The sequence below is a fragment of the Onychomys torridus genome, chromosome 11 (genome assembly GCF_903995425.1).
Source record: "Onychomys torridus chromosome 11, mOncTor1.1, whole genome shotgun sequence".
Classification (NCBI taxonomy): domain Eukaryota; kingdom Metazoa; phylum Chordata; class Mammalia; order Rodentia; family Cricetidae; genus Onychomys; species Onychomys torridus.
Genome location: NC_050453.1, coordinates 84,125,582 through 84,197,670, shown reverse-complemented (window position 1 = coordinate 84,197,670; position 72,089 = coordinate 84,125,582). Strand labels below are relative to the sequence as shown.

General features: G+C 37.7%; 1 protein-coding gene across 1 annotated transcript; it reads right to left on the bottom strand.

The window, feature by feature from the left end:
• Window positions 1-46,270: 46,270 nt before the first annotated feature.
• On the bottom strand, window positions 46,271-64,871 carry LOC118592915 (40S ribosomal protein S6-like). Its single transcript, XM_036201992.1, has 3 exons — window positions 64,473-64,871; window positions 49,198-49,429; window positions 46,271-46,341 (listed from the first exon to the last, which is right to left on the bottom strand). The coding sequence occupies exons 1-3, from the start codon at window positions 64,869-64,871 to the stop codon at window positions 46,271-46,273; spliced, it is 702 nt and encodes a 233-aa protein (XP_036057885.1).
• Window positions 64,872-72,089: the final 7,218 nt, after the last annotated feature.

The window sequence follows — 72,089 nt, the reverse complement described above, 5'->3', positions numbered from 1 at the left end:
TTTAATTCTTTCAATATGAAAATTGTTTGAAATATAAGTAATAATACAATATTTTGTTAGATATATATATTAGAAGAAAACTAAACCAGAATGTTGAAAATACATTTGGATTCCAGTGATTATAGTATCAGTGTTCAGAAAAGCTAAGGTTCAGGAACAATTTAACTGTATACTAACAAACAAATATTCAACATACATGTGATGTATACAAATGCCAAAAAAAATGAATATTATCAAACCATAGAGAAACAAAGCTTTGTCATTTGTGATAATGTGTAAATCTTGAAAACTTTATGTTGTATAAAATGAGCCAGACAAACACCAAATAGAATGTTTTTGTTAATTGAAGATGTCCCACAAACTCACAATTTCATGTATATTTGGGAAATAGAAAAGATAGTCTCATTAATGAAGAGAATAGATTGTTTTGGAGAATCTGGTGTGGCCAAAGAAGAAACAAGGAAAGTAGAGAAGTTCTTCACATGATACAGTTATAGTTCTAAAGGGGGATAACTTCAAGAGCTTTATGGTACAACATCTTCCTGATAGTAAGGACAATATGTTATGTTTATAGGTATTTTCACAACAGAAACAGAAACTATGTGAGCTAATGAATATGTTTTCTAGCATGTTTACAATGTTTGTGTGTTTTATAACATCATGCTGAAGGTTGGAAATGCATAAAATATTATTCATAATTTGTTATAAATATTAAAATATAAAATGAAATAGCCTTGTCCAGTTGTCATCAGAGAGGTTTCCTCTGACAACAGACAGGAGTAGGTACATAGAACCACAGACAGACACAATGTAAAGAGAGTCTAAAGTGGAGGTCTCCATTAGATCCTTCACCTCAGAGATCAGGAAACCCCATGGAAGAGAAGGAGGGAAGACAGTAGAAGTCTTGGGGGATGGAGGACACCAGCACACAGCCAACCAAATCAGCTAAGCAGGACTCAAATGGAATCACAGAGACTGAAGCAACAATTATGGAGTCTGCATGGATTTGCACCAGGTCCTCTGCAAATGTTATGGCTGTTAGCTTAGTGTTTTTGTAGAACTCCTAACAGTGGGACAGAGTGTATTTCTTACTCTTTTGCCTGCTCTTGGGAGTCATTTCCTCCTGTTGGGTTGTCCTATCCAGCCTCAAGATGAGGATCTTTGCTTTTGCATATTGTATCCTGTTTTTTCCTGTTTGGCTATTGTCTCTTGGAGGCCTGCTGTTTTATGAAGAAGAAACAGAAAGGGAGTGAATCTGGAGAAGAGGGAAGATAAGGAGTAGCTGGAAAGAGTAGAGACATGGTATGAGAGAAGAATCTATTTCTTGGGGGATATGCGGTTGGGATATATGGTATGAGAGAAGAATCTATTTCTTGGGGGATATGAGGTTGGGATGTATGGTGTGAGGAAAGGATCTATTTCTTATTTTTAAAATGATATGTATCATTATTTTTTTCAACATCTGACCACAGTTCTCCCTCCCTCTTCTCCTTCCAGCCAATCTTCCACCTCCCCTCTGCCCTCCCAATCCACTGCTCTTCTATTTCTATTTAGAAAAGAGCAAGTCTCCTATGGATATCAACGAAATATAGCTTATCAAGTTGCATTAAGACTAGGTCAGTCTTATGCAGGCTCCCTGGTTATCAGTTCAGTCTCTGTGAGCCACAATGAACCTAGGTTAGTTAATTCCGCAGATTTTCTTGTGGAGTCCTTGTCCCCACTGGCATATACAATCCTTCTTCCTCCTCTTCTATTGGATTCCCTTAGCTGTGTCCAATATTTGGCTGTGGATCTTTTCCCATCAGTGGCTGAGTGAAACCTCTATGATGGCAAGTGGGATTTAGCCACCAATCTATGAGTATAGCAGAATACCACTAGGCATCATTGTAGATGGAGTTGTCCTGCCTGGCCCAGTCAGGACAAATCTCTCTCACCCGCCAGTCCCACAGTCGCTCAGACCCAACCAAGAAAGCACACAGACACTTACATTGTTTAGAAACTGTATGGCCGTGGCAGGCTTCTTGTTATCTACTTCTTCTATCTTAAATTAACCCATTTCTGTAAATCTATACTTTGCCACATGGCTTGTGGCTTACCAGTGTCTTTACATGTTGCTTTTCATGGCTGCGGCAGGCGATGTCTCTCCCAGCCTTCTACTTCCCAGAATTCTCTTCTCTCTTGTCCCGCTATACTTCCTGCCTGGCCACTGGCCAATCAGAACTTTATTTACATAGAGCAATATCCACAGCACTTCCCCTTTTCTCGGGGGCTTGGTGGAACCTGAGAGAAGCTCTCCAACTACACATCATTACATTGACTTTTTTTTTTTTTCCAATCTTGTTTGACTATCCTCTATCTCTAGGCTACCCACCCTCTGGATCCTGAAGCCCCAGGCAGTGTCAGGGGGATGGCTCCCTTTAGTGGCATGGGTCTCAGGCTGGACCAGTCATTGGTTTGCCATTCCCACAGTTTCTGTTCTACCTTTATACCAGTACATCTTGTAGGCAGGACAAACTATAAGTCAAAGAACATGTGACTGGGTTTGTGTCCCAATCCCTACATTGGAAATCTTGCCTGGTTACTTGAGATGGTCAGTTGTATGTGTCCCCTATTATTAGGAGCCATTGGGTAAATTCAAACCAAAATGACTCTAAGTTTCTATCTTACACCTGTCAGCATGACTAAAATAAAAACACAACTGAAAGCTCATGCCAGAAAGGATGTGGGGAGGAGGCAGTCCTCCATTGTTGGTGGAGTACAGACTTGTGTAGACACTTTGGAAATCAATATGGTATGTTCTCAGATAATTGGATATCAGTCTACCTTAAAACCCAGATATACACAACTCCTGGGCGTATATGCAAAAGTAGCTCAATCATACCACAAGGACACTTGCTCAAATATATGCATAGCAGCTTTAGTAGTAATATTCAGACCCTGGAAACAACCTAGATGCTCCTCAAGTGAAGAATGGATGAAAAAAAATGTGGTATATTTACACAATGAAGTACTATTCAGCTGTTAAAAACAGTGAAATCATGATATTTTCAGGCAAATGGATGGAATTAGGAAAAAAAACCCAAAACATCCCGAGTGAGGTGTTGTTGATTATTTTTTCTCTTTGACTCTTTGCTCTTGGTGCATGAGCTGGCTTTTTGGAACCTAGGGTCTATGCTGAGACACTTTGCTCAGCCTTGGTGTAGGGAGGAGGGGACTGGACCTGCCTCAACTGAATCTACCAGGCTGGGCTGACTCCTTAAGGGAGACCTTGCCTTGGAGGAGGTGGGAGTAGGGGGTAGATTGGGGAGGGGGAAGGCTGGAGGGTGGGAGGAGGGAAGACAGTGTAATCCCTGGCTGATATGTAAAATTAAATTAATTATAAAATAAAAATTTTTTTTTTTAAAAAGAGTTTGTTTCTAGGCAAGCACTCTACCACTGAGCTAAATCCTCAACTGTTTAGGAGGCACCCAGGCTGTGGGACCCAAACCTGTCCTTAGTGCATGAGCTGGCTGTTTGGAACCTTGGGCTTACACAGGGACACTTTGCTCAGCCTGGAAGGAGGGGACTGGACCTGCCTGTACTGAATCCACCAGGTTTAAATGAATTCCCAGAGGAGTCTTGACCCTGGAGGAGATGGGAATGTAGGGGAGGGGATGGGGGGAAGGTCGGGTGAGGACAGGGGAACCCATGGCTGATGTGTAAAATTGAAACACAGATATAATAAATAACAAAAAAAAAAGAAAGAAAAAAAAGAGTTTGTTCCGTGACTCTTTACATTGTATTACTACTTTTGAATTTATCAACTCTTGACCTATAACCACAGTCTCTGAATTAATGTTAGTATACTCAGCCTCTATGTATGATATTTTAAGGGGGTAGTTTTATTCTTTAAGATACCTAAGCTGTTTCACAGTCTTTATCTCCATGCTTACTTCATACTGTGATCACTATTCTTGGTTGTCAACTTGACTATGTCTGGAATTAACTAACACACAAAATGATGGACTGGGCATACCCATGAGGGACTTTTTTTTTTTTCTCAATTAAGTAATTTGAGGCGAGGAAAATACACCTTTAATGTGTGTCTTTTGATGTGAGAAAGTCCACCGTTAATCTGGACCACACCATCTGCTGGAAGCCCATATAAAGGATGTGGAAGAAGGAAGCTAGCTTTTTCTTTGCCTGTTTGCCCTTGCTCTCACTACCAAGTCTGTTCCTTCGTTAGCCTTAGAACCTACTTCTCATAAATTTTGTTATATAAAGAAGACCAGCTGAGACATCCAGCCTCATGGGCTGAACAACCACTGGATTCTTGGAACTTCTGTTGTTGAACTAGAGAACTCGGACTAATACAATATTTAATTCATTATTTTGTACACAGGAAAAGACACATTGATTGAATTTTGACATAGAAGGTTTGACTTTTTATATCAAATTTTAAAAAGTGGGACTGTTGTTTTTCATATCTTTAAATTTTCTTCAAATAAAATATTACAGTTTTTTTTCAATTTTATGTGTTTCAGCATTTGTCTACATGTATTCATATGCACCATGTGCGTGCCTTATTTCTGTGGCAACCAGATGAGGAGAAGAGATGCCCTTGAACTGGAGTTACAGACAGTAGTGAGTCATCATGGGGATGAACCCAACAAATTTCAAATCCTCTGCAAGAACAGCAAGTCCTCTTAGCCACTAACCTATCCCTCTAGCACTCACAACTTCAGTATTTAAACTCAGAATTTTGTAAATGCTGTATACTTATTTTGATGCTTTCCTAAATGGCATGGCATTTAAAATTTGATTTTTTACTTTTTTGTTGTGGTGCACAGTGGTAAATTTTCTTCTATGGGTTTTTGTAACTAAATTTTTGCTAGTTTAACTTAATCATTTTAAAGATTTGCCTGTGGATATTCTATTCATCTTTATTAAAAAACGCTTTACATAATTTACTTACATTTATAAAAGTACAATGTGATATGTTGGTAATTAAAACAGTATTCCTTCAAAGGTAATGTATATATCTATTTTTTAACATACTTATCTTTTAGTGGAAACACAATGTCATTATTTTTTCTTAATTATTATTTTTTGCAATAGTTTATTTTTTAAATTTTCTGTCTCTTTGTGGATTTCATATCATGCCTCCTGATCCCACTCATCTTCCCATGCCTGTGCCTTCACCCTCTGATCTGTGACCTCCACTCCAAAATAAACAAATAAACAAACAAATAAATAAATAATAAAGTATAGCCAAAAAACCCCCCAAAAAACAAAAACAAAAACAAAACTCAGTGTGCAAGCTATAGTGTGGCCCAGTGAGTCACAGTATACCCCTTAGCCCATTTATCTTTACCTGTAAATGTTCACTGTGATGGATCTTTGGTCCAGATCTAGGCCTCTGGTTTCTGCTACGTTATCAATACTGGGCTCTCACTGGAACACCTCTTGGATATCCTGTTGTTGTTCTGTGTCATTGAGATCCTGCAGCTTTGGATCTACAGATCTGGCCCCTTCACATACTCAGGCGATGAGGTGGATGTTTAGGTAAGCTAACTCATTGCCCTAGTTCTGTGCCTGGGTGGTAGCTGGGCTTACCAGCCACCAGCTTTACCTCTTCATCACCACTAGGGTGAGCTCTCCAGCACTGCCTGAGCTAGCTTACCCAATGGAGCAGGCAGCAAGTGGCAAGGCCAGTTCTCCTGCTCTCACACTCTTTGAGCCACCTCACCCACACTCATACCGCCAAAGCCAACTATGCAGGCAAGGTATATGGCCTGCTCTCCTGATTGCTGCAGCTGGTGAAGGATAGGACTAGCTCTTCAGTTCTCACGACCCTGAGGCCAGCTCTCCTGCCTGCCAAAGTTGCTAGGAGGAGAGAACATATTTCCCTCACCCAAGCCACCGCATGGCAAAGGAGGGATGGGGCAGCTGCCTCTCTCTTGCTCTCACATCCACAGAACCATTGGCTCACCTGCACCAATACCAACAGGGTCAGGTCTAGTGTGCTCCCCAGACAAGGTGCAGGGCCTGTTCTTCAGTGGCTACAACAGATAAGAGGAAGGACTACTCTCCTGGTGAAGACAGTGAGGGGGAGGGAAGAAGGCATCTTTGCCTCACTCATGCCACCACATGGAAGATGAGAGCATCTCTCCTGCTCTCACACCCTCTAGGCTGGCTCACTTGTGCCCCTGCTGAGAGGGTCAGCTCTACTGTCCTCCCTGGGTAAAATGCAATGACAATTTTCCCACTCTCATGACCTTGGGCCAGCTCTCTCACCCGCCAGAGATGGCAAGGGATGAGGGACAGTGAAAGTCTTTTCTTTCTTGTCCACTCCACTATATGGCAGATGAGGGATGGGGCCAGATTTCCCAGGCACTTTCATGAGAATGAGATTGACCACCTGTGCCCCTGTCAACAGGGTCAGCTCTACTGTGCTTCCTGGTAAGGTACAGGGTCTCCCTCTTCCAAGGAGGGGCAGGATCAGCTCTCCCACTCTCATAACCCCAGAACCAGCTTTTCTTGCCTGCTGTAGGTGGTAAGGGATGATGGGCACAAGGAATGGGGGGTATATGCATGTCAGACACTGGGGCCAGTCCTCACACTCTCAGACCTTCAGGGCCAGCTCATTTGCACACCCACTAACAGGGGCAACTCTATTGTGCTGCCTAGGTGGGATACAGGGGCTGTTCTTGATAGTGCTGCAGTTGATGAGTGGTGGAGCCCACTCGGTGCAACCCTATCTTCACTGCTTTCAGTGGCAACAGGGAGCCACAGACCTCACCACAGACAGCAGCAGTGGGGCCACGGACCCAGACATGGCCTCTGGCAGCAGCCAAGGCCTGGATGACACCATGGCTCTGAGTGGCAGGGCACATCTCTCAGATCTGTATGGCCCAGCAGAGGTTCAGCCCTTGGGCAATAAAATGATCCTAGGTAGCAGCCCAGCTTCCCGATGCTGTGTGTGACCCTTGGTGAGACTACAGGCCACGGGTAACCACACAGACCCCAGCTGTGGTTAGACCATGCATCCAGACATGACTTCTGTTATCAGCCTGGGCTTGAATTTCACCATGGGCCAGTGGTCAGAGCAGGTAACTCAGAACAGAATGGACCCAGTGGCAGCATGTACATGGAAAAGCTTCCTGGCCCAAAGTGACAACTAAGACTCCAGGCATCCACACAACCCTCAGTTGCAACAGAAACCTTGGACATCATTTTAGACCTGGCTGCAGCAGGGCCACATGTCCATACATGGCTCCAGCCAAGCTTGAGGCTCATAAACTGCCATGGTGGTAGCAGAAGAATATCAGCTTTCCATTGTTTCTGTTGCTATCGATATCTAACTTTAATCTGTGGTGGTCAGATAAGGGGCAAGGTGTTATTTCAGTTTTCTTTTATCTGTTCAGACTTGCTTTTGAACACAAGTTCAAGTATGTAGTCAATTTTGGAGAATGTTGCATGAACTGCTGAGAGGTAGGTATATACTTTTGTGCTTCGGTTAAATGTTCTATGAATATCTGTTAGGTCCATTGAGTTCATAATATCATTTTCTGAAGCAATTCCATGTTTAATTTTTGTTTTTATGACCTGTCTATTGCTGAGAGTGGGTTATTGAAGCCACCCCCAATCACTAGGTAATTTTAGCTATGTTACTGATTTTTTAAAATGAACTTTAACATACTTGTGTTTGGTGCATAGACGTTTAGGTTTTCAATATCCTCTGTAGAGAGCTGCGTACAGCTGCGCCTCAAAGATGGTGCTGGCTTCCACCTTCCACCTTCCCGACAGTGAGGGCTCTCTGTGATAAACAACTCCTTAATTGGCTAAGGCTGAGAATCTGGCTTGCTTACACGCACCTGGACCTATTGGTAGTGCCCACGTGGCATATCAGGGTGGGCTACCCAGTGATTACTTAAGGCTGTGAGTGGGTTTCCCTGGGGTCAGAAATCAGAAGTTTGTTCAAGGTTCCTGAATAAACTGCAGAAAGAAGAGCCTGGTGTCTTGTCTTCCTTGCTGGTGGAGGCGGTCAGGACAATCCTCTTCATGGATTTTGCCATTGATGATACATTATTTCCTTCTTTATCTCTTCATATTAGTTTTGGTTTGAAATATGTTTTGTCAGATATTCAAGTGGCTACAATAGCTTGTTTCTTTGGTCCATATACTTAGAATAACTTTTTCCTTTTATTTATCCTGAGATGATATTTTCCTTGGATGAATCTTGTTTTAATATCCAATCTCTTAGTCTGTGTCTTTTTTTTTATTGGGAATTGAGGCCATTAATGTTGAGAGTTATTAATAAGTGGAATTTATATTGATTCCCATTATTTTATTTTGTTGTTGTATTTTTTTATTCCCTGTTTTGATATAGTGGTCTGATTATTCCTTGTTTCTTCTTGGCTGTGGTTAACCTCTTTAGATGGCAATTTTACTTCTAGTGCCTGCTATTGATTGAGATTTGTATATAGATACTAGTTAAATTTAGTTTCAGCATGGAATATGTCTTTCTTTATCCATCTATTGTGAGTGAATGTTTTGCTGTGTATAGAAGTCTGGGTTGGCAATGTGATCTCGTAGAGTTTGTAGAACATCTTTCTACTTCCTCTGGCTTTAGAGTCTCCATTGAAAAGCCAGGTGTTATTCTAATAAGTCTGTCTTTATATATTACTTGGTCCTTTTCTCTTGCATCTTTTTTTTTTTTTTTTTTGCTTTATACATTTATTGTTTTGATTTTCATGTACCATGGGGAATTTGTTTCATCTTCCCTTCTATTTGGTGTTCTTGTACATTGATAGACATGTCCTTAGGGTTAGGAAATTTTTCTTCTATGATTTTGTTGAAAATATTTTCTGTGCTATTGACCTGGGTTTCTTCTCCTTGCTCTGTTGTTACTATTCATAGGTTCAGTCTTTTCATAGTGTCCCAGAATTCTTGAATACTTTGTGTCTGGATATTTTTAGAGTTAACATTTTGTTTGACAAAAGTGTCTATTTCTTCTATTGTGTCTTCAATATTTTCTAGACCATTTTCTGCTAGTCAGATCTCAATACCTAGAAACTGAGATTCTATTTTTCATCTCCTTTAATCTTTTGGTGTGTCCTGCCTTTGAGGTCCTGCTACTAAAATTTTCATTTCCATTTTTCTCTCAGTTAAGATTTTATTTGCTGCTTCTATTTCTACTTTTACATTTTGAAAAAGGTTTCTTCATTCCATTCCAATATTTGTATTATCTTGTCATAGATCCATTAATAAATTCATTCATATCTTTTTATGGAACTTGCTCATATTCATGATAGCTGTTTTGATATCTTTGTCTTTTGACTCATTTATACTAGGTTTCTCAAGGCCTACTGTAGTAGAGTCTTCGGTCTCTAATATAGAAATATTTCCATAATCTTATTGATTGTGTTTTACACTGGCATCAAAACATCTGGGTTTGTGATGATTATAAATGTAGTTTTGTTATCTAGTCTTGTCTTCCTTGGATGAGTTTTCTATTGCTTGGTTTCTGCTGCTCTTTCTGGTCCTTAGGAGGATGTGATTACTTCAGTTGTCTGGTAGGGAATGTTTCTGAGTTACTGACAGGTGTGATCGCTGGGGTCCTATGTAGAATTTGTTCCTAGGTATTGAGAGCAGAGAAGAAGAAATGGGATGGTCTAGGGGTTGTGGAGGGGTTTCTTGGAGTGTCCAAGGGAATGAGAAAAGCTGAGTCTGCCAAGAGAATTATTTTCTGGACAAACTGGCCAGTGGATTTCCAAGGAGAGCCTCACTTTGGTGCTGGCAAGTGGGAAAAAGGGTTGTGGTAAAGAAGGAAGGCTGTAGGACAAGCCCTGTTGAGTCCACTGGTTCTCAAGCTGTGGGTAGTGACTAATCTATGGGTAGAACAGCCCTTTCACAGGGGTTGCCCAAGACATAACATAAACATCAACATTACAATTTATAACAGTAGCAAAATTACAGTTGTGAAGTAGAAATGAAATTAATTTTTTGGTGTGGAATCATATAACCTGAGGACCTATATTGAAGGCTCACAGCATTCACAAGGTTGAGAACCACTGGTTTAGTCTCTTTGAAATTAGTGTACTGAAGAAGGGGAGGTGGTCTGCTACCAAGCTGAGGATCAGGTGGAGGAACTGAAATTGGAGAAAAGGAAGGAGAGTAAATATCACCTACTTGATTATCTGACTGGCTTGCCAGTGGATTTTCAGGGATACATTGCCTTGGGTGTTGGTGGGGTGGGGTGGGGTGAGACAAAGGGTTGGGGTGAGAACTGCTAACTCTCTGTCTCTGTCATGTGTGTGTTGTGTGTGTGTGTGTGTGTGTGTGTAATACAGCAGTGATACCTAAATGTAAAATAATTTCTCTAGATTCAGTTTTGAGTATATTGTGTTATTCAGAGTGTAGTGGAATTAGTTAATATTTACTAGAAACAAAACAGTGAAGTAAAACATAAAGCTCTTCATGAAACTCAAGTTAATTGTAACTGCATGTTCAAATTATCATGGAGGGAACATTAAGGATTTATTGGGGTGGAGTCAGAGCAAGGGACTCTTACAGACAGCGATGATGGCAAACAAATCGCAGATTATCAATCAAACTGCTCTTTTGTTTTATTATCTTCAAAGGGTTATTATCCTGTAGATAAGATTACATCGCAGCTATTGCTGACTCACCAGCTTTGCCTTGAGCCTTTTCATCTCATTGCTAGACAAATTCATTTATCTAAATCTATGTGCTAAAGGCTTTACTTCCTTCCTATGAAAATGCATGGGTACTGAGGAAACACAACTCTAGAAGGGATATCAGGGCTCATAATCTCTATATACTTTTTATTAATATAGTGAAAGACAAAAATAAGAATACCATATACTCCATTTAGAATTGGTGTTATAACCAGGATTTTTTGACATCTGGTATAATATCTTTGCTTTGTATAGCTAAGATTCTCTGTTCAGACTTCTCTGATATGGATCACCACTGTCTTCTATGTGTGTGTATTTCCCACTTTTATTTTGTGTCCAATTCCTGATTACTTAACAGAACCTTTCTGTCTCCATTAACTTGGGTCTTATTTGTTGACTTGTATTTTCTGTGTGATATATAAAAAAAGATCTTCACAAATGTTCTTAATGATTGAGGTGGATGTTGGGAACTATTAAGAAATAGCTTAAGAAGGAAAATTTGTAATCTTTATGCAGACTTTCTGTGTAAGTGTGAAGCAGAATTGCTATGTAAAGAAGAAAGTCTAATTCTAATTCTATTCACAAATCCTGCTTGATCCTGGAGAGTTATGCATAGGTGATGCTTGAAACTACTTGTAAAGGTTTCATTTCCCTTCTATATGACTTAAAACATAGGCACACACATATTTTCTCCAATTTTTCTGCTGAGGTTTTCAGTGGCTCACATGTATTAAAAGTACTGTAATTTAATAAGAAAATAAGAGTATAAGACATCTCTGAAAATGATAAAGAGTGAATTTGCCAAAATACCTTTCTATGAACTTAAAAAATGCTGCAGTAGTATACTCAAGTTCTGTGAGGAAAATCATTTTAGGAGTTAAGTACTTTTGCTTTATAAATTACACTTCCTTTTACTGGATTGTGTTGTATTGTGTTATTATGCTACTTATAATAAGATTCATTACATGAAAAATGAAAAATAAAGTCAGGTAAAGGTGATATAGCCTAAATCAGCATCCAGATTCTCTGAATGAACCTAGGATGAATCTAAAGAAAATAAAGCTGAAAAACACTTGCAATTTTGGTAAATTTGTACCTTGTAGACATCTAATTTTCTACACTAAATTCTTAACACTGAAGCAAATGATTTCTAAAATTCTAGAAGTCAAGATAGGAATAGAAAGCATTTTTCCAAATTTTATTACTAGACAGATAAAACAGACATAGATTATATAACAAAAGTAATGACACTTGTAAATATCAAGTCATTTTATTACCCAATGCCTTAACAATTGATTGTTTATTACTGTTGTCCCTCTTGAAATACACTCAGAGGCACATGCAGCATCTGTAATCATTGCACCAATACCTTTCTTTCTGTTTATGCCTAATTCTGAAAAATCACTAGTCTTTCATAATTTTAAATAGGTACAATTCCTGCAGCCCACTTGATCTTTGAGGTTTCTGTATCTGATTGCAGTCCTTTATGTATTATTTCTGCTAATATTTTATTCCTTTGAATATTCCTGTCTGTATATGAGATGCATTTTCATGAAAATATAGCATGGCATGGTTCTCAGAGGACACAGTATGGTTTTGCTTATTGTGAGTAGAGATTTTTCACATTTGTCAGTATCTTTTTGAATTTTTCTTTCATTTTGAAAATAAATTCTGTTTTTATACAATACAATCCTCTTTAACTTTCTTTTATTCATTCTATGTGTCTTTTACATCATATATATTAAATTCATTCATTTCCCTTTCCCTTCTATATACATACACAGTTAGCCTCTACTGAGAAAATTCATTTTACCCTGTAAGAAGTTGTAGCTTCTTGGTTAAGGATGGAAGCTCCTTGATGTGTTCCCATCACAGTGCTGGGACCCACTGTGGCTGGATTTGTGAAGGACCTGTTTATGCTGCCAGTCTTTGTGAGCTGGTATGTGCACAAGCCCAGTTATGTCTGGAAGAAACTGTGTTCTTGGCGTATTCCAACCACTCTGACTCTTACTAACTTTCTGCACCTGTTTTGCATGGCTCACATAGCCCTTTGTATTGACCTTTTTACTTAGGCGATCTTCTGAAAATGATTCCAAAGTTTTTTGTTTTTTTTTTAAAATAAAACCTATTAATTTATAAATGGTTACTTTTATAAAGGTTATGAATCATGTTTGTTTGTTTGTTGTAACATGGGTCCTGAAGCTAAGAACTTTCCCCACACTATTGATTGAACCCAGAGCTTGACTGATTGCCCCTAATTTTGATGCTATTTACTTGTGGGTGAGCTCCTATTGGCTATGTCACAGTGTGTGTGTGTGTGTGTGTGTGTGTGTGTGTGTGTGTGTGTGTGTAATATGTGTGAGAGTGTATGTGTTCTGAGTGCACATGTGGAGGTTACTGGATAATTCTGTGGAGTCAGTTGTCTCCTTTCACTTTTGTGTGGCTGCTAGTTGTCCAACTCAGGTCATCAGACTTATATACTTACCCAGTGAACCATCTCACCAGCCCACATGTATATTTATCCAGTTACTGAAAACATGAGTCCCCACCAAGGAGCACAGCAAAATACTTTTCTTTCATTACATTGAAATTAATTGATTCTCATAACTTCCTGAATTTATTATGAATATGAAATACTGAAGGATCAAGATAAGGAGGAACAATTAGATGATGTCAGTGTTTATTTTTATCACCCTGCATATCCACATTTCCAAGTTGGGAGCTGGTTATTTGATTTCTAGGTTCTTCGTTGGTGGGTAAACTTATCTGAGCATTTATTGGCATCTGCCAGAGAGCAGATGGTGGAGGAAAGGCTGATTCCAGGAGGAGCTGATCAAACTCTTCCTGCACCACTAGGCTGTGCAGATGCTTGAGTTGAGCTCTGTAAAACAGGAAGAAAGATTTGAAGTTTTTTAAACAAAGGATTTTAAGGTTACTGGAAATTGATTGGACATGTTGTCACTGTTCCAAGGAATAACATGCACAGCAAATAGAGAATGAGTGACATTATAACCTTTTCTCTAGATGTGAAGAACAAAACAGCAAGAACTAAAGACACATTTTAACACTATTTTTACTTATTTTTGACCATTTTATAGATACACATAATGCATTTCAATTATGTTAATTCCTTATATCCTACATTACCAACAATATCTGATGTTTCCTTACTCTGTTCCAGTCTTGCTTTGATCCAGTATTTCCTTACTATTCTTTTTCCTCCTTTTGTGGATGGCAACATATATTCTCTGCCATTATGTATTGGTTTTTGATTTTTACAATTGAGAGATCACTTGAATCTTAGAAGGGACTTCAGATCTTGAACATTTAGACAGTGTTGAGACTGTGAGAGACTATAGTTTTGTTTTGTTTTGAAACTGAACTAAGCATATTTTGCATTGTTAATGACCATGAGCCTGAGGGAGCCAGGGAGTCAAATGTGGTCATTTGAATGAGAAATGACTCCCATAGTCTGAGGTAATTTAATACTTAATCCCCATTTGAGGATAATAAGTAGGGAGGTATTGCAATTTTGTTGGAAGAAGTATGTCACTGGAGGTGAGCATTGAGACTAAAAGCCTCTGCCCATGTTCAGTTCGATCTTTCTGTATGATCGTTTAGGTTCAAGGTTTGAGCTCCCAGGTTCTTGTTTTTGTTATCATGCCTTTCTACTGTTATGCCTTTTTATAATGGACTCTTATTCTCCTGGAACCTTAAGCCCAATAATTTGTTTCTTCTATATGTTGTCTTTATCATGGTGTTCTATCATAACAATGGAAAGGTATTTAATACACCTGGTTGTATTGTTCAAAATTTCCCATCATTTGCCTGGTTTGCCTCAGTAATAAAATAGATAAATACACTGTCATCATAGAGCCTTCATCCAGTAACTGATGGAATCAGATGCAGAGATCCACAGCCAAACACCAGGCTGAGCTTCAGGAGTCCAGTTGAAGAAAGAGAAGAGGGATTCTATGAGTAAGAGACATCAAGATCATGATGGGGAAACCTACAGAGACAACCGAACCAAGCTAGTGGGAACTCATGAATTGCAGACCTACAGTTATGGATCCTCCAAGGGACTGAATTAGGCCCTCTGCATAGACAAGACAATTGTGTAGCTTGATCTGTTTAACGGGCCCCCTGGCAGTAGGATCAGGATCCATCCCTGGTGCTGAGCTGTCTTTTTGGAGCCCACTACCTATGGTGGGACACCTTGTACAACCTTGATGCAGGGGGAAGGGCTTGGACCTGCCTCTACTGAATGTATCAGGCTAGGCTGACTCCCTATTGGAGGCCATACCTTGCTGGAGGAGGGAATGGGGGGTGGGTTGGGTGGAGAAGGCAGGAAGGGCAAGAGGAGGGAAGAGAGGGTTGGTATGTAATATGAATAAAAAAATTGTTAATAAAAAATTAGCATCATGGGATATAACTGGTATTATAAATGGGTAAATGTTCATGGAGTACATCTCATATTAACAGATATTTACAATCAAATGAATAGAGAGGATTAGGCAAGGAAAGAATCCTCCAATTCTCTGAGAATTTGATGACATTACATTTTTTCTAAGTATTTGTACTTCAACATTAGACAATTAGTAAGGATAAGGCAGCTAATGAGTAATTGAATAAATAAATTGGTATGTTGTCATTGAAACCGGCTCTTTAGATATTTAAATATCTCATTGTAAGGATTTAGGACACATTTCAAATAATCCCTTATTTTAGCTCAGGCACATATTTTTGCAGAAAAGTTTTTCGTGGTCATTACAAGTACTATTTTGCCTGTACTCTTGGTATCATAAACCTTTCAGTACCAGATAAAAACTTTGAAAAACAACAAAAAAAATGAAGATTCTCCAAGTGAATCTGTACTCCTGAGTCTTAGGTAAAATTTAATTTCAACCTTTAATCATTTGTTTCTGATAAAAATTCTTATAATAGATCGTGCTTACAACTCAGAGAAGGAACATTATGACATCAGAACCAGAAATACCACATACTAAGGGTATGTGATTTACCGTACCCATGGATGCTTTTCTAGTGTGCTGTGTGCAGGTTGACTTTTATCAGGTGGTTATGTTGAATCTTCTCCTAACCCTTTTGTTCCCTGGGCAGCACATCTTTTGCATAAACCATCATCAGTATGCCTTCCTCATGCATCATGCCTGTGACAGCTTCAATGGTGTACTGAAGCAACAGCTCATCAGAGGAGCAGTGTGCGGTGATGATTTATCACAGTAACACATCATCAAAGGAAGGCAGCCACATAATATATGGCCAGAAGCGCTTGGAATGATATGCAGGGCATATTTAGATGTGCAAGGGATTCAGGGAAACCTGGAAACTTTACTTTATCAAGACTGTGTCCTTATTTATATATGGTACACTCTGTGAATGAAGAAGGATACCCACTCACCTGATTGCAGTTTGTCCACTACACATTGATTTAGTTTCCACAGAGTCTTTGTAATTAAAGTTCAAATTTTGTCATGATGGAAAAATTTGTGATGATTAGAAGTAGCATAATATCACAAATACTTTCTTATGTAAGGGATAGTCTAGAGATTATCTTCCTCTCATTTTTTTTCTAGCGGGACATATAGTTTTTTAAATGAACTATAAACTCTGGAAAACCACTTTCTTATGTGAAGTAGGTTTCCTTGAATGCCTACTTAATGAGGAGCAAATGCTTTGCCTTGTATTTTAATACATAGCAAAACAACCTGTAATTTAAAAATAAAACTGAATATTAATAAAGTTCAAATAATTAAGAACAAATTTCACTGTCTTAACTTGGGTGATAATGAGAGATACAACAATGTATAATTTGGAAAATAGAGTCTAAAGAAGTTCTTATTTCCTTATTGGGGTCAGATAAACATGAAATTATTGAGCAAATTTTTAAGCTATCAGCAAACTGAACCATTTGTTTTCATTGAAGAATTAATTCAGGAAGTCACAATAATGATCAAAATCTTTATTGGATATGTTCTTCTCACTCATTCTCTAGATAATGTAATTTGCTTCAGCTTCCTGTCATATTCTACATGCTTGTTGTCAGTCCTGGTCACATGAGAGACGACTAGAGCAACTTTAACACAGATGTACTGCAGAAAGCACAGCACTCTCTCCTCTAAGGAGTTCTAATTTGGAAGGACAGACTGTCCTCTTGACCTGATTTTGATATGTACATATGTTGTCCTTCTGGAAGGTGCTGCTCACTGAGAAACACCTTTTGGCAAACCTCACACCACAGCATTTGTCAAGATTTTATCAATCCTCAGCCCCAGTTGGATGAGAAATATTTCCTGAGTGAGTTATTTCTTTTCCATTCAACAGAAAGCTGTTGTCAACAACTATATTGGGTAATAAAAAAGTGGTTTCAAGAAGACTAAATCATACATTTTGCTGCCAGCTTGTATTTCTGATATCTTCAATATGCAGCACCTTATTTTATGAGTTTGGATATAACATTCCCCGAATCCTTCCTGCCCAGTATGTGCTCCTATCAAAAATTTGTGTGCAACTTCTCTAACTCTTATCTGCTTACGATACATCATTAAAGGATGTATGTTTACCAGGGTGTCCTACCTCAGTAGGCCTTTAACCTCTTGAGGACAAGAATTATGTTTTATCCATCTGTGAATTATCAAGGGTAGAGGATTCTGCTTCATATGGAACAGTTTTATTTTCACTTATGATGACTTAAACATTTAAACTCCTGTTTATCTGAAAGAATTTCTACTTGTACAGATTTATTTCTACTTATTCCTTTTAGAACATGTTTCTTATATTTGATGAAAAATACATTAGCTGAAATTAGTTTGAATTGACTGAAAACCACTATTTGCTAAGGTTGTTGGTATCATTCAGACAAGTAAAGGGCATAGTAGCAGAAGCATATATCCACAACGTATGTTTTCTTGCCAGAATACACATCTATTAGTAGTGATTAGCTATGGTAATAACTATTTTAAATATTAATTAGACAAATAATAGCTAGTTTAAGTTTACTTAAGAAAAAGCACACGTAATGAAAAATATTGTTGAATTAAATTCTTGTAAGGAACGTAAGGCCTAGGGTGAACAACCCTGGTTAGGAGTGATAAGCAATAGAATGACGTAAGAAAACCACAAATGGAGTAGTGATGAGCTCTAAGCTATGTGTGGAAGTAGGGTTAAGACTAGAAACCTAGCCAAAAAAGAATATAAAAGATGAAGCCTCAGATCGGACCAACGGAGCTCGTCGGGCCCACACGTGAGACGGCTCTCCTCTGCCAGAGATGTGAGATCTTGTCCCCAGTGCAGACGTGGCTGACCAGGGGAAGGCTGACCCAAGATCCAGATGAACAGACGTGGAAAGTCTGGACCTGTGCACCTGGAGAGGTAATCCTGCTTCCACTTGGAAGACAGGATAAATATTGCTTGTAATCTTACTGTGTGAATAAATGAGTGTTATACCAAGTCTGAATCAAGAGTGATTATTCCTCCCCCATAACCGGGGTATGTGCTCGCTATAGTTGGCGTAGTCAGCAGGATTTTAAGCTTAAAGCCTCTTTGGCCACTGAGCACTGAGGAAAGTAAAATAAGTAGATCTCACTTAAATACAAAAGAATTCCACTCTGGTGGAATAACAAATTATAGGAAACTAAATAAAATAGCAAGTGACGTCAAAGCTGCTTCTGAGAAATCAATTCCTTGAAGTCAACTCTGAGGACCTAAGGAAAATCTGAAGGTCCAAGAAGGAAGAACTGGTAGGAGAGAGAGTATCAGAAGCAGATGGGAAACATCACCCTCCCTAAGGGTGCGCAGTACTAAAAGACTACGGGACACCTTGATGCCAATCCAGACCCCTGGGGAAGAGCGGAAGGTGATGGCAAAGAGCTAAATGAGGCGCTGACTTGCCAAAAGGATAGAAAGGATTGCGGATTTAAAATATGAAAAACTGATAACTGATTCCTTGAATCAGTCTAAATGAATTAGTAACTGGGAGTGGTACCGTAGGAAAAAAATAATTAAATTTTTGTACGGCTTGGTATACCACTTACAATGAATAGATTAATTAAAAAAAATAAGAAAACTAACATCTCCCCAGTGACAGGTAGAGAATACCAAGATGAGGTTGAAGAACAGTGAGGGAAAGTAACCTCCAAGGTTAAAAATAAGGCCGGCATGAAAGCAGTAAATGTGACCAACACATTAACAAATCCGGATGTGGTAGAACAAGAATTAGAGGGATGTAGCAAGGCACAAACTACCGCATTGCTTATAAAAACAGTGCAGGATATTGATAAGGACAGATTAATGGGCAAAAGGCTAGCCTTAAACATAGTGAGGAAGGAACAGGAGCGTAGCACTACTCCTGGATGGAATGGATGTAACACAGTACCATCACTTCCTGTCTCTACCCAAAGTAAGAGAACTCCTATTAGAAGTACTATATCAGCTCTGAACCCCCTCAGCACTGGAGGAGGTAGTAACCGTCCCAAATTTGAAATTGGAATGAATTTGGAGGAAATCAGGCCATATACTCTTCAGGAGATCTCAGAATTACAGAAAGATTATGCCCAAAATGGACAGAAAGATGCAGAATATATGTGCCGACTGTGGGAAAAGGGAGCTGACACAGGCATGTTAACTGATCTAGAAATGAGGAAGATCAGAAACATAGTAGAGAACCCCTCAGTATCAGTAGCTCTAGAGCATGTAATTGAGACATCAAAAGGCGATACACATCCACTATTAGATTGGAGATTTGCATTTCCAACACTAGACCTCATGCAATTTGAATCAGCAGCACAGTGGACAAAACATATGCACAAGCCATAAAACAATGTAGAAAATTAGGTAGATTATATTTCATATACAACCAGGTACCCACACCTCAAGCTGTACCTTTTATACAACAAATTAAAAATATCATTATTAAAGGAGCTCCAGCACACCTTAAAATGATCCTAGCTGGACCCCTGCAGGTATGTCAAACCATCTCAGATGCCATGGAATTCTTTAAATCTTATAGGGAACTGGACATAGACAAGGAAGTATCATTTAATGTTAATAAGAAGCAGGACAAGAAGAAAGTTATACCAGGATTTCCAAATATAAGACCATTTGGGAACCCTAATAAAATGCCCATAAGACAGAATGCAAACAAACCATGGAACCCAATTAGAAGGTTGACAGGAAGGAAATATATCCCATTGAAACAAATACAGAGCAACCCATGGAGACAGACATACAACCAAAAACTTTTTTAGACAATTGAAATTTCAAACTGAATTTCAGACCAAAAATTTTCAATCAGAACAACCACAGGCTCCCAAGAGCAGGACCCCCCAGATGCTACATACCAAGATGGACTTGATCAACCCAGTTGGCAGACCATAATAACTAACAAAGGACTGAGAATAGTAAAATGGCTAATAGATACAGGTTCTGAAATTAGTATAATAACAGAATTTACAGAACATTTTAAAACCAACAAAAGGATTTTAATACAGGGAGTATCAGCAGAAACAGAAGTACCAGTAATAAAATTAAGACTCAAATTATATAATAAGGAATATGAGATTGAAGCAGGTAGCTTCAATGCACCCTGTAATATCCTAGGCATTAAAGAAATAAGAAAATTATTTCCATACATTTTAAATAATAAGACTTTTTAAATAATAAGACTTTTTAAATAATAAGGTAAGTTCAGATGTAATCTAGCAGAAGTAAAAATACAACCTATTAAATTACCACACATACCACGACCTTCACGGCACAATACCCTATCAAAGGAGCTATTAGGGAAATAACAGAGACTATACAAACTTTGCTGAAAGAAGGCATTATAGAGAAATTTCAATCATTCAATTTATAACAGCCCGGTATGGCCAGTGTTGAAACCTAATGGTAAATGGAGATTTACAGTTGACTTCAGGAGAATAAATGAAAAAAACCCCAAACTTCCAGTACAACTACCCAGTGTGGAAGACATCTTTCTTAGAATTAAAAATTTGGCTCCAAAGGCAATGACAACTATAGACTTAAGTGATATGTTCTTTGGAATCCCATTACACCCAACATCTAGGGAACTTACTACACTTACATGTCAAGGACAGCAATATAAATTTTTGAGACTCCCTCAAGGGTATTGAACAGTCCTATTATTGCACACAACTCCTTAACAACTACATTAAAGAACTTTGAACCAGAATCAGAATGTAACATATACACCTATGTAGATGATATAATGATAGTAGGACAAGCCATTGAAAAAGTACAAAGTACATTAGAGAAATTAATTCAACACTTAAGAAATGAAGGATGGACTATAAACCTAGAGAAAGTAAATAAAGCAGGAACAGAAGTAAAATTCTTAGGGGTACATTGGACTACAGAAGGACCAATAATACCCGAAACAGTAATAGATAAATTAAAACAAATTAAGCGACCTCAGAATAAAACTGAGGCACAATATCTAATTGGCCTATTTGCATACTGGAGACAACATATCCCATACCTACAGATCATATTACAGCCTTTTTATAAAATAACAAAGAAAGCACAGGATTTCGAGTGGAATCAAAACTGCGAAAATGCCGTTAAACTGGTACTGGAATGTATAAACCAGTACAGCCACCTATATATACAGCTTGGTGACCACGTATTTGTGGACATCTTGTATATGCAGGGCTATGGTAATTGGAATATATTTTCAAAAAATAAAGACAGGGAAATGCCAATAGGCTTCTACTGCAAGACATTCCCATGGTCAGAGAACAAATATTTGCTGTTCAAAAGAACCATATGGACAGCCTATGAGGCATTCAGGACAATCCACTCACTGCTCAAAGAGAACCATGTGACTCTCCAATCACATACACCCATTTTGGACTGGGTAAAGGCACCAGGAGAGGCATGGGCTGGACTACCCATGGAAGGAAAGGTACTCCAATGGAAATGGTACCTTCAGGAGTTCCTTCGATCAACACCTCTGTCAGCAAAGGGGTCGGTACCAGCGGTATCAGAGTTGATCCTTCAGTCTGACAGGCCCATGACTCTGGAGGGATACATTTTCCCAACCTCAACCCCTCCCCAGAAACAGGTACCAATGGGCCATTGGGGGACTAGAGAGTATGAACCCTCTCTGGTAAATGCCTGGTTCACCGATGGATCAGCAACCACGGTGAACAACAAAATGAGATGGAAAGCAGCTGCTTACAGACCTGGGGATGGAATGATCATTACAGACCAGGGCACTGATAAATCAGCCCAACATGCAGAAGTTATAGCCACACTATTGACAATAAGACAAACCATAAAGGACAATTATAAACAAATTTATTTATACACCGATTCATGGTGTGTAGCAAATGGCATAGCAGTATGGTCAGGTAAATGGAGAAATGATAGATGGAAAATTAATGGTAAAGACATGTGGTCAAAGGCAGCATGGCAAGAATTGGATGAAGCAAGCAGGCTAATCAAAATCATAGTATACCATGTAGATGTACACACCAAGAAACAGGATGAGACAAGTAAAAACAATGAAGTAGTAGACAAACTAGCTTCAGTGTTAAGTATAAAATTAAAAGGTACATGGAGGGCAAACATTGATCCAGAAACAGGAACAGGTAAAATACAGAGAGAATGGATACAGGTAAGACCATCAACTAAGGACATACCTATAAGTACAGAAGAGATACTGAAACTCCATGAGCAGTTAGGACATGTAGGTACACATGCACTAATAAGTTGGTTTGATAAAAGAAATCTTAAAATAACATGGCAGACAATAAGGAAAGCAATCAATAGTTGCAACAATTGCCCAAAGGCTATGACAAGATTAATACACAATTACCAAGGGATAATAGGACACCTAATAGATTTTAATAGAATCTTACAAATAGACTTCATGGGACCATTAAACTACTTCAAGGGAAAATATTGCTGCACCCTATTAGACATAACGACAGGTCTTGGGATGGCCCGAGAAAGCACATACCCAGACCAAAACACAACAATACTTACAGTCTGGGGGTGATGCGCAGCATATGGAACACCTGATAGAATAAATCAGACCAAGGAACTCATTTTACAGGAGCCAAAGCACAAAGAATGGCTAGAAACTTAAACATTCAATGGGACTTCCATAGAACCTATACACCTACAGCAGCCAGAGCAATAGAAAGATGGAACGGAATGATTAAAAAACAACTGGAGATGCATAAGGGAATACCACTGTCATTAGCAATAAAAATAACAACTTATGAATTGAATACCAGACCCAGAATAAATAGGATGTCACCAATAGAAGAAGCTATACAAAAACAACATACAATAGATTATCTTACAGTTACAGATAGAGAAGTAATAAGGAATCCTAATTGCCTTTACAGGAACTGGAAGAATAACAAATTATCCCCAGCAGAAATAATAGCACCAGGAATAGGAAACAACACGTGGAAAACTCAAGGTAAAAAGGACTTGAAATTAGCCAGGCCAGAGGATATAGCATAAATGTGTATCAGGGAGGTGATATTCATAAGGACAACCCTCCTGACGATTTTACTAATAGCCATTGCAGTATACATGGTACTGCCAATCTTAGAATTTGTCTTTCTCTTCTGTAACATCATTTACCAAAGAAACGACTCACACAACACAGTCAACAATACCAATCATGGATATGCTTCTGCAGCATCCAGAGCAGCCAACTTCACAGTATGCTGGATACACTATCTGCACAGGAGGCAATAAGAATAACAAATGTGATGTACACACTAGAGGCAAGCAAGCTATATGCTATAGGGGCCTTTGTGTACTTATTTTTCTGTCTCAGCCTAGCAGATGCAACAGCACACCAATGCCAGCACCATTGGACAGTACACCCACAACAAACAGACCCACAACCACACCACATGTTATACAAGTGGGCACTAGGAAACAGAATACCATTGCTACACCAACAAGTTATGATCTAGAAGCCAAATTACCACTATATTGGTCAGCAGAGAGAAGATTTACACATTTTATAGGGAAAACACATAGTTTTTAGCAAAAATATGCAGCATGTTTAACATATGCCTGTTATAAGGGTTGCGATCAATATAGAATGGCACTTAGCATATACCATCCAAACAAAGCATATATGTTAGAATCAGGGGATGGTGTTAACACCAACATACATGAGCAGAACCCATTAAAATGCCATTACAATGAATTGTGGACCACATTACATTACCAATCACGCAGCCATATACAACATGTATTGGACAAAGAATTCACATATCAGAACAAACACATTAAGGGTAAACTCACATTATAGAACCAATACAAAGGGAACAGAGACAGTACCAGAATTTGACTGTGAACTAGGCATGAATAGCTCCTTTGTGAGACAATATTTTGCACCAGTAATAGCACAACAAATGGAGGAGATAGGTCTGCTGTATAATAAGACATCAGAAAGGTGGGAAAAACAAGTGTATAATTACAATGATGATTATTATGATGGTGATTACCCTGCTAGTACATATTTAACAACACCTAAAGTAAGTACAACACCTACAAACCCATGCAACCCTATGAATTGGACAGCATGCAATAATGGTAAAATGGTAAAACCATGGCCAGTAGTATCTGGAATTATACCATTACCCAAACCCTGGGGAAATAGATGTCCTAATAACGTATGGAGATACATTAAAAAACATAAATTTGATGTACCAGGACAAAATAATACTAACTGGTTATATGTAGCAGACTATTCCAATTTACCATTCTATGGTAATTTGTATTACATAGCACAGATAACCCATCAGTAAAAGGAAAGGAATGGAAATGGGATGACTCGACTAAGATATTACAATTAGGAGTAGAACATTGGAGATTTCCAATTATACTTGCCGATATTATACAACAACCTTGGGCTTCAATGAGACACACAATGAAACCTAAATATGATTGCAACACAGACACCACAACACACATCTGCATACTTACAGTAAATTCCACATTACAGAAGGAAAAATACTCTTTTGCATACGCATGTATAAACATGTCTGAAACAAAGACAAAACAATAATACAAAAACCATAGTAGACCTACATGTAGGACCTTTATTTACTGGGAGAACATCAAGGTCAGTCAGTACAAGATTTAATAGCAATCACAGATACAATAGGCCAGGAAATACCATGGCTAGGAATTTTTGCGGACAGTACTGCAAATATAACAGCTACTAAACAGGTCCAGGCAATAATGGGATTCAATGATGCCCAACAATCATATCCAACATATTTTATACAAGCAAGCAATTTGGGACTTTTTAACCTAACCTTAGCAAAATCACTAACACAAGGTGCCACAAGCTTGAGTAACAAATAATCATGCTTTACCGAAACAAATAGTACAGTGGTACAGACTAACTGTACCGCAAATAAAGCAACAACAACAATAAATTTGAGTATATATGGTAAAATTACCATAATAAACAAACATATGTCACTAGTAAAATTTGACAGCACACTAATATTAACCAGGCATGATACATGAACCAAAATATAAAATACATAACATGCTAGGTGGCAGTAAGATATCAATTTGCTGGTTTCACGAATCTAAAGACTTACTGGACATGCCTATACCCTGGGAAGTCAGTGCCAATGTTACTACAGATGAAGTAGCAGCAAAAAATATCTTCATATTTAACAGAGCAATTGAACAAAAGCCATACAATTTCACAGGTATAAGGGAGGTAGAATATATCCTACCATATGTACAAATGACAAAAACTATGAGAATAAATAAGGTAATGGATTCGGATGACCTAATGGTACATTATAAAAATGGGATAACTAGATCAGATAGTTTTTTGCAAACTTTGCATTATGAAATGGATAGAGTAATTGAATTACAGCACCAAAATCTCCCATATTATCACTACATGTTAATGCCAAAGCCACAATATAAAGAATGGAATAAGGCCGAATGGGTAGCACATAAACCTAGAGGATCAATGAAATCACATACACAATATTGGGATAGAATATATTATCTCCCAATATCAAGAAGCAAAGATTTTCTCAGCGAACATTCCAATACACCATTAATTATAGTTAGAGGAAATGTGACCAGACCAAAATATTGGATTATATATTGCTCATTTTCCAAAAGGATACCTAATACCACCAGAAGGAACCCCAACAGTAGTCAAAGTAAATATAATTGCAGCTAAAATGTCAACCTATACCAAAGAAGTAAGAGTAATATTTAATAAAGAAATAATATGCTATTTGGTAGGAAATTTCATAGTGTGAATATTCCAAATTTAGTCTAATGCAATTGGTTTTCTCTATGTGATACTTTAATCCTATAACATTCTATTTTGTAAAGAATCAATTCCCTCCATATTAATTTTTTAAATATAATTCCTACTAGAATTATGCCAGTGTCTATGACAGAGACTACATATAGATTGCCAAACAGGATAAATCCAGTCTTAGTTTTACATAGCTTATAGTTTAGAGAAGAATATAAACAGCAATCAAATTATCATTCTAGTAAGTGCTCAGTTAGGAGATGAAACAACTTCTTGGGTAGAAGGAACCTTAGCTCTATGACCATACACATTGGTGGATTCCAAGTACTAGTGTAAATAAGTAGAAGGAGAACAGTAGATTGTCCTGGGAATATCATCTTTGGTCTATGGTAGGAAGGATACCTAAGACAGTCAGGATGCAGGAAGAAAGTAAGAGAAGTTTATACAATGAATGAAAACAGGCTGGGGTGGTGAGATGGCTCATCAGATAAAGGCACTTGCTGTCAAACCTAATAACCAAGTTCTATCCCAGAATACACATGATAGAAGGAGAACAGATGTTGGAAAGTTGTCCTCTGACTTCCATATGCATGCAATGGTGTGCAGCACTGCCACACGTTATTAACTAAAACCAATGGAAAATCAAAGCAGAGACAAAAGGGCTAGGGGATGGCTCAGTGGGTACAATGTTTCCCTTGCAAGCATGGGAATGTGAGTTTGATCCTTATCATTTATGTAAAATCCACAGAAATAGTAAATCCCTTTAATCCCTCAGCCATGAATGTAGAAACAAGTCGATTGCTGGGCCCTGTGGACCAGTCAGGCTAGGGAATATACCAGATATCAACCTCTCCTGTCTGTAACCAAAACTTACATTCCCCCCACACCCGCATCAACACACATTCATAAAAAAGTAGAAGCAGAGATTCTGTGGCAAGGTATGATCCAATTTGGCTTCTTCAGTAGCTTAAGAAACTGAGGCTTACAAAGATTAATCAACTCACTTTTTCCATCTTAGTAGCTAACTGCTAGAACTTGATCTACAGGTCCTAGATACCCTTGTCTGCAGATACTTCATTTAACCCAACATGATTAGAAAAACTGAAGGAGAAGGGATGGATGGGGCTGTTCAAGAATATCATGCCTGAATGAACATTCAACCTTCCATGTGGGAGAGAATCTCTTCATACTGCAAGAGTCATGGAACATGCAGAGATTCTCTCCCATGTGGTGAGGCACATCACTTGTAGAATCAGAAACCCAGTGACAGAATATTACTCAACAATCCCTTTACATAATCAGCTCTCCTTGCCTCTTGCTGTAGTACTAGGGAAATAATGCAATATTCCTCTCAGGAAAATTGTTCCAATGTCTTCTGCTTTCAAGCAAAAATTCTCCAACATTCACCAATTTCATAAATTATATTTCACTTGAGATTACTTTTTTAAAAATAATTTAATGTCTGTGTGAGTGTCTTTTTCTTTCTATGTGTGTTCTTCAGTTTAGTTATCTGAGGGGTTCAGAAGAGGGTGTTGGGTAACCATGTAGTGAATTATAGACAGTAGTGAACTATCTGATGTAGGTTCAGGGAACTGAACTCTGCACCTTTACAAAAATAGGGAATACTGCTCAGTAATTTCTCCAGTCCTGGTGTGGTTTATTTTGAATTAATTTCATTTCTAAGAATTCTCTTGAGCCAGGCACAGTGGCACATGCCTTTAATCCCAGCACTTGGGAGGCAGAGGCAGGCAAAATCTCTGTGACTTCAGGGCCAGCCTGGTCTACAAAGTGAGTTCCAGGACATGCTCCAAAGCCACACAGAGAAATCCTATCTTTAAAAAAAATTATGAAAAGAAAGAATAGGGCTGGAGAGATGGCTCAGAGGTTAAGAGCACTGACTGCTCTTCCAGAGGTCCTGAGTTCAATTCCCAGCAACCACATGATGTTTTACAACCATCTGTAATGAGATCTGGTGCCCTCTTCTGGCCTGTAGTCATACATGCTACATACATAAAAAATAAATAAATCTTCAAAAAAAAAAAAAAAAAAGAGAAAGATGAATACCTTCTCAGATATATCATTAATATAGAGTAAAGAAAAATTGATGCAGAATGTAGAAGGTAGAAAGGGAATTAATTCTAGTTTTGAAACTGACAAATTAATCCTAAACTGAGTATGTGACATAAGATTGAATGTTCAGAAGTGGAATGAGACATGTTTGTTTTGTTTTGTTTGTTTTTGTATTGTTTGTTTTGTTTTGTTTGTATTACATTTTCCAGGAGCCCAGAAGGGACACTACCAGCTGAGCGGGAATGAAACCAGATTCATGGAGTTCTTTCATCTAACTTATTTGTCTGCCACATTTATTCTTTCCTCATTATTCTGCCTGCTTCTCTGGGGACACATCTATACCTTTTCCTCGCCAGCAACATCTTCATGTTTACAATACAACATAAGAATTGTGAAGCTCGCAACAGAACCTTCCTGGAAACTTCATTTGCAACCCAAAAGGAGGGAATGGAATACAGGTGGAGTTAGAAGCTGGAATAAATTCGAGAAGGAATTTATGTGCTAGTAATATATACTTACTATGGCTAGGTGAAAACATTATGGGTCTATCATAAATGTGCTCAAACTATAAACTTACAGGTGATAAGGTAAAGAAATCTATAAGTAACTAAAAATAAAACTGCCACTACTTTTCTCTGCTACCAGTTTTCTGACAAGGCAAGGAAGGAGCACTAATAGCTGTATCACAGCTTGAAGCACCGGGTAAGAAGAAACCCTTTTCATCTAAGAAGTTGCTCTGGGGCAGTGGAAGGTCTGAACTTGATTTGCACAAGAAACAAAGCTGTACACCTAGGAAGCCAGGCACATGGCCTGGGAGCCAAGTTTACCTAGTCCAGGGGCTTAAGGTGCCTACCACGTGGTCTGGTAGCTGTTCTGTTCCTCTCTTATCTTTTGATGCTTTGTTTGGGGTTGGCCCAGTCTTTGGATGTGGCTAAAAGGAAGTATTTGCACAAGGCAGATACTCAGTTGAAATGCTAAAAGGAAAGTTGGGAGCTCAGGGCCAGAAAGTTCTGCCTAGTCACTTTATCCAATTACTTTGAGCCTACTGCCCCAGACAGAGGTTCACATACATACACACATTCTGGGAAAATTATTAGCACAAGGAATTCATAACAAGGTGCAGCTGAATATTAAAGCTGTGTACCACCACATAGTCCATGCTAGATACTTCCTACTTGACTGACCCCTGGCCTGGTCAAGGTATAGCTTATTGTGTACAGCTGGACTTCTATTTCATATTCTTGTGGCTCGCCACAGTTTGTTTTGAGAGCAGAGGAAACACAGACTGTGCAAGGATAAAAAATAAAAGGATAACCCCCCTTTATTTCTTTAGTGGCCTGCTCTGACTGGATCTTGTAATTAAAGAATATCAGGATTACTAGCTTTAATAATATTTGAGGGAGAAAAGGAGGTCCTATTTCAAACATTCCCCCAATTAGTGAGAAGAGTTAGCTAGATTGCCATGGGTGATTCAGAACACTCGTAACCAAATCTTTCTAGTTACTTCAGGGACTTAGACCCCTAGGGAGGTTATAATTTCCTATGACCTGGATAGATACCTATTACTAATATAAAGGATGTAAATGTCCTGAGGATTATATAGATTGTGACTAAAAGGGGACAATTGATATATTACAGTTATTAATGTGATAATGAACCTTACTTTCAGTCAATCAATAGCATAGTCAAATAAAAGACAAGCACGTGGTCCTAGATAGCCAACATGATAGTCAACCACTGAAATGGACTCAGTTGTAGCATAAATCTTACAGGTACTTGTTAATAAAATCAAACCTGAGGCCAGTTATTGGGATGAATGCTGGAAGATCAGAGAAGCAGAACAAACCACAGCTACCTCACCTCGCCAATTCCTCAGCTGGTCTTATTTCCTCAGATTGGAAGCCTCAGAGTCCTCATCCAGAATGGGTCTCAGCTGAACTGCTGCTAGAAGCCTGAAAGCTTAACCAGCCAAATGCTTAACCAGCCAAATGCTTCTAGTTTCTGGTCTTCATGTATCTTTCTCATATCTTCATATATCTTTCTCTTTCTGCTGTCACTCCCTGGGATTAAAGGCGTGTCACTATGCCTGGCTGTTTCTAATGTGGCCTTGAATTTAGAGATCCAGAGGGATTTCAGCCTCTGGAATGTAAGGATTAAAGGCTTGTGCTACCACTGCCTATCCTCATGTTTAATATTGTGGCTATCCTATTCTCTGACCCCAGATAAATTTATTGGCCTGCACAATATTTCAGGGAACACAATACCACCACACTCAGTGGGTAAGGGAAGGGTTAAGTGTCCTATTTATCTATAACTGTTAATTTGCCACCACATGGAATCATCTGTCAAAATGAGAAGGGAGTCTCAGTTGAGGGTTGTTGAAATCATATTGGTCTATAGTCATGATTGTGAGTGATCATCTTGAATATTGATTGACATAGAAGGGCTTAGCCCACTGTGGTCAGCCCCATTCCTTGGACAAGTGGTTCTGGGCCATATAATGAAGCTAGATGATTATAATCCTAAGTTTATCAGCAAACAGAAGTCCTTCATGGTTTTCTGTTCAATTGTGAGGGTCTACTCTGATATCCCACTTTAGTTATGTGCTAATCCTAGATGTGGAAATCTAAGCTAAATAGATCTTTCTCTCCTTTTGGTCACAGTGTTTTTTTTTTCTTTTTTTAATTATTATTATATTTGTGTTTTAATTTTACACATCAGTCATGGGTTCCCTTGTCCTCCCCCCCCCCCCGCTCCCACCCCCACCTTTGCCCCATCCCATCCACTCCATTCCCATCTATCTCCTCCAGGGCCAAGATTCCCCTGGGGATTCATTTAAATCTGGTGAATTCAGTACAGGCAGGTCCAGTCCCCTCCTTCCAGGCTGAGCAAAGTGTCCCTGTGTAAGACCAAGGTTCTAAACAGACAGCTCATGCATTAAGGACAGGTCCTGGTCCCACAGCCTGGATGCCTCCCAAACAGTTCAAGCTATTCAGTTGTCTCACTTATCCAGAGGGCCTGATCCAGCTGGGAGCTCCACAGCATTTGGTTCATAATTCACGTGCTTCCATTCTTTTGGCTATTTGTCCTTGTGCTTTTTCCAATCTTGGGCTCAACATTTCATGCTCTTACATTCCCTCCTCTTTCTCAACAATTGGACACCTGGAGCTCCACTGGGGCCTGGCTGAGGATCTCTGCATCCACTTCCATCAGTTATTGGATGAGAGTTCCAGCTCCACTGTGAGGGTGTTTGGCCATCTGATCACCACACTAGGTCAGAACAGACTTTCTCTCGACCATTGCCAGCAGTCTACAGAGGATGTATCATTGTGGATTTAAGGGGACCTCTCCAGCACTCTGCCTATTCCTGTTCTCATGTGGTCTTCATTTATCATGGTCTGTTATTCCTCATTCTACCTTTCTGTACCTGATCCAGCTGGGATCACTTGCTCCCCTAAGCTTGCTTTCCCATAAACCTTGCCCTTCATTACTCCCACTGTCATCCAGGTTGTTCCAGCAGATATCATCCATTTCTCTGTCATTGGGTGTTCCCTGTGTCTTTCCTAGGGTCCAGTTTTCTAGGTAGCCTCCCTGGAGTTGTGTAGCAGTCTAGTCATCTTTGTTTTACATCTAGTATCCTCCTATGAGTGAGTACGTACCATGTTTGTCCTTCTGAGTCTGGGTTACCTCACTCAGGATGTTTTTTTTCTAGATCCATCCATTTGCCTGCAAACCTTATGATGCCATTGTTTTTCTCTGCTGAGGAGTACTCCATTGTGTACATGTACCATATTTTCTTTATCCATTCTTCAGTTGAAGGGCATCTAGGTTGTTTCCAGGTTCTGGCTATTACAAACAATGCTGATATGAACATAGATGAGCAAATGCCCTTGTGGTATGATTGAGCATTCCTTGGGTAAATGCCCAAGAGTGCTATAGCTGGGTCTTGGGGGAGATGGATTCCCAAATTTCTAAGGAAGCACCATATTGATTTCCAAAGTGGCTCTACAAGCTTGCATTCCCACCAGCAGTGGAGGAAAGTTCCCCTTGCTCCACATCCTCTCCAACATAAGCTGTCTTCTGTGTTTTTGATAATAGCCATTCTGACAGGTGTAAGGTGGTATCTCAGAGTTGTTTTGATTTGCATTTCCTGGATAATTTGGGATGTTGAGCAAATCCTTAAATGTATTTCAGCCATTTGAACTGCCTCTGTTGATAATTCTCTGTTTAGTTCTATAGCCCATTTCTGAAATGGACTGTTGGGAATTTTGATGTCTAATTTCTTGAGTTCTTTATCTATTCTGGATCTCAGCCCTCTGTCAGATGTGGGGTTGGTGAAAACCTTTTCACATTCTGTAGGCTGTCACTTTGTCTTGTTGACCGTGTCCTTTGCTCTAAAAAAGCTTCTCAGTTTCAACAGGTCCCATTGATTTATTGTTTCTCTCATTGTCTGTGCTACAGGTGTTATATTTAGAAAGTGATCTCTGGTGCCAGTGTGTTCAAGAGTACTTCCTACTTTCTCTTCTATCAGGTTCAGAGTAACTGGATTTATGTTGAGGTCTTTGATCCACTTGGACGTAAGTTTTGTGCATGGTGACAGATATGGACTTATTTGCAGCCTTCTATACATTGACATCCAGTTATGCCAGCACCATTTGTTGAAGATGCTTTCTTTTTTCCATTGTACAGTTTTGGCTTCTTTCTCAAAAATTGTATGTTCATAGGTGTGTGGGTTAATGTCAGAGTCTCCAATTCTATTCCATTGGTCCACATGTCGGTTTTTATGCCAGTACCAAGCTGTTTTTATTATGGTATCTCTATAGTAGAGCTTGAGGTCAGGGATCATGATGCCTCCAGAGGTTGTTTTATTGTACAGGATTATTTTGGCTATCCTGGGTTTTTTGTTTTTCCATATGAAGTTGAGTATTATTCTTTCCAGGTGTGTGAAGAATAGTGTTGGTAATTTGATGGGCATTTCATTGAATCTGTAGATTGCTTTTGGTAATATCGCCATGAGCATGGGAGATCTTTCCATTTTTTGACATCTTCAATTTCTTTTTTCAGGGACTTAATATTCTTGTCAAAAAGGTCATATAAGCATGTTCACATGCTTAGTTAGAGCAACCCCAAGGTATTTTATATCATTTGTGGCTATTGTAAACAGTGATGTATCTCTGATTTCCTTCTCAGCCTGTTTGTCTATTGTATATAGGAGGGCTACTGATATTTTGGAGTTGATCTTGTATCCTGCAATGTTGCTGAAGGTTTTTATTAGCTGTATCAGTCCCTTGGTTGAATTTTTGGGGTCACTCATGTATACTATCATGTCATCTGCAAATAGGGAAAGCTTGACTTCTTCCTTTCCAATTTTTATCCCCTTAATCTCCTTATGTTGTCTTATAGCTCTGGCTAGAACTTCACGTACTATACTGAATAAGTATGGGGAGAGGGGACAGCCTTGCATTGTTCCTGATTTTAGTGGTATTGCTTTGAGTTTCTCTCCATTTAATTTGATGTTAGCTATTGGCTTGCTGTAAATTGCCTTTATTATGTTTAGGTATGTTCCCTGTATTCCTGATCGCTCCAAGACCTTTATCATGAAGGGGTGTTGGATTTTGTCAAATGTCTTTTCTGCATCCTGTGAGATGATCATGTGGTTTTTTTCTCTGTGTTTGTTTATATGGTGTATTACATTGACGGACTTTCATATGTTGAAGCACCCTTGCATCCCTGGGATGAAGCCTACTTGATCATGGTGGATAATTGTTTTGATGTGTTCTTGGAGTCTGTTTGCCAGTATTTTATTGAGTATTTTTCATCAGTGTTCATGAGGGAGATCGGTCTGTAGTTCTCTTTCTTTGTTGCATCTTTGTTTGGTTTAGGAATCAGGGTAATTGTATCCTCATAGAAGGTGTTTGGTAATATACCTCCTGCTTATATTGTGTGGAATGATTTAAAGAATATTGGTATTAAGTCTTCCTTGAAGTTCTGGTAGAATTCTGCAGTGAAACCATCTGGTCCTGGGCTTTTTTTGTTTGGGAGACCTTTAATGACTGATTCTATTTCCTTAGGGGTTATTGGACTATTTCAATGGTTTATCTGGTCTTGATTTAACTTAGGTATGTAGTACCTATCCAGAGAATTATCCATTTCTTTTACATTTTCCAATTTTGTGGAGTAGAGGTTTTTGAAGTATGACCTGATGATTCTCTGGATTTCCTCATTGTCTGTAGTTATGTCCCCCTTTTCATTTCTGATTTTGTTAATTTGGATGCTCTCTCTCTGTCTTTTGGTTAGTTTGTATAAGGGCTTGTCTATCTTGTTGATCTTCTCAAAGAACCATCTCTTTGTTTCATTAATCCTTTGTATTGTTCTCTTTGTTTCTATTTCATTGATTTCAGCTCTCAATTTGATAATTTCCTGGCGTCTGTTCCTCCTGGGAGATTTTGCTTCTTCCTGTTCAAGGGCTTTCATGTGTGCTGTCAAGTCAGTAGCTTGAGATTTCTCCAGCTTCTTTATGTAGGCATTTAGTGCTATGAATTTCCCTCTTAGCACTGCTTTCATAGTGTCCCATAAGTTTGGGTATGTGGTGTTGTATTCGTTTTCATTGATCTCTAGGAAGTCTTTAATTTCTTTCTTTATTTCTTCCTTAACCCATTGGTGATTCAGTTGAGCATTATTCAGTTTCCATGAGATTGTACGTTTTCTATAGATTTTTCTGTTGTTGAATCTAACTTTAAACCATGGTGGTCTGATAGAACACAGGAGATTATTCCAATTGTTTTGTATCTGTTGAGATTTGCTTTGTGGCCACGTATGTGGTTGATTTTAGAGAAGGTTCCATGGGGTGTTGAGAAGAAGGTATATTCTTCTTCTTTTTTTTTTGGGGGGGGGGGTGGAATATTCTGTAGATATCGATTAAGTCCATTTGAGCCATAACATCAGTTAAGACCATTAGGTCTCTGTTACGTTTCAATTTGTTCTATCTGTCCAGAGGTGAAAGTGGGGTGTTGAAGTCTCCCACTATTAATGTGTGCAGTTTTATATGTGATTTAAGCTTTAGTAATGTATTTTTTTACATATGTGTGTGCCCTTGTGTTTGGGGCATAAATTTTCAGAATTGAGACTTTATCTTGGTGGATCTTTCCTGTGATGTGTATGTAATGTACTTCACCATCTCTTTTGATTGATTTTAGTTTGAAGTCTATATTGTTGAACATTAGGATGGCTACACCAGCTTGTTTCTTAAGACCATTTGATTGGAAAGTCTTTTCCCAGCCTTTTATTCTTAGGAGGTGTCTGTCTTTGAATTTGAGGTATGTTTCTTGTATGCAGCAGAAAGATGAATTCTGTTTTTGTACCCATTCTGTTAGTCTGTGTCTTTTTATAGGTGAAGTAAATCCATTGATATTAAGGGTTATTAATGACTGGTGATTGTTTCTTCCTGTTATTATTTTTATTTTTTGGTGGTAGTGTGTGTGTACTTTTCTTCTTTGGGGTCTACTGTTGTGGTGTTATCTTTTGCCTTTGTTTTCATGGGTGTATCTGCCTTCCTTAGGTTGGAATTTTCCTTCTAGTGCTTTCTGTAGGGCTGGGTTTGTGGATAAGTATTGTTTAAATCTGGTTTTGTCTTGGAAGGTCTTGTTCACTCCATCTATGATGATTGAATGTTTAGCTGGGTATATTAGTCTAGGCTGGCATCCTAGTGTCTGCATTATATCTGTCCAGGTCCTTCTGGCTTTCAAAGTCTCCATTGGGAAATCGGGTGTTATTCTGATGGGTTTGCCTTTATAAGTCAGTTGACCTTTTTCCTTTGCTGCCCTTAATATTCTTTCTTTATTCTGTACATTTAGTTGTTTAATTATTATGTGGCAAGGAGACTTTTTTTGGGTGTCTTGTCTGTTTGTTGTTCTATAGGCTTCTTGTATCTTCCTAGGCATTTCATTCTTTAAGTTGGGAAAGTTTTCTTCTATGATCTTGTTAAATATATTTTCTGTGCCTTTGAGTTTTTATTCTTCCCCTTCCTCTATCCCTATTATTTGTAGGTTTGGTCTTTTCATGGTGTCCCAAATTTCTTGGACATTTTGGGTCATGACTTTGTTATCTTTAGTGTTTTCTTTGACTGATGAATCTAATTCTTCTAATGTATCTTCAACACCAGAGATCCTCTCTTCCATCTTGCGTTCTGTTGGTTATGCTTACATCTGAGTTTCCTGTTCATTTACTCAGATTTTCTATTTCCAGCATTCCTTCTGCTAGTGTCTTCTTCATTTTTTCTATTTCCCTCGTCAGGTCTTGGACTGTTTCCCTTGCTTTTTCATCATTTTCTTTCAGGGACTTATTGTTTTCTTCTGCTTTAATTGTCCTTTCCTCTAGTTTTTTATAGCATTCTTCCCATTTTTTGTTTGTCTGTTCCTCCTCTTTATTTTTGATTTCTTCTATATAAGGCTCTAGCTTCTTCATGATGTTACTTATAAGGTTGTTTTCTTCTTCTTCTTCTTCCATTCTGTGATGTTCAGGTCTAGCTGTTGAAGAAGGGCTAGGTTCTGATGATGCTGTATTTCTCTTTATTTTGTTGTATGTACTTCTGCCTTGACTTCTGCCCATCTCCTTGTGGGTTCCTTCTTGTCTTATCAGTGTACTTGGTCCAGACATAGCTGATAGATTTAGGGATCCTCTCTCTGGTCCAGATGGAAGCTCTGGGCTGGATGGAAGCTCTGGGCTGGATGGAAGCTCTGGTCCAGATGAGAGTGCTGGCCAGATAGGAGCTGGGGGGCTGGACTCTGAGTCTCAGGAAGTCCCTGGGGTCTTCTTATCTTGTCCAGATGGGAGCTCCTCTTGTCCAGATGGGCATTCTGGGACAAGATGGAAGCTCTGATCCAGATGGGAGTTCCGAGGCAGGATTGGAGCTGGTGGCTGGTCTCTGAGTCTCAGGAAGTAGGTGGGCTCCAGGGCAAATGGGTGTGGGAGCAGGGTGTGGAGACTGCAGGGTCTGCGTGCAGTCTTGGAAAAAGGGAGCCTCCTGCAGGGCTTGAGGACTGGTCTGAAACTGTGGCCAAGTTGGGCATGTCCTCCCTGGATGGCTGGGGCCCAGGGGTGGGACCCAGAGGTGGTTGCCTCTCTGACTAAAACCCCTGACACTCACCTCTGCTCCAGATGGGCTTTCCAGTGTAGGATGGAAGCTGGGGCCTGGTTTCTAAGTCTCAGGAAGTTGCTGGGGTCTCAGGCAGATTGGTGTGGGGGCAGGGTGTGGAGGTTGTAGTGTTCACCAGAGGATCTTGGAAAGGGGGAACCTTCCCGGTAGGGATGGGGTTTCCTGCCCTATGGCCAGAACCTGGGGTCCAGTTGGGCAGGTCTTCTCTGGAGTGGCCGATGCCCCATGCTGTGAGCCAGGTGAAGGCTTCTCTGGGTGTGACCCCAGGCACTCACCTCTGGTCCAGGTGGGAGTTCCAGGGCAGAAAGGATGCTGGAGGCTGGTCTCTGATTCTCAGGAAGTGGCTGCGTTCTTGGGCAAATGGGTGTGGGGGCATGGTGTGCAGACTGCAGGGTCTGCCTGCAGTCTTGGAAATGGGGAGCCTTCCCGCAGGGCCAGCTGATTGGCTGGAAACTGGGGCCAAGTTGGGCAGGTCCTCCATGGATGGCCTGTGTCCAGGGGTGGGACCCAGGGTCAGTTGCCTCTCTGATTATAACCCCAGGCACTCACCTTTGGTACAGATGGGAGTTCTGGGGAGGATGGGAGCTGAGGGCTGGTCTCTGAGTCTCAGGAAGTGGCTGGGGTCTAGAGCAAAGGGGTGTGTGTGGGGGCAGGGCGTGGAGATTGCAGGGTCTGCCTGCTGTCTTGGAAAAGGGGAGCCTTCCCGCAGGGCCCACTAATTGGCCGGAAACTGGGGCCAAGTTGGGCAGGTCCTCCCGGGATGGCTGGTGTCCAGGGGTGGGACCCAGAGGTGGTTGCCTCTCTATTACAACCCTAGGCACTCACCTCTGGTCCAGATTGGAGTTTTGGGGCAGGATGGAAGCTGGGGGCTGGTTTCTAAGTCTCAGGAAGTGGCTGGGGTCTTGGGCTTATGGGTGTGGGGGCAGGGCGTGGAGGTTGTAGGGTTCACCAGAGGGTCTTGGAGAGGGGGAACCCTCCTGGTGGGGATGGGGGTCCTGCCCTAAGGCCAGAATCTGGGGCCCAGTAGGGCAGGTCTTCCCCGGAGTGGTTGGTGCCCCGTCCTGTGTTGGTCACAGTGTTTTAACACAGCAAAAGGAATAAAATTAGGACACGAAGTTATGTGTGTGTTTAACACTGGATTGAATGAGTAATCTGAGGTCAACATTTGGATTCTATGTTTTATACATTTTAAAACAAGCTATGATAACTGTAAGGCTATTAATTAATCAATAATTAAATACAGTTTGGGGACTTTTCAACATAAGAGTAAGAAATGTGCTTTAAAATCTTGTTACAGAAAAGGTCATTTCCAATGGAAATCTGAAAGTTCTTCAAGAGTGGACAAAGCAACTTTTGTTCTCTTTAATCACAGCCACAGGAATGATTGATATGTCTTTTGATGAGAAATCACCTCTTGGGATCTCTATCCAGAGTGTACATGAACTTCTTGGAGAGTATCTAGTCTCTTAGACTAAATCATCTGTGTTGAGCATAGAAATAATTAAGTATATTGTTTGGATTTGATAAATATATAAAATTAAATACCGAAAACATTAATATATATTTGTAAGATGATTGATAATATACTTCCATTACAGAACATATGAACAATTTTATTTTATAATACAGATCATACTTTTTTAGTTGTTTTCTCTTATTTTCCTCCTTTAAGCCCTAGAAAATTAGGCTCTGTTAGCATTCATAGATTCTCAATTAGAGAAAGCTATTTATTACAATTTATGACAAAAGATCATGGCAGATGGGAAGTAGGTAGAAAATCCTCTCATTTTAAACTTTATTTTCCTTAAGCTTTTGTGAATTTTATTTTTTATTCAAGAGTTTCCTTAGAGATGCTACTTCCAAACCCTTGTCTCTTCATTCCTCCCCGAAATGTCTTCAGATCATTGGAAAGAGAACCTCTACTTAAATGACAGCACTGCAGCATGGATTTCTGAGTTTTGTCTCATTCCTTTGCCTATGACTTTCTTTTCTTTATTTTTCATTTGTTAATTTCATGAATGACAGTTAAGAGAAAACATTAAAACTCTCAAATTGTACCCAAGATTATTAAAGCATTTAAAATGCACTTTTAGAGCGGTGATGCTTTGTGCCCATGGCCATCTTGGATAATGAGAACATTTACATTCATGAAATAAAAAGATGGACTGCAGAAAAGTATATTTTTATACTTTTAAATACATTAGAAGTGCTAGCTGCTAGCTGGGTATTTTAATATCAAGGCCAGGAGCCTCAATTATTTGAGAGACATATTTAAAACAGCCAAGTTCCTGTTGCAAAGAACAATTCAAAAATTTTAAGGGTATACTTCAAGGATACCATTTATAATAGGTGCTAATGATTATTCTTATTTAAAAACAGATGTACTATTTCTCGCTGAAGTGATTTGCTAAAGCTTATTCCGGTAATTTTTAGTCAAAGTAATGTTATACTAGAGCCATGCAGTGTTCCAAATATTCCCTGCTCTGTGTCTCTATAGCCAGCTTAAATAGCTGTTCCAGGAACTGAGGCAGTGTCTAGACAGCTGAAGCAAAAGTTACAGCCTCTGTGCACTCATTAAAGTACAGGGATAAATTGGACAGAGAGTAAATGTAGTCAAACCAGAGCTCATGGAATACTGGATCCAGAACATCCTGCACTTTTCTCAACCTGCAGGTGTTTAAGTCCTTTGTATAAAATGACATTGAATTAACATACACTCTGAATACCCTCCAACATAACTTTAATCATTTTAATTTATTTACAATTGTTTTAAGATACAACATAACACAATTTAAGTGCTGTCAAAGCAGATTACTTATATACCATTGAGGAGACAAGAAAGAATTTCAGTATATGCCCAATTGCAGATTAGGTTATTCCAAATTTTCCAAAGTGAGGTTAATTCTTAGGACTGAGATACTGCAGATGGATCCACTGCTCATGATCTTGTGTAATGTATGATACATTTACTAATTTATTGTTGAATGTAACTTGTTAGGAGCATATCCAATTCTACATTCTTGGTGACTGTTTCACTGAGGATTTAAGCCCAAGCATCCTGGATACACATTTTATAATCCAACTAATGTTCACTGGAGCATTTCAATTGTTATACACAATCTTACTGGAGTAATTATTAATATGGTTTTAATTAAAAATTTTAAAAATAAGAAAGTACAATTCCTTATTTTAATCCAATCTTTCAATTCTTTTTTTGTTCCTAAGGGATGTCAATGAACATAAAATCATTTGAAAGAAACATTGTAACGTCAGTGGCATGAATTTTGTAGTTTTATTCCCTTCCTGTTGCACCTGAGACACACCCTCAGCCTCTAGTCTTCAAAAAATATGTATGTGAATCTGTATCACTTTCATAAATTGTATTTTTAATTATTTATTTTTATTTTATATGTACATTTGTGACTACTGTTTTGTCTTTTAATGAAAGTATTTTTAATTTCATTCTTTGATTGATTGACTGAAAGTCTAATTGATCCATGTGCTTCAGGTCATTTTTGAGCTCACCTACTCAAAATAATATTTATTTATTTATTTATTTATTATTTATGGTTTTTCAAGACAGGGTTTCTCTGTGTCATTTTGGTGCATATCCTGGATATCTCTTTGTAGACCAGGCTGGACTCGAACTCAGAGAGATCCACCTGGCTCTGCCTCCTGAGTGCTGGGATTAAAGGCGTGTGCCATTGCTGCCCAGCTGTTATTTGTTTTAAATGTGTTTAGTGAATAAAATTGTTATAACTGATCAAGTGTAGGTTTTTGTATGCGTATAACTTTTCAGTTCTATGGTAAGTAGCTTATGGAACACAGTTACTAAATTGTATAATAAAGGTTTATTTTGTTTCATGAGAAATTGCCAGACTTAAAGTGAAATGCTTATTCCTTGTTTGGAGCATAAATTATTGCAATCATTTTGTAAATCAATATTGAATTTGCTAAAAAGAAAAACAAAACTTCCATATGGCTGAGTTAAAACACCCCTGATTGTATACCAAAAGGACACCATAACCTACCAGAGAGATTTATGCATATATGTTAATTGCTGCATTATTCACATCAGCTAGGAAAGAGGATGAGGCTAGATCTCCATCAGCATCAGTAAGATGGATCATGAAAATTTAGCACATGCACCTAATCAAATTTCATTCAGTTAAGAAAAATGAAAGACCAAAATTTGGAGGAAAATGATGGAAGTATATAGTTATTATACTATTGTATATAGTTTTCTTTCCCCCCTATAGTTTTCTTATATTAGTTATAATTTTATTTTTTATTAGACAAAAATAGAGGAAATGTGGTGATATTTTAGTTGTGCTCTAATAAATAAAGCTTGCTGGAGATTAGAGGAAAAAGCCAGCCATTATAAGTAAACAAAAAAATCATGTAGTTTTAGCACATGCCTTTAATCCTATGAGTTAGGGGACAGGGATCTGTCTGGATCTATGTGAGTTCAAGACCACCCTGGGAACAAAGCCAGGCATGGTGGCACATGCCTTAAATTCCAACACTAGTTAACCATGGAGGTATGGAGGTCTGTACATAGGAAGTGACAGAGCTGGGCAGGAAGAGGAAGTGATATAGCTGGACAGAGGAAACAAATCAGATGGCAGAATAACAAGGCATATTGGCATGGGTAGACAGGAAGTAGCTCTCTTTTGAAAGCTGTGGATTTGGTGAGGTGAGGTTAGCTTGTGGCTGTTCCTATTCCTCTGATCTCTCTCAGGTTTTCACCCCTATATCTGTTTCCAAGTTTGTTTTTATTTTTATATAATAAGACCATTTAGAAATTCATCTACAAAGTCTTATAATGAATTAAATGATACAATGTTAGAAAAGTAAACATATGACTTCTGTTTTATGTGTATTATGAGTTGGAATGTTTCTGTTTTATGTAAATAAGGGATTATGAGAGTTGTAAAGACTATAAAATGAAATAGAAAACCATAAGAGAGAACAAGAGGTATTGGGCGAGGAGGCAGAAGATAAAAGGTCACATGTGACATGGACATAGGAAAGGTCACTGGAGATACAAGAGTACAGAAGGTAGAGGGAGGACAGGTCAGAGGTGCGGGAGACAACAAACTCATTGTGTTTGAAAAAAGATGCGACAATAAAGCCTAATTGTATATTTTCAAAAAAATGGAAAATGAAAGAAAAAGAAACTGGCAAATTTGCCCTCCTAAAGTGACTATATTCATTCTCAGTTATAAAAAGTTCCAATTGCTTCATATTCTTGCAGTCATTCAGCTCTGTTATGTCTCCAGGTTTTAAATCTATCCACAGTTATATCTGATTTTTGTGAAAATTTGCTATTGTCTAATATTGTTATTTTTAATTGGAACATCAACTAGCATTCCCTTGTTCTCACTAGGACCTAAATCCTGGGATAGTGTTCTGTATCAACCTTCTTTTCATTATTTCCTGTGACTTGAAACAGTCCCTCCTGGAGGGAAAAGTAATACTACTCAAGAAGTAATTAAAACTTACACAGTGCAGGAAGGAAAGTTTAAGGTTCCCAAGGCCTTTCCTTCTAGTAGCTCCATTGAGAGTTGAAAATAAACTCTATCATGAACAATCCTTTACGGACACCCATCTAGGAAACCATAAGAAACTTATAGGTTCATTATACTATTATAGGATAATTTATTTGATCTGTCATTAGTGTCCCAACTAAGGTAACCAAACATTTTTCATATCTCCCCAGGAAAAATCACACAACAATTGTAAGATTACAATTTATAATGGTATGAATTTCTAGCAAAACATGACATTAGAGTTAATCAAAATAATGTTCAGTGATTAAATTAAGCTATTTAATATATTTATCACCAAAAATGTGTGATCTTTATAAGTGAGAACATTTAAAAATTGCTTTTAATAATCTTGAGATGTTGAATATTCTATTGGTAACTATATTCACCAGACCTTTTAATAAAACAGCAAATGTTCTTCCTGCTTGATAACTCATACTTTTAGAAAATTATCTTCTCATCCTAACCCCTCTATTAACCTTGGCTTTTAAACCACTATTCTAGGATCTGATTACATGAGCTAAGTTTATACATGTTCAATATGTGAGAATATGACATGCATATCTTTTTCTCTGCCTGTCTTATTTTTTCCTCAGCATAGCATTCCAGAATTCCATAGTGATTTCCCTGTGTTTAGAATTAAGAAATATTCTATTGAGAACATATATTGCATTGTTATACCAGTCATGTTTGAAGGGATACTAAGGGGGATAAGGAGCATAGATATCTGGACATCTTTTCCACATATGGTATTAAAGTAATTTCAATAAATATGTAGAAGTGGAAATGCTGAATTATTTACTTTTAGTTGTTTTGAGTAATTTCCACAAAGGCTATACTAATTTACATATCTATAATAGGTGTACATAGGTTCTTTTTATTCTCCACATCCTCACCAACACTGACTATCCTTTATCTCTTTGATAAAAGACACTCAGCCATGTATGAGATGGCATTTCTTTGTGCTACAATTTGCATTTCCATAACAATTAGCAATGTGAAGTATTTTTCATGCTCTCCTGGCTCTTGCATGTTTTATTTTGAGAAATTTCTATAGATCACCTGAGTTTTTCATTGTACTCATTTCTCTAAGGTCCTTATTTGAACACTGTGTAATTATGTGTCCAGAATAATGATTCAAAAGGCCAAAATCCATAGAGTTGGTCTAACTTTGCTTGATAAATTACTTATCATGAATATTTTCATAGTGATTACATGAAGTAATGTGAGCACATCTCTTTTAAGATTTCTTTTTCCTAAGAGAAGTATTAAACTATTTAAATTTTAGCTACTTCCACATAATTTACCAAATGCCTTTAATGCGCTGAAAAATTTATACCTAAATCAAAGTAAAAACACTCTTAAAGCCTGGTGACAGCAAGTTCTCAATAAGTGCTATTATTTGTTGTTTTGTACTGATCATGTGGATCTTAATTTGAGTAAAGTTATTTAGCTCATTTTTACTTGCTAAACTTTTCCTGTGCCCCTCTTACTATTACTTTTTTTTTTTTTTTGTAAAATGTTTTCTCCATATTGCCCTGATTGTCCTGGACCTTGCCCTGTAGACTAAACTGGCTGGAAACTCAAGAGATCTGCCAGCTTCTGCCTCTCAGGTGCTGGGATTGTTCAGCTTTTTAAGTCAATCTATTTTATGGAAAGTCATAGACTCAAGACACTTTGGAGTACAAATTGGTATTGATGTTTTTAGGGTTTTTTTTTAATGACAAAATTTTAATTGCATAGGTGAGAGGATGGATATGGAAAGAGTGAGAGGGGTTGGTGAATATCATCAAAACACATTGGAAATTTGCTAAAAAAATAAATGTATTAAATAAATTAAAACTAATTTAGTCTGTTTGATAACAGCATCCTTATCCTATGACTATGTAGTAAAACAACCCAGTTATCAATCTTTCATTAAATTTTCTGCTCCTTTTGTAATATGCTAACACATCATATGAATTATACTTCCCTTCTATCATATAGTTAACTATTTTATAACAGAGAAAAGGGGGGTAATTTCTTGGTATCCCTTCATTCAAAACTGGTGTGTGTTGAATTATACTAGAAGATACTTCTTTTGTTAAAATGACATAATAGTTTGCAGTTTTTGAAGAACTTGAATTATTTATTTATAGTTCTATTGGATTGCTCTAATTCTTATAAATACCAAGAACAGAAGAAGCATACTTTTTAAAAATCATTCATAAATTCATTCATGCAAAGCAGATTGCTAATTGAATGCTCATTCATACATTTTATGTTAGAGTTGAGGCCAATTATATTTGGTTTCCAGTTTAATAGAGTCAGTCTGAAGCAGAAGTGGAGGCCTAAATGAATCACTGAAATGTGCCAGCTCACAGGAGAATGCCAGTTGACAGAGGCTTTGCTCATTGACTCTTGTAAATGGATTTTCTATTTATTCATCTACTGTATCAGGAAAGTGATACTTTAAAGGTCAATAATATCAACATGGTATGAGTTAAGCAAAAATAATGGTGAGCAGTCATGCCTTTAAGACTCCAGTGCTTGTTATATGCACTTATCTTGGCTTTTTATCAGTCAACTAATTGTGATGGTTATCAGTTTATCTCTGTGTACAATTGTTATCACATGGTCCAGTGATGGCTCTTTCTGTATTGTAACTGTATAGGATTGTTGGAGAGCGAAAGAAAGGAATTGTCTGATGTGCCTACAGCTAACTACAGAATTCAGTATATTATTGACCCTGTGGCCTGCCTTATTTATGCCAATAATCATTATGTTCTAGAAATAATATATATATTAAAAGTTTATATTGTTCATTTTATAAATGGAGGGCTTGAGTTTAATAAGCCCAGGCTGGCCTTGAACTCACAGAGATCTGCCTGGCTCTGCCTCCTGAGTGCTGGGATTAAAGGCGTGAGCCACCACCACCCGGGTGAGTTTAATATTTCTAATATAGCTTTCTGCCTTCCATTTTTGTGATGTTTCTTTGTGTATAATCATTGAAAAGCCTGCGGTTCAAGCTGTGTAGCCATGGTTCTGTGTGATTGGTTAATTCAGTGCTAAAATATCTATCTATCTATCTATCTATCTATCCATCCATCTATCTATATCTATATATCTATATATCTATATATATTTGACATTTCTTTGTTTGTTAAAATCGCTAGTATAAAACCAACAATATTCTAAAAAAGACAGAATGCAATTTGGTGTTCAATTCAAGGGCACAGATTGTTCCCAATACAAAAATTCAGTGATAATTCTAAATTGCACAAAGTCTGCTTCTGGGCTAGCATTTGCTTGAAGTTCAGATATCACACCAATTAATCTTGGTCACCACTCTCGAATAAAATACAAAAGCATGTTTTCTCTTTTTATGATATTTCAGTTATCTGATAATCAGGTCATCAAGAATATAATACCTGTTTACCTGCCTTTCAGCCTGAGACCCTCATCCTCTTTTTGTCTTTGTAGTTGGAACTGAAGCTGCTCTCATGCATGCCTTGTGACTCTATGGGGGGATGGTAGAGAAGTGAAGACTGTAGTGGCCTGATAGCAGAAGGGCAGCTTTGGCGATGGTGCCTAAAAACAAGAAAAGGAGATGCAGACAAGGAAGCCGAAGCATTGGCACCACTAAGGAAAGTCATCACAACCTGAAGATAAACCAAAGGTGATTCCCGAACACTATAGGGAAAGGAGGAAAAGGCATTGCCTTTTCACCAGCTCATCACAAAGAAGAGAGCATCCTATGAGAATTTTTTGTGATTGATGATAACCATGCTGTGGCAAAACATTCCTCATTATATCCAATGAAAGAATAACTTGTGCCTGTACAGAACATGGTGTCCCACATCAAGCAGGCTCTCAAGGCTGTGTCTACCTGCATTTGCTAGCAAACAGAGGGGTAGTGGTAATCTCACTTAGGAGAAAATTATGGAACTGCCCAGAACAAAATGAGGAGCAAGGAAGTGGCTGGGAGCAGAAAGTGGAATTCATGACTAGAACTCCTGAGGGATGAGATGTGGGTTGGTCTGGTTGCCAGAAGTCATTTATTCAAGGCCGACTTGGACTTTTTGTTCTGATCTGTGTGTAGAAGCTCAAAGACACCCTTCTGGATGAAATGGGTGGTATTCTGACCATCTAGCTCACTACTGTTAACAGAAGATAAGTACAAAACACTTCAGTCTGTGGATTTTGCTTCAGTTATGATAAATAGAAATAAATAAATGCCCTTGTCCTTGACCATCCTCTGTTGTCATTTCCTGTTGACCGTGCCCTGTTATCAGAGAAAGACATTTAGAAAGAATTATCAAGATACACGCTATCAGTCAAGACCCTGCCGGTTTCTACACAGAAAGAGAAGCCTAGCTGCCTTGGCATCCTTCCCATATTGCAAGTGGTTACATGCCAGTGACAATGGGATAAAGTCATACATTATTGTGATCCATGATCTAAAGCAACTTGTATATTTGCATGTCTATCTGTAGTCCACTTAGAGGATGGTCCCTTGAGCTACTATGTAAGAAATCTTATCACACTGCCAAGGAGCAGTTAAGCACAGGCTAGGCTCTGAGGAGAGTTCTGGAGTGCCTGGCATCAGTAGCCATGATGGAAAATAGTTTGGGCCTTTATGACCCGTGTTTAAAAGAAGGCACTAGCCAGGTGGTGGTGGCAGCGGCGGCGGCGGCGGCGGCGGCGGCGCACGCCTTTAATCCCAGCACTCGGGAGGCAGAGGCAGGCTGTGAGTTCGAGGCCAGCCTGGTCTCCAAAGTGAGTTCCAGGAAAGGCGCAAAGCTACACAGAGAAACCTTGTCTCGAAAAACAAAAATAAAAACAAACAAACAAAAAAAGAAGGTACTAATGTTACTGAACATTATAATTAGACAGCAATGGGAAGGTATGCACAGTACATAGCATGCTTTGCAGATTTCTACCTTTAGTCAGCTCCATAAAGCCCTTGAAAGAAAGCCCTTGGCTTCCAAAATATCTAAGAAACCAAAATATGAGAACTCAATGGATTACACAGTTTATTTAACCACAGCCTTCATCACTTTGGTCATCATACCATGAAACACCCATTGAAGATAACTGAGAAAGGTCTCCCAGCAAGGAAAGAATAAAGATCCAGGAACAAAAGAAAAGAGCACACCACCTCCAGGCTATGAACCCCATGATGAAACTGGACTAGTAAAAGCTGGGCTGTTGTACAAGAACATTACCCAAACACCATGTCTATGCATGTAGACAGCCATACCTTTGAGGCCATAGGATTATTTAAGAAGACTGCCAAGGTACATGTGGTTCTACACGACTTTGCCAAAAGGTATTGAAGACAGAGACTCAAAAAGATGGGAAGACTCAACTAATAAGCCACATGAGAAGCCAGCAGGAGTGGTTTACCACCATGCCCCTAATGGCAGAAGATTTCCAAACATCCAGTTCTGCCTTCCCTGCAGATGGCACCACTGAACAAGGACTGATCTTTAATAAGCACAAGAACTCTGAAGATGGAGCTTGACAAGAAGAGGCATGAACTCAATATGGGCTTAACTCTGACTCTCAGGGTGGCCTAGCAAGTGTTGTCATTGAAGTTTAAGAAATGGACAGACATTTCATGGTCCCAATTGAAACAGAACAGTGAAAAGGCTTAAGCTGAACATGCCACTCTGAAAGAGTGTTTCCCTGCTTCCTCCCTCACCTTGGAAACCAACAAGCAAAGATTCCTGATACCTATCAAATGTGGATCAAAATTTGTTGCCAAGACACATAACCCCTTGTTTAGGCATGAGAAGTTCCATTTACTGGAGTTTCCAGGACCCCTAGCCCCTCAAACTTAGAGGCCAAGCCAGAAGAGTCAACATTGGAGGATACATGGATGTCAGTGTGTATACAGCAGAAACTAGTTGATGAATTTTTAAAGTCAGCTATAATTATCATAATTTAGGGACTTCCTAGAGCATATGAAAGTATTTCGTCAGAAAAGAATCAAACTTTTACTCCAATTTCCTTAAACTTGCAAATCCAAAGTGCCCATGTCATCTAGGTTTTTGACTCTGTCTTTCCACCTTAGCTTGTTTGAAACTGTGAGCATGCAGATGTCAAGACAATGCTGAGACGTATCTTGACTTTGATTATGTCTTAAATGGTCATTTTGAAGTTCACACAAACTGGGGAAAAATTTTCCCAGAGGTGTGTGTGTGTGTGTGTGTGTGTGTGTGTGTGTGTGTGTGTGTGTGTGTGCTGTGTGCTTGTGTGTACAGTGTTGCACAGAATTCTATAGCTAGCATTGTTGAGCATCCAGGAAAAAGCCCACTTTTACATTTTTGTGGGAAAAAATTCCAAAATTTAAAGAGACCATAATGGCACATTTTAATCTACATTTGTCTTAATTTACATCATGTTTTGTATGAATTTATAATTTTTTTCACAAATTCCCACATCCGGTTGATGGCTTTGGCCTGGAAAACTCTTTCAGCACATCTGAATCTAGAGAAACATCTTTTTTCATTCTTATTTGAGGAGCATGTAAACCTCCAGAGTTGACAGGACTTGAGCATCTCACTTTGCAGGCTTTCCCCGCTTTTGCAACTGCTCTACTGGGTATAGCAGTGATGGGAATCTGTGGCTCTGTAAGAGAGTGAACGCCCCCAGAGGCATCAGCGTCTGTCACCTGTGTGAGAAATAAGACAGGTCTGAAGAGAGAAAAGTCTGACAATTTCCAAGTCCTACCCGTGTAAGGACTCTCGGCTTGGTTTTGGGTTTGGTCTTGTTTTCTCCTTTACAACTGGTCTTCATCAAGAAGAGCCTTACCGTTTTCCAGTCATTGTTTTGTTTGCTTTTTTTTTTTCCTCAGGTAAGGGCTAGCACACATCCACAGAGTTCCAAGGCGTAGAAGCTTAGCAGTTCCTCCCTGTGTGTAAAGGTACAGCGCTGCTGCTTGCTAGCAGGGAGCCCTGTTATACCTGTGGTTCTGGCCTCTGCTCCATAGACCTGCAGACATGCCCCTGCCATATCTTGTAAGATTTGATTGGTGAAAATATTTCCCATGATTTGTTCCCCAAGGTTGAAACAGTCAGTGAAACTTTAAGACAGAATGATGTATTTTATTTTTTGTAAAGCGATTATTTACCAATAATGTCTCTTTATATCAGGAGACTATTCTAAATGATGTTGAAAACCTCTCCTTCCTTATTATTATCTTTTAAATAAATATACATTAAAGTAATGAAAAAGAGTATAAATGTCAAAATTACAGCATTCAAAGATATTATAAATAAAATAACATCATTAGAGGATTCATAGATAAATATGGAACATCATATTTCTCTTTACTTTTGTTTGAGACAGAGTCTCACAGTGTAAGAAAGGCTAGCCTTGAACTCATGGCTGTCTCACGCTTTAAACTCTTGAGTGTTGGAATTATAAACCTTTGTCATCATACTTCCAGTCTAAAACATCCTGTATATAAAAATGAAAATATATTTATTAACATTCATCAACCACAGTATTTCATATGTTGGTATATTGGCATATTAGGAAAACCATCCATAACTCGGGAATATTTTTTTAATTTTTAAGTAGTGCTTTAGGTCAATTTGAGAGCAAGCATTGTGCCAACTGCTCTACATCCCTAATCAATAACACAAATTTCTTAGTGTTTGTCTTGTTATTTGCTTTTTTGTGACTCTTACTGAAATTCAGATATATAACTAACCTTTTGGACACATTTTAAACACAATTTGGCTGATGAAAATTAATAGTAGATAGTTTCTCTTGATTTCCCAGTCACTGAAGTATGACTCTGTGATAATTCTGGTTTGTTATTGTCTATATATTAAACATACACTAATTGTTTACATGAAAACACTCTTAAATGTTTACAATGTAGTGTTTCTATGTAACCATCTCAAGCAATCTCTGATAGTTTTATTACTATAGGGAACAATGTAACTGTACAGATGGAATAGCTTTAAATAAAAACCATGAATTTTTCCTTTCCTTAAAATAACTAAAATTGAATGATTGCCAACCATGTGCCTAGGGATAAAACACAATTTTATGTTGAGAATTATATAGACAACCATCACCCTCCTGGAAGTGATTCTTTTTATGTTATGTCTCTCTATTGTTTTTAATCCATGTTTAGGGTAGCTTTTATGAAAGTAGGAGAAGTTTCAAAAGACTCATGTTTTTCTTCTCCAAGCAACAGAATACTTTACTGATTTGGAGAATAGTGAACATTTTCATTCTCTAATGTAGGGGTGGATTAAATGAGTTCAATACTTCTTGCTCCTTCAGTTTGAGTTTTTGCAAGCACAGAGTACTTCACCCACAAGACATTTTCCATGCAGACTTGGTTAATAAGCAGTGACAAGCAAGCTCAGCTGCAGATTGAGCTTTAATTTGTCATTTGTGAAGAAAAAGAGATAAGACACTAGCCATAGCTGCTGTGGGCATGACATGTCACAGATTCATTGCATGTACAAGGCAATCTGAAAGTCTGATTGTAAGGACATGTGTCATGCTGTACCAAAATCTTCAGTTGAACTGTCCCTTGTTGTGACATCATGGATGGCAGACCATGAGCCTTTAAACAGAAACACTATAGAGAAGAATGCATACAGAATGACTTCTTGGTTGCCATTGTGGAAATATTAAAATAAAGGTATGTTTCAGAAATTTTTGATCATAATATCAGTCAAAAAGTGAATGGCAATGGTGGGAACTCTCTAATTAAAACCTAAGATGAGGGAAATTTAAAAACACAAGATACCAAATCATCACTACTGAAAACATATAAAAAGTAACATTATACAGACTGAGCAGTTTATATCTAGAAACATCAATCTACATGCATATATATGTATACGTATAAGAACAATTAAGGAAAAAAAGAGTACATGAATTTGAAAGAGAGCCAGGAGTGGTATATGAGAGGGTTTGGATGGAAGGAAGGGAAGAGGGAAATGATGTAATTACACTATAATCTCAAAAACAAAATAAAGATTTTTTTAAAATGCCTTGGAAGTTTCAGACTGGAGGAGAATCTTATTTGAGAAAAAAAAAATGACTTAGGCTAAGAATGGTGGGAAAATTCTGGAATTATAGCACTTGAGAGACCCAGACAGGAAGATACAGAGATCCAGCCCAACTGGGACTACACAGTAAGCATCAATCTCACCCCAAATTAATGAACTAATTAAATAAACAAAAATGTGAATGCATAAAAAAGACAATATTAGAATATAATGTTTGCAATCTATACAAACATTTATTTAAATAACTCAAAAGATTAGGATCGTAGCTTTGCATTAGCCACCAAGACATGAAGAAAAGGAGAGGGAGAAAGAGAGGTAGACAGAGTGAAAGAGACAGAGAGATGTAGAGAGACAGAGAGAGAGGAGAGATTTTGATTATTATACTATTTCATCTTATAATATTGTTTACATATTGTAACAAAGACACTAAAATGTAGGTTTTTTAATTGATATAGTGAATGTAAAGTGTGTTTTGTGAATATCATATTGCAGAAGATATTGAATACTTACCCATTTTTAATAATCATCTGAAACTACTTTTAAAGAATTTAGGATCTTGTGCATCTAACTAGTAAGACATTAATTAATAAACATGCATGTTTTAATTCAGTGGATATTATTTCCAATGTATTAATGTTAGTATAGCATGGTAAACATACCTGCTTGACAGGCTTTAGTTGTATATTTCAAAATAGCTGATAGAGTATATTGAACAAAGGTAACAAAAATGCTAATTATTTGAGGTTGTGGATGTGCTTGTTACTTTGGCCTGTAACACTGTATTATTTATATACAATACATATAATGTGTCAATTAAAATTTCCAAACTTCAATTAAAAATATCAATGCCAAATATCTACTTGACAAGATATAAAATCACGAGGGATGGGCAATCATCTGTACATTGTAGAAGTGGAAGATATGGCATCAAAAAAATAAAGAAGAAAAAGAGGAAGGAAGGAAGAAAGGAAGGAAAAGATAGAGAATGGGAGGAGGAGGGAAAAGATAGAGGGACGGAGGAGAGAGGAATGAACCTACACAGGAACAGAGCAAGGTATCATTACAAGGGCCCTCTTTCTGCTGTAACTTGAAAGCTTGTCATTATATCCTTTTCAGATTACAACATTGTATTGATTTCTCTTACTTTTTGAAATTAGAACTGCACACAGCTTCAGATATTGAACACTGAGGAAAATTTGATGACTGGAGTGGCACTACCATTTCCCCCTTTAATAGGAGACAGTTGCATTTGTTTTTAGATATTAGACATTTTCTGTCAAGGAGAGATGTGCCGAGACTACACGACAGGTTCTACACTTACTTGCACATTACTCAGCTATGTATGCAGTTGGGTATGACTCTGAAGAATGGATTCGGACCATTGTAGTACAGGACAAAGCAAAATGGTTTTCAAAATCATCTTTCAGAATTCTGCTGCCAGTTTTGCTCTGAATGACTATGTCTAGCTGTGTACATTCAAGACAGGGGGAGCCCACATAATTGTTCTTGAATAAAAATATACTTATTAAAAAAGTATCAATTTGTCATAAATAATAGCCATATTTGACCACTGTTTTTTCTTGAGAATACAACTATTTACTCTACATTCTTACAATATAATTTAATGTAAAGGTATATTTTCTTTTTGATTTTTGAGACAGGGTTTCTCTGTGTAGTTTTGGTACCTGTCCTGGATCTTGCTCTGTAGACTAGGCTGGCCTTGAACTCATAGAGATCTGCCTGGCTCTGCCTCCTGAGTTCTGTGTTTAAAGGCATGAGCCACCACCACCTGTCATAAAGGTTTATTTTCAATATCATAAAACTTTATTTGGTTATATATCTCCATACATTTTGAATTTATATTTAACATACTTCCTTTGTTAAGTCAGATTTTTTAAAACATGTATTTATTTATTATTTATTATGTGTACAGTGAGTGTTTAGCCTGCAGGCCAGAAGAGGGCACCAGATCTCATTACAGATGGTTGTGAGCCACCATGTGGTTGCTGGGAATTGAACTCAGGACCTCTGGAAGAACAGCCAGTGCTCTTAACCTCTGAGCCATCTCTCCAGCCCCAAGTCAGAATTTTTGCATCTCAGAATTATTGTCTTTAACTTGTGAAATTCTGAGACTTGACTATTGTTTTTGCTTCACTATTACTTATTATCCAGGTACATACAATGCATCTGCATCTTTCTCTTCCTCGTTTTTGTGTCTTTGCTGCCACTTACAATGGTTTCTTCTGTTTATCCAGTATATTAACTCTCTCCTTAGTTTGTCTTCATCTACTACTAAATTTAACAATGTATTTAATAACATGTTACTGTATTGTGACCTCTATTTTATTTTTATTCAAATTATCTGCATTAATTTCAGAGTTTCTGGTTACATCATGAACTCTTCATGTTTTGTATTCACTATCTTTACCTAGTTCTGAGTCATTTTTTCATTGAATTACAATTTTCCTTTTTATTTGTATGAGCTAATTATTCTTTTATTATTCAACTCTGTAAAACTTTTCTTTCACATGTAAGAGTCTAGTGAGACAGTCATATAAGTTAAACAATGTACATTTGTTACTTACAGACAGGCAACAAGAACAAATATAGGCTCAAGATACATGGCTTGTTAGTTGATCACCCCAGTCTGAGAAAGGCTACTTAGAGATTGAGTTCATCTGGAAACATATCCTATCACATCACAGATAACCTTAGTATTATTCCATCTGTACATTTTTTAATTAAAAACTTCAGATATTTGTATATACATATATATGTGTGTGTGTGTGTGTGTGTGTGTGTGTGTGTGTGTGTGTGTGTGTGTATGTATGTATATGTATGTTTAGGTCAAATCCACCCACATTCTCACTCCCTCCATCTCTTTCCATATACCTGCACCATTTTTTCACACTGACTACATGTAGTCCTTTTATACAGTCTAATTACTGCTGCCAGAGTCCAGAATGTGCCTGAATGTACTGCCACCCATTTGAGAAAAAGTGTTGAAGTTCTTTGAAAATCTAATAGTAGACCTATTGTAGCTGGAGAGCTTCTCTCCAGTGCCACCAAGCCTCCACAGTCCCACAACCATGTATAAAATAATCACTCAGATGCTTATATTACTTATAAACTATATGGCTATGGCAGGCTGCTTATTATCTACTTCTTCTATCTTAAATTAACCCATTTCTATTAATCTAATCTTTGCCATGTGGCTCGTGGCTTAACAGTACCTTACATCTCGATTGTCATGATGGTGGCTGGCAGGTCTCTCCCCAGCCTTCCACTTCCCAGAATTCTCTTCTCTCTTGTCCTGCCTATACTTCCTGCTTGGCTACTGGCCAATCAGTGTTTTATTTATTAACCAATCATAGCAGCACATTTGACATACAGAACATCCCACAGCAACTTATTGTACAATCTGCATTATTTTCATTATATACAGGCATTGACTGTAAGATGAACTAAATATACCACCCAAAGTCCTATCCATCTACAAAGAGAAATTCTAAAAAAATTAAATTAAAGATTTTCTAATTCATAAAATGTCAGGAAGGCAAAAATTGTAGCTTCTATCAGAGCTTCTTTTTCTGGTACTACCTGGTCACCAAGGATATGCTAAATTTATACACTTTTTTTCCTTTTTCTTAAGGGTAGTTGATGGGTTAATGACTACTGGACTTCTTCTGCTACTAGCTCATCTTATTGTTATGTCATTATCAACATTCTGTGTCATTTTTATTTTTCAAAATAAAATATAAATATGCTGTTATCTCTATTTTCTTCTTTTTTCTTTTCTCCCTTCATCAACTCTAATTTATCATGCCCCACTGCCATCCTTGGTCTCTTGGATATTCATGACCATTGGTCTCTTTTTCTTTAATAGTTTATGTTCAAACTTAAGAAACTGCTGTGAACCCGTCTTTTAGAAAAGAACGTTTCAAGGTTAAGCAAAGGATGGAACCAGTGTGCATTGGTGAGGTGGATTTTCTTTTGTCTTGTTTCTTTGCCATTTTGTTTTGTTTTGTCATCCTGATACAAGCTGGGGTCAATTGGGAAGAGGGAACCTCAAAAGAGAAAACACCTCTACAAAACTGGCCTGTATGAAAGCCTTTGGGACATTTCCTTGAATGTGTCACTTTATGTAATACTAGCTCTGGACAGGTGGTTCTGGGTTATATAAGAAAGTAAGATGAGCAAGCCATAAGAACAAGGTCCTACAAAGTCTTACTTTCTCTAAGTTCTTTATTTCAGTTCCTGCTTCTATGATTCATCACTAAATGATGAAATATAAGCTATTAGATAAAATAAACTCTTTCTACCTAAAGTTGCTTTTGGTCATAGTATATTTGTCAAAGCAACCCAACTAATGGGCAGCTTCAGTCTTAAGTTATGTACTCTTTCATGTCCCCTGACCCAGACAATACATGTATATTATTTGTGAAAAAAAATAGAAATTGAAAACAACTTCATAAAAACTATCATAAAGGTTTAAAGCAATAATTTATATTCATAAACAGTTTGATAAATAGTATTTGTTGTTTGGGTCATTTGAAATCTGCCAGGGACAGCATATAAGATGGCTGATGTGCTGCCAGCAGAGATTGGAGAAAAGGGGACCTGAGATTGTGGACCATCAACCCTCTGTGTGTTCCCCTTCAGATCTTCTGCTTAGAATGCCTCTAGAGGGCCAAAGCAGAAATGCCTATGTGTCCCAAGTTCATGCTTTATGTTGTGCACATGTCATGTACTCCTCCATACAAATATTTCTTGAAATACTAGTCTTTTTCTTCTATCTGATCTTCATGTTCTGTGTTCCTAGATCAATGGTGATTTCTGTGATGCAGGAAAGGAGTGAAGTAAATTTCACAAGAAATTATACAGAGATGATCACCCAGGCAGGGGCTAAGGCAGATATGCAGTTCATGGGAAAGAACCTGCAGCCTGGGGAAGCTTTTTAGCCTTGGATATACCAAATGTGTGGTCAACTATAGCACATGATATGATGTGTATCAACACACTGGACTTAAATTGGCCATGATGAATAACTCAGTTTCTGAGGATATTCCAAGGACATTGTGTAAAACCTGAGACCCTAAGGGGTATTGGCTGAAGACAATGGATGGAGTAACATATACATGGGATGACAAACTAGAAGTATGGGAACCTAGAATAGGAGGAAAATAGTGGCCCCCACCAAGAAAGGGAAATGACAACTTTAATTCAGATACTTTTTATTCCTCCTGAAGGAGTGTGGAGATAATGTGACAATTGATGGAGTGATTGCTACAAGCTTTGTTGGGTTCCTAGATTGAAAAGAGCTGCCAGGAAAGGTGAGCTTCCTTTTATGGAAGCTTTAAAAATTAGATTAGGTCTTCCTTGGAATTGTTGGATACAGAGGACAGAAGTTGCTGATGTGCAGGGACAGATTTCTTGTTTGAGTTCATTGTGGCCCACCAGTCATGGGGCTTAGAGTTTGCAGAGGGCTGAGGAGGAACTTAGACACCTACAGGGGTCTTGAGGTTGGAGCAGACCGTGAGAAGGAAATGATGGTCTGGTACATTGACCACTGTTCTTATTTTTCCCTTTTTTTGTGAATTGCATGTTGCTAGCCTTTGGGTCAAGTGCTCAAAAGATTGTATAATCATTAATAATAAAAATAGATTATGCTTGCTTCAGTGTTAAGTCTGGGATAGTTCCTGTGTTTAGTAAAAGATGATGAAAAAATATTGGTGATTTTCTAAGAATAATTTTTGGAATCATGAGAACATTTTGTATTGGGTGATTTCCCCTTTTCTTTCTGTTCCCCTTTACTTATGATAATAAAAGACTGAGGTTACCAGGGCAAAAGCAGGAGCTAAAGTAAGAGAAGTTAGAGAAGCTAAGATAAACTAAGAAAAACTAAGAGAAGCTAAGAGAAACCAGGGAAGCAAAAGAAAGTTAGCAAGCACAGAAGGCCAAAGTGACCTATCAGCTTGCACGAACATTGTCTCTCAGTCATTATTGTGCCTTCCAGGTATCCCATTCTTCAGACTCCCAAAACTGCTGAGGCTGGTCCCCAGCAGAAATCAGTTAGAACTGATGGTTAACCCTTTGCAAAACTCTGTTAAAGTTTTTTTTTTGTTGTTTTTTTTTGTTTTTGTTTTTTTGTAAAGTATCCCATTCTTTTACCCCATGTGATGATGTCTATGTTCAATAAAGATAGAGAAAAGTTGTATGTTAGACAGATACAGAGAGACAGACACACAGTTACATGACAGATACACACAGACTCATAAACATACAAGTACAGACACAAACACCAGGACAAACATATTCATAAGGCAGCCTTCAGGAAGGCATAGATTCAGATTCATGCAACAACCAAACAGAAGATGGAACTTGAAGAAGAAAATTCAAATCTGTACTAGTTCTTGGTTAAATGACTCCAAGGGGAAGTGCTTTTATTTCTTTCCCTAACAGATCACCAACACAGTTTCTGGTAACTCAAAATTAATTACCAGTGCCTACAATATGTGCAGTCCTTTAGGTATATATCCAAGTGTTGCTGAACTGGATCTTGTGGTACTTAGTGTTTTCAGGAACTTCTACCCTGATTTAAATAGTAGATATGCCACTTTTCATTCTCAACTTGATTATCTTCCAGAGTTTGACAGTGTTTAAAATAGCACATACTTGTTTCATAGAACATGCAGAAATCTAACTGGTATTCAAATGGAAGTTTTATCAATATTGGCTAGCACTCATAGAGAAAAATAATAATCAATCTCACCTTGCTATAAACTCTATAAGGTATAACAAAGATTTATCTGAAAAGATATGCGCAGTAGTACAATAGTGGCATGAATATTTTGGGGATATCAGCCACTTTTAAATTGAGTTTAAGGATGACTCTATAAGATGAAACCCATGCCTGACACTGTCAATGAGGTTAACATCCTGATAGTAAAATGGTCATAATCCGCATGGGAAAAATTGCTAGTATTAATCTACTAAAAAATCATAACAAATAAATTGTTTCTAATATTACATTGTGCTCAGTGGTGGTGGCACACGCCTTTAATCCCAGCACTTGGAAGGCAGAGGCAGGTGAATCTCTGTGAGTTTGAGGCCAGCCTGGAATCCAAAGCAAGTTCCAGGAAAGGCACAAAGCTACACAGAGAAACCCTGTCTCAAAAAGCCCCCCCCATGCAAAAAAAAATACATTGCCATATAGACACACTAGTGCATTGCTAAAATATAAGAGAAGTTTTTGTTTACAGTAGATGGAAATTAATGTGGAGACATACAACCACACATTGGAAGAAAATAAGAGGCTGAAGCACTCAGCCCTGAGCAAAAGGTCTCTATCACATACTTTTCTTTAGGGACTTATAAATTCTGTGGCAGCTTTCCAAAGACCTACACAGGTTCAAGCCAGACAAAGCCCTGGCATGGAAGAAAGGTAGAGTACTCCTTCCCATAGCTATTCAAGGCACTACTGGCATTTGATTGATGCTGGATGGAGGAAAGTCACATTTTTATTAATGGAGTTATACTTAGTATATCAATCAAACTCTATGGCAGGCATCACTCACAGCTTACTCCGCCAACACAAACTAGTCCATGGACTTTTTTATCTTTTAGTAGACAGCTTAAGAGAAAGAAAACATGAAGCTGGGTGAAAAAGGATAGTGGGGGATGACTGGGAAGGAATTGAAGAAGGGCAAAGATATGATCAGAATACATTACATGAAATTCTCAAAGAATAAAAAAGCCTTAATTAAAAAAATATGTTCATATATTTCCTTAGCAGATATATAACAATAAATAATATCACTCTAAACAAACAAGTTGAAATACAAAATGACAAGGTGAGGGAGGGTAGGGCAGATAGCAAGCACAAAAGGTAGCAGGTACAATAGAGTGGTAAGAGTCAGTTAATTGTCTTATGAAAACATTTAACATTTAATACAATTATTTTCTTCAATATACTTCATATCTTCTCTCTGATTTCCACTTTTGAAATTCCAAAATGCTTCAGTGCTTTTCATTTTTCCTCTCTCAAGTCCTACTTTCTATTTTATATGTGCCTTTGGTTTCAAAAAGTAGAACCATTGTTACTGTAAAACAAGACAAGCAGAAATTTTGCGTTTTGATTTTAATCTAATTTAAAAGAGAAGGGTATTATTAAGTAATTACAGATTTTAGGTTGTTATGCTTTCTGTGGGAACAATGAAGTAAAAGTATTGGCTACTAATTGAGAATTTGCAGGAGCTGATCAGATGCATCAGCAGGTAGAGAATACTAAGCTTCCATGTGATTGGAATTAGGATGGATCCCCAGCATTTACATTAGAGCTGATGGGCATGACATCCTGTAATAGTAGCACTAGAGATGCAGAGAGAGGAACCTGGCTAAATTGCCTAGCCAAGTTGATGGACTCCAGATTTAGCAAAAGACCCAGAATCAATAAATAAGGTGAAGCGTGATCTAAGAAGAAATTTGGGTTCAAACTTGGTCCTCCATACACATGCACACACATGTTCCCTTACACAGGAGAAATACATACACATGCAAAAAAAATTCTAAAGTATCCTCAGAAACTAAATTTTATCTGAGATAACCACCAGAAATCATAATTTATTTACAAAAATGAGAAACCACTACTACCCAGCATAGAAACTGTTGAAATTATGATAACACAAATATTTGGGGAAAGCAGAACTTTGTTATATATATATATATATATATATATATATATATATATATATATATATATATATATATAAAACTATAGTTATACAACACTAACTACATATATATATATATATATTGTTATAGTTATAGTTATATATAACTATAACTATATAACACTAACTATAGTCCATATCAATGTTGATTAAACTTTTCCTTCCAGAATTTATTTAGCACATATTTTCAGCTCTACTGTTCATCTTAATTCACCAAAGAGAAAGTTGAAATATGGAAAATAATTGTCAGTTTGAAAGACAAAAATATTAAATGGGTATCTAGAGACATTGCAGCTGTTAAAAATGTTGATAAAGCATCTGTCAAAGATAGTGAACATTGGTTTTCATTTTCAGTTCAAATATATGGAAAGAAAATCAGAGAGGAATGTCTGCTCATATGTCTTGTGAAAGTACAGTCACTGTCCTCTCTGACAGGAAGAATCATTTTAAGTAAGTACAAGTGTTAACTGGATGCAGTGCCAACCTGTCAACAACTGCTTTCAAAAAATAAATTACCTCTATTACCTGATATGTTTTTCACACTTTCTATTTTCCTGTAACCAATTAGTTAATACTCACTTTGACAGAGAGATGATCCGAAATAACCTACGACATTTGATGGAGTGTGAATAACTTGAATTTTTTTGGCCACACAAAAAGAAGTTTCTCAAAAAGCCTCACTATATCAAATCCTAATTTAGTAAGATGCAACTATGAGTTACAAAGTGCTCTCAAGTTAATGTGTAAATTCTTATTGGATTATCCTTTAATAGCAGTTTCCTGATTCATGTATGTATCTATCTTCTATCCAAGGAAACATTTCCTAAAGGAATTTATATTGTTTTTATTAATCACCAATGAAAATTAAAGTTTTCTTCAGTAAAAATAAAATAGACCGTCTTTAATTTACTAAAGAGATTGTGCTATTAATATTCATGAAAAACAATTCGGAAATGTCATCACATATCAATATACTTGAAAGGTGTATTTCTAAGAAGATATGTGGAAGTGAATAAGGAAATAACAGAAATTATATAATAGTGAAATGAATATGCTTTCAAACAAAATAACAAGATTACCATGTCTCACATTGTAGATAAACAAGATAAGAACAATGCTGTTAAAACGCACCAAGAAGCTTGTAATAGATAAGACTGAATTCAAAATAAAATATCTGACAGCGTAACTTTGACAAAACTTGAAGTGAGCTGCTTTCTCCCACTGTGACTCATCTACTCCTGCTTATGTGGTTTTTCATCTTCCTTTTTTATTTTTGTAACTTTTCAACAATTGGGAATTTATTAAATTTTTTTTATTCATTTTTATATACCAAAGATACCCCTCTTCCCTCCTCCTGCTCCTCCAGCTTCTCCCTCTCAACCCACCCCTATTCCCTCCTACAAGAAGGTAAGGGGAGGTACATTTAGTAGAAGGAGCTCTAAAATCCCCTCCCCTGTGCAAGGTGTCCAATCATAGGAGTGGGCTCCAAAAGGCCCACTCATGCACCAGGGATGGATAAGCAGTGAAAAACAATGACAGCATGAAATTTGCAGGCAAATGAATGGAACTAGAAAATATCACCCCGAATGAGGTAACCCAGAATCAGAAGGACAAACATGGTATGTATTCATTCATAAGTGGATACTAGAAGTAAATCAAAGGATAGCCAGATTACAACTTATAGGTCTAAAGAAGCTAGCTAACAAGGAGGACCCAAAGAGGGACAAAGATCACCCTGGGAAGGGGGAAATAGATGAGATCTCCATGAGTAAACTAGGGATGAGGGGTGAGCAATGGAGGGTAGGGGTGGGGGATGAGAATGTAAGGGATAGTCAAGCTGGAACAGGGATGGAATGGGAAAGCAATGAAAAAGATACCACTATTAGCAATAGTGGAGATGGAGCCTGAACTGGCTTACTCTAGTAATCAGATTGGTGAATACCCTAATTGTCATCATGGAGCCTTTCTCTAGTCACTGATGGAAGCATATGCAGAGGTCCACAAGCAAACATCAGGCCACGCTCTGGGAGTCCAGTTGAAGAGAGGGAAGAGAGGTTCTATGAGCAAGGGGCATCAAGATCATGACAGGAAAACCTACAGAAACAAATAAACCAAACTAGTGAGAACTCATGAAATTTAGATCAACAGCTGTGGATCATATCTGGCATCATACCAAGAACAAATAGATAAGCTATTTTTCCCAACTCCCTAAGTTCTTTGCTTTGCATTCAGACACAATTTCCTCAAGTTTTTATTAAAGAATGTCTAAGTAACAAAACAATAATAGGTCCAGCCTTTATTGTTTTCTCCCAGGGTCTGTAGAAGAGTCTAACAACCAGCTGAGGATTCTAATCTGAAGGATATCAAATGAATCTAAGAACACTGAGTTCTTTAGTCCAATCACTTTACTCTTCTAAATCAATTCTGTCTACACAGCTTCTTTTCTGTTCTCATACTTAGCTCCTTTCAGTCCCTTCTGCTCTCAGTCCTTTCTGCTGTTCTCTCATCTCTACCTGGTTCTTTCCATCTCTGTCCTCATCTTTGTTCATCTAAATCAATTCTTTCCAGTGTTGTAAGGGAGCCAGTATATATACACAGTCAGCAATTCTTTGGCAAAGCAATGTAAGGCTTGACGTTTTCAGGGTTGCAGAGAGAGGTGATAAGGTTCCATACAGAAAGCAATTAAATGTTCTTCCAATTACAACCCAAAAGGGGGAGTGACTAAAGGGGAGTTCTCTGATAGGGTCAACTTAAGGCTAAAATCAATTAGGGAATTTATGTGTTCAAACTATAATCTAGAAATGGCTAGGTAGAATGTTAGTTGTCAATAAGTCACTAGAAAGTGTACTGTCTTTGGCACCCCTTTGCCCTGCTGTAGCTGCTTCCTGGTAGGGAGAGGGGTATATGTTCGGTTGCTCGGCAACATACATGAGGGCATGTAGCATTTGGTTAGTAAAGGAGCTTTTGCTCAGAGTAATTACTGAGGAGAAAATCTAGGAATAGCACCTGGTTAAGGAGGAATTAAAACTTAATATGCACAAGAAAAAAAAGCTTGGTACCTACCACTCACCTGGCATTGTTAGAAATCTCCTTAGGTCAATGGGAAGTAACTACTTTAACTTATCAACTAGCAAGTAGCTGAAACACTATCTGAGGAATGTGAGTAGTAAATCTCTTAAATTAGGTTCTTTTATAAATAACTCTGAGTGAAGGTAAAGAGTTGAGGGTTTAATTGCTAGTGGTTATTTTCTCTTAACTGTAAGTGAGATGAGCTTATGTTTATCTGCATTTGTCCTTCCATAAAAAAGGTATCTTAGCTGAAACACTTTTGTCTGGAGAATGGCCCTGGCCAGATTTATGTTAATGAAAAAATAAACACAGCTGGGGACAGTTACCCCAAATGTATAGAAAGTTGTGCCCAAGATTGAGATGCAATCCTGAGATTACATGTACACATAACATGGAAATGCATGGCAAATGGGGAGAATCACAGCTGTTATTGCACAAGAAATTTACAGCAAGAGCCAGCCAGTTCATTCAAAAGTCAGTAATTCCATAACACCTTGCATGATGGTTTCCTCTAACAGAACCCTTGATTCTGATAGGTTGACCTTCTGAACACTAACTGTCACTGCTCTATACTACCATGGGCTTTTGCTACCAGTGGTTCTTAATATCTAAGTATGGCATTATATGGCTCAAAACCTTCCTCTGAACTATCTTATTCATATTCCAAATCATCCTTCTTGCAATGTCAAAGAACTTAAGAAATTCTGCATGATCTTTTGTCCAAATGACTTTCTACATATACCTCATTTTTAGATTTTGCAAACCCCGAGCAATCTAGGCTTTCTGGAGCTGTTTTTATGATTTGGGAAACACAGAACCTTTGCACATCCCCTCCTTTCTTTGGGAAAGGTATCCTAAGTTATTGTATGCTGACCAACCGACGGGGCACAGTAGTATCTGTCAGTCCAGGAATATCCTTCTCTCCTTTCTTTACAATAACCAAGCTGAGAACACTGAGATTGGCATCCATGATGCATCCTCGAACAGACTTGTGCTTCTTCTCTCCAGTTCTCCTTGGTCTATAACAAGAGTGCCCCTTACTCAACAGCAGGGGCACTCTGCCATGCGTCAACACGCCTTGCTTCATGGGAAAACCTTGTTTGTCATTCCCGCCACTGATTCGGACCATATAACCCTTCCACTCTTCACCCAGGGCATCGGCAGCCACTTCTGTGACTATGCACTTCTTATAGAACGTACAAAGCTTGCGCTCATCGTCCACTTCGATGAGGTTCTGACAGCCTGTGGCAGGGAATGAGATAATCAGCTTCATCTTGACAGCCGGCCGCTTAGGAGGCGCCACGAAAAAGAGCGAAACATGGCATTTTTACTAATGTTTAGAAACTGTAGTTAAGAGAAATTACATGAATACAGGATTTCAACCTGAGTGTTTCTCCCGTTTTCCTCATAATACAATTTGCCAGTTTTCTAATAATTAGTACTTATTAGACTTTTGATAGATGCTTCCTTTCAGTACTTTTCATGAAGGTAATTCCAGATAACAATTGTAATTTTAGTTAACCTCCCAAATTTATAAAAGTTAGCTTATATATTTGAATCACTATTGGTATATATTTGGTCACTATTTGGTAGAGTTATTTTGGGAAGGATTATAAGGTGTGGTCTTGTTGGAGGAAGAGTGTCACTGGAGATGGGTTTTGAGGTTTACAAAATCCACTCCAGACCCAGTGTTTCTCTGCCTCCCACTTGTGAATCAGTTGTAAGCTCAAAGCTTCCAACACCATGTCCAACCTATCTGTTGGGTGTCATGCTTCCTGCCATGATGGTCATGGTCAAACTCTCTGAAACTGCTAGCAAGTTCCAAATTAAATTCTTTCTTTTATAAGTTACCTTGGTCATAGTATTTCCTTATAGCAATAGAAATATAAGTCAGAATTTATTTCTTTCAAATCCCACAAGTGTGTATGGGTGTGTGTGTGTAAGGTTATTTTTCTTCTTAATGAAATCAGTTTATTTATTTATTTTTCACTGAGAAACTAAGAGTCTTTTTAAAAAAAATATAAGAATTACGATTCTGTTCTTATAAGAAAAAAATAACAATACTATATACTCAGAGTCAATGATTTTCTCAGATACATCTGTAACTTGAGGTCACAGGGTACCCACTCAACCAGCAAGGACATGCAAATTTAGAGAGTCACATCCAAGGTAATTTTAGCAGTGTCAGAAACCACTGTGACATTATGAGCTAACAACAGTTTTAAAGTGATTTTGACAGGTGGCTGGTGGCATACTGTGCGTTGCCAAAAGTCTGAGAAATTTCTAGAAGCTGTAGTGTTATAACTAATGGAGAATTCTATACTTTTTGTATTTCTCTTAATTTGAGGATTGCTACAAGGCATAACAGGAAACCAATGATCAGTAAATTGAAGTTTGACAGTTAACAGACATGTCAAATATTCACCACATTCAAACCATTCTAACTTAAAACTCACAGAAAGGGCCCCAGGACCTATTTACTTATTGGTGTACCACAATTAATGTTGAAAAGTAAGGAGGAATCATCAGATAGCAAATAAGGCTTGGAATGTATTTTGGAATTATCATAAATAAAAACAATTATAGCTACATTTGCTACGCTAAGGGCCTGAGAGAAAAGTTGGTAATGTTCCAGAACAGATATATCATACAAACACAGGACTGTATACTCTGTAGAAGTACCAGAAGGATATTTAGAACCTGAATATACTCTATCACAAATGAAGAATGATTTCAGTGTTTTGCTCAGAGTGTGCTGCCCAGTAATGAAACACTGGGTGGGTGTGAAGAAGTTCCCAGAGAAATAAGTCAACCTGAAAGGCAAATTGAAAACACAAGAACAAAACTATAAAAATAACTTCCCAGAACTACAGAGCAATTAAAACTGATGTAAATAGACCTAATCATTAGATCACAATGCAAAGGAAGAAAATAAAGTAAAATAAAAGAACTGAAAATAGTAGCTGAAAATATTCCATGGTTTGCATCAAGCCATATTGCCAGGAAGCTTAGGGAATGGAGATGAGGAAAATAACAAACCATATCTCAGCATATTACATCAAACTTCAGAACATCAAACCAGAAGGATTGGATGAAACCTGGCAGGTACTATAAGACACCTTATCTACACAGAAGCCAACATGGGAATTATCATAGTGTAGCTATCAGATATACAAGCAAGAAGGAAGCAGGGTATTTAAAGCTTTTCATATTTCCATTAGATATTCATTCCATAAAATATCCCTTTCCGTTGACCTGTTTTCCTCTGCTAGCCCACAACTGAATCTCCATCCCTTACTTTCATCTCATCCTCTGATGGACTCCAGTCTGACTCCTGACACTTTCACTTTCATGTAGGAGTTCTTTAGACACCTCAAAAGAAACATGCAAATCTTTGGAAAAAATGCATCAGCAATTTTCTTGTTCTTAAACTCATCTTCCTTTTCCCCTTTCATCTTTTCTTTGCTTTCATTCTCCTTTTATTATTTCCATTTTGGTTTATCTCTATTTTTAAATACCATAAAATCATAATGCATGGGAAATGGAAGTGTTCCATGCTGAAATTCAGCCTCTTATTGGTCATAAAATACATACATAACTTTTATTGAAAAATAGAATCTCCTTTCATAAAATACACTCAAACCACAGTTTCCCTTCTCTCCACTCCTACTACATTGCCCACACATCTCGTCTTCCCATCACTCCCATCGTTTTCCTCTTCAGATAAGTACAGACCTCCAAAAAATGATAGACAATCAGCACAAAACAAGATACAATAAGATAAGATGAAAGCATCATACTGAGACTAGACAAGGCAAACAAATAGGTGGAAAAGAGTCCTAAGAGCAGGCAAAAGAGTCACAGATATACCTGCTCCCACTGTTAGGGGTCCCACAAAAACACTAAGCAAACAGCCATATCATACATGTAGAGGACCTGATGTAGACTCCATGGCTGCCACCTCAGTCTCTGTGAGGCCATATAATCACTGATTAGTTTATTCCACATGCAATATTCTTCTGGTGTCCTCCATCCCCTCTGACTCCCACAATCATTCATCCCCCTCTTACACAGGGTTGGCCACTCTCCAAGGGGAGAGTCTCAATTGAGACTTCACATTTAGACTCTCTCTCTCTACAGAATGCCTGGATGTGGATTTCTGTATGTTCTTCCATCTAGTGCAGGAGAAAACTGATAATGATTGGACAAGGCACCAATCTATGAGTATAGCAGGATATCATTAAGAATCATTTTATTAATTTTTAGAGATTAGTTGTGCATTTTAAGTGGTGCCTTAAATTCCACCCATTTTAATTTTAAGGACTGAATATAGAATTAATGATACATTATACTTTGACAGCTAGTGCAATAATCTTTTCCTTTCTCATATTCCCAGAATTTGTCTATGATAAAGCTTGTGGGAAATATTTTTGCCTTACATTTGTAAGTTCACATCCAGATATATATACCAATCTCAATACACACAATGTGACATCATTTGTCTACTTAATTTTTTTTCAACAACTGATGCTGACAAGAGCAGAGACTAATGCTTCGTTTTACCATAATCTGTTCTGATTCTGAAAATCAGATTGTCTGTTTTTAATCCATTGTCTATTGCCATGTCAGGAACTGTTTGTTCCTCTGAGACTATATAAAACTAGAGAAAATATTTCCTATCTATATGAGATTTACTGTACTTGCTAGACAATTCAGGTAAGAAATCACTCCATTTATAATTTCTCTGTTCCTTCCTAAGAATATCTGCAACAGAAACATCTGCTGATGCACTCTGACCTAGGCAGGAGGTATTTACTCCAGGGCAAGAGCCTGAATAAAACCAATCTCTTTGCTTTTCTAGTGTTTGCACTTAACAATATGGTACTAAATATGAATTTCTCTGCCTTTTACTAGTAAAGACAATTTATGCTTTAAAGAAATTTATGCCACTTAAACCTCAGTGCACTTCTGAGGTATGGATTGATCTTTTCAAATTTTTTTCCACTTTTGTCTAATCAAGTCTAAAAATATTTGAGAACAAAACTTAGTTGCATTGTGGAGCACCTCAATGGCAGATATAGATGATATTCACTTGTTTGGCAGTTAATGTTGTAGTGTTTATTTGGTAGTTTATTATGTGTATAATAATAGCCCATAATGCTATAACTTAGGGAATATAGCATAATACTGAAATGCTTTGTATATGATTACCCATCTTGAATTTTTTGTGATCAGTGCTGAAATTAATTCTACAAATAGAAAAACAAAAGAAGAGGTTAGAAGAAAATTTCAATTACATTGTACAACAGATTCGTTTCCAAGGTGTTCACACTATTTCACTCACTTACCAGGAATATTTGTGAATGTTCATCCTACCACATTCTTAATAGTTGTTAGTGACACTGATTTAATTTTCTGTCATAATGAAGTTATGTTACCAGAGTGCTTTTATTTATTTAGATTAAAGGGGGCTATATTACCCATTATCAGTATTGTGTTGTTTGGCTGTTTTTGAGACAGCATTTCACTCTGTGGCCCTAGCTGTCAAGGAGCTCATTATGTAGACAAGGCTGGCCTCCAACTCACAGAGATTCATCTGCTTTTACTTTCTGAGTGCTTCAATTAAAGGCATGCACCACCGCTGTCTAGTCTCGTGAGTGTTTTTATTTCTAAATTGATTGTATTTATCATCAATGATTTGTAGATGTCCTTTAAATATTCAGCTATTCTAATGCTTTGGCCAACAAACAAGACATATCACATGAATACACACTCAAAAACTTAATAATAATAATAATAATAATAATAATAATAATAATAATAGAATAAAAATAGTAATATATAGTCTATTTTATGTTAATACAAGCTTAATATGTCATCAACTATTTAATTGTGTTGTGATATTTGAAAACTGTCATTTATTATTTGACAAAAAACTTTCTTAAGGAAAACATAAGTATCAAAGATTAAGGCATGATTCCTTTGAAACTTTATTGTAAACAAAATGTGACTGTGTTTTTGTAAGTATGTGTGTGTGTACATGGTATGTGTACCTGGAGTTCTATTCTTTCTAGCATTTTAAATTGCATTGTAATAGATGGTTATTAGTTTTAATAAGTCTTCATCTTTCTTATGTATCCATTACAAAGAGTAATATAAAGTTGTTCTACTAAAACAGTCAATGGACACTAAACAGCCAATTACATTTTACTACTGAACTATTAAAATTACATTACAGGTTTGAATTATACAATGACCTTTACAGACATGTAATGTCATACAAAGGGAAGTCTACCTTTTTTCTTATTTGACATGGTAAATAAATTTAATTTATAAGGGTAGGAGATAAACAGGTTCAATTGACTACTGTTCAGTTGTGAAGTATAAGTACTGTAAGGCTACATTCTCAAAGTGTGTGAATTTGATTAAGTATAACAGAAAAATAAATGTGTCCTTCAGTTATATTTAATTCTGCCTCTCCAAAATAGTGACCTCATTGACTCTTTTAGCACTATTAACTATATTTTCAAATTACCAATGTGAAAAGATTACTAAAGTAACAATTTGATAGGATGTAAAAATCTAGTCTAAATATAGTTCAGATTTCAAATGTCACACCACAAATTTAAAGAGTTGATGACAGATCAACCTTGTATTAACATAAAGGAAACCATATTATACGTTTATTTATAGCCAAATTACTACTTTATTATTATTATTATTATTATTATTATTATTATTATTACTATTATTATTGTGCATATGTGAATGTGTTACATGTGCTTCTTGTGCACCTTTAGGTATGTGATCACCTGTGTGCATGTGGAGTCCAGAGTGCAACGCTAAGTTTCTTTCTCCATCACTCTTCCATATTTTGACATTAGGGTCTTTCATTGACACTGATAATTATAAATTTATCTGTAAACAAAGGCTTTTCTCTGGCCCGCCCTGTCTTGTAGCTGTTTTCACTCAGAGTCTTAATGTTACTTATAAATGTTTGGCTGATGGCTCATGCTTATTACTAGCTACCTCTTACATTTAAATTAATCAAGTTCTATGAATCTAAATATAGCCATGTGGCTGTGGCATTACCAGTCTGCTGACATGTTGTTTCTTGGGAGGCTGGATGGTATCTCCCAGACTCCACATTTCTTCTCCTACATCTCTACTTGGATTTTCTGCCTGGCTCTATCCTACCTTGACATAGGCCAAAGCAACTTTATTTATCAATCAATGAGAGCAACACATATTCATAGCATGAAGAAAGACATCCCAAATCATTTATCTAGGCTGACTGGTAAGCTGGAGGATCCTGATTCTGAGGTTAAAACAACATCTATGGATTTATACTTGAGTGCAGTATATCTGAAATATGTCCTTTGTTTGCATAGCAAACATTTTACCAACTGGGCAATCTCCATAATCCTACTAGGTACAATTATTGCTTTTATATTTTTGATGAAGCAAGAAAAGCATAGAAAGATTAAATAATTTGATCAAATATGTAACAGATGGGAAACAGTAGTCATGGTGGAATTAAAACCAAAGATATCAGTAGAGTGTATGATCTCTCTTTATGAGATTTTGTACCAGCTTATACCATAAAATATGTTAACACATCCATATTACCTCAAGATGGTTTCTGAAGCTTTTACATTTTTGTTATAATTTTAAGAAATACTAAGAACTGAAAAGTGAGTGTCATAAAAATTTAGAGATCTTATTTCATAATCAATTGATCTATAAGAATGCATTTGAAGAAACAATACAAAGAGAAGAAAATATGTACTGTTTGTTATAAAACATTATGTGGGAGGCTTTGGTGGGTTGGGCCAAGGTGCCCCAGTGGATGTCAGAGACATACCATGCAGATGCAGCGGCAGGCTGTGGCATGGAACAGTGGAAAGTTATTCACACCATGCTGATACATGTCCACGTGGAAAGTGTATTATTAGAGGGAGAGAGGAAAGAAGAGAAGAAGAGAGGAGAGGAGAGAGTGAGAGAGAGAGTGAGAGAAAGAGAGAGAAGAGAGAGAAGAGAGAGATAGAGACAGAGAAAGAGAGGGAGAGAGTGAAACAGGGAGGTATATGATACCTCTGATGAGACCAGGAGAGAGAAAGAGAACGAAGAGAAAGAAGTCTTTTTCTTATAGAGGACTTTACATAAGATGACATCAGGATTCTGGGCAGGTCCCCAAGAGAAGGTTTTTGGTTTTTATAAAAGGGTGAGTTATGGCTAACAAAATGGAAGAAATGAAGGTGCTAAATTCTCAAGACTCTTTCTTGCTGACAAGGGGCAAAGTGGGAGGAATTTGTATGTCAAGGTCATGCATGGCAGAATGTGTGAATGAAGAAGCATTTAGTTAGCTATCATCCTGGATTCCTTAAGGGAGCTGAGAAGGCAAGCTGCTAAGGAAAATAAAATAGATTGTTGTCATGACTAGCCATGGAAAAGTAAAAACTGTCAGAAAGAATGAAATGAAAGAGTGCCC

Excerpts from the sequence above, each read along its gene's own strand:
- LOC118592915 (XM_036201992.1), bottom strand. The coding sequence starts at position 64,871 with ATGAAGCTGATTATCTCATTCCCTGCCACAGGCTGTCAGAACCTCATC. Across the intron at positions 49,430-64,472 it reads CTACTGTGCCCCGTCGGTTG|GTGACAGACGCTGATGCCTC; the intron begins GTCAGCATACAA and ends TTTCTCACACAG. Across the intron at positions 46,342-49,197 it reads GCCAAAGCCATCAACCGGAT|GCACCATCGCCAAAGCTGCC; the intron begins GTGGGAATTTGT and ends TCTTGTTTTTAG.